General features: G+C 40.6%; 1 long non-coding RNA gene across 1 annotated transcript; it reads left to right on the forward strand.

The window, feature by feature from the left end:
* Window positions 1-2,332: 2,332 nt before the first annotated feature.
* LOC134347569 (uncharacterized) lies at window positions 2,333-50,979 on the forward strand. Its single transcript, XR_010018196.1, has 4 exons — window positions 2,333-2,447; window positions 41,867-41,979; window positions 46,745-46,790; window positions 50,500-50,979. It is a non-coding gene; the product is annotated as an uncharacterized LOC134347569 (long non-coding RNA).
* The last annotated feature ends 21,110 nt before the right edge of the window (window positions 50,980-72,089 follow it).

Below are 72,089 nucleotides of genomic sequence, written 5' to 3' on the forward strand. Positions count from 1 at the left end.
AAGAGCCTCCTTTATGTACTTCCTTCTGGACCTGAGAGTGCATATACTGTAATGGAACCTGCGGAGGGAAGGTACCAGGCAGTAGATCAATTGCACGGTCATAGCGTTGGTGTGGTGGGAGAGTCGAGGCTGTTCCCTTGCTGAAGACCTCGTACAAATCCTTGTAGGTGGAAGGGATTTTGACCAGCTTGGGTGTTGCAACTACTCCCGAACATCCCTCCGAGGATGACTCCTGAGCCTCCGTAGATAAGAGGGGTGGTTCGGCAGATGACAGAGTCTTTTCCATAGGCCTTGAGTTCAAACAGAGTCCAAACCTTCATTGGTATCCTCAGACAATGGCAATGAGGTGCTAGAGTAGTTTTTGTCCTCCTGGGACTAGGCTCCAAACGTCTATGTTTTGGAGCCTTTCCCTTAAGCATGACCTAGTGACTGGTTCCCTCAGGCTTGGCTGCTAGGGCTCAGAGTCCTTGAGTACCCCCTTGACAGGATTCTTGTCTTGCTCCTGAACTAGAGACCCTCTCTCTGTAGTTCCAGAACAGACAGGAGTTGACTGGAGTTGACTTGTCTGCCCTTGGAGACAGGACTGGGTCTTCTGAAGGCTTCAGGTTACCCTGAGCAATAGTCTGCCTCCTCATCGGCCGCTGGTCATGTACGAGTCTGGGAGTTGGACACCACATGTAAACATTCTCTCTTGCGATGATTCTCCATTTTTCCCAGTTCACCAAAAGGTTATGCTTGGATAGCCAAGAGTACCCGAGGATCAGGGTATGTGAGGAGAAATGATGATATGAAAACGAATGTCCTCCATGTGTTCCTCTGTCTTCATTCCCAAAGCCAATGTCTGCTGCTGGATGTGTCCAGACCCAAGAAGGTGACCGTCTAGGGCAGTTGTGGTCATGTGCTGGCTGAACTTCAGAAGAAATTTGCTCAGCTGACAGGCTGTCCCCAAGTACAGGAAATTACTAGCTGCCCCAGAGTCCACAAAGGCATTCACCTCTGGCTGGTTCTTTCTCCAGGAGTTCTCTGTCTTCAGCAAGACCACAGAATAAGTAGGGTTGGGAGTAATGGCTGCTACCGTCACAGTCGTTCCGACACCAGATGGTCTTAGGAGTTTTTCCGATGGCTGCAACTTCAGACATTTGGCCAGCAGGTGACCTGCTCTCATCGGCAGAGAGTTCTGTGCAGCCAATTTGCTTTGGCTCAACAGGATCTTGTGGAGAAGATGGGCTGGTAATTGTCCAACGTTAGGAAGTGGAACTGTGATGCATTGAGGCAAGCTTGGGCTAGCTCTCTTTGACCTCCCAAGATAGTCCCAGTTATGCTCTGCCAGGCAATTATCGAGGCAGATGGACTGATCAATCAGAGCCTCTAAGTCTTCTACTGGCTCTCCCATGGCAAGGGTATCCTTTAGTTTGCCTCAGAGTCTGTGGAGGTACAGAGTAGCCAAGCTTCCTCACTCTAGCCACGCTCCTCGGCCAAAGTCTGAAACTCAATAGCGTAGTCAGTTGCTGACTGGCCACATTCATCGGGGAGTCCGAGGCTCTGTTAGCTCCGGATGGATGATGGAACACCCTCTTCTTGGTGTTCATGAATTTTTCTGAACCAGAGCAGATCTCCATCTTCCATTCCCAATGCTCAGTGTCCCAGGCCAGGGCTCTCCCATTCAGGAGAGGAGATCATGAAGGCCACGTTCTGCACTCCACTGGGAACCAGGACGGCTGGAATTGAATAACAAACAACACTGAGTGAGGAAATCGAGGCAAGAACCCGGGTTACCAACCAGTCTCTCCAAGGTCGGAAGATGGACTCATTCTGCAGAGCTAATTCTTATTTTGTCTTATGCACAGACAATATTCCTATTTTACAAATTGCACAAATTTATTTTTTATTCAGTGGAAAATTTGACAATATAATAGCTACAATTCGATTCACATCACTGTGGGATTGACAATGAAACTATAATCTTAGGTGGCACATTAATCAGTGATTTCTTGTTTTTAACTGTAAAATTGTTTTCCTATATTTGAAAGTAACAACATATATTTAAATAGCTGATTGGTATCACTGCACTTCCACAAATCTCCCTATGATTTGTTTTTTTTCATCCATCTACTGTTACATGCTGGTCTATTATGGATAGCAACCAAAGCAAGTCTCCAATCCCTTGCCTAATTACAGACAGAAGATATCAAAGAGTACAACAGACTCTCCAAACCAATCAACCTCTACTTCCCCAAGCATGTGACATTTTATTAACTATTGCAGCTAGGAAATGATCTTGTCACATGAATATATAGTTAGACAAATTAGACTGTCAACTAATGTTGGAACAGAAACCTTCAATGAATCATTTCACATTCATCTTCCAGACATATCGCAGAATTTATCGTTGCTGTTATACTTGATTGTGCTTTTACTCCTGTCGTTTTGTCAACTCCATTTTAATCGTAAGTCAAATCATTCCCAGGTTTATGAATTTTGTAAAGTTCTTAAAACAGATGTATAGAAATTCATTGAGTTGAAAGATAATGTGATTAGATTTCATACAGCAGTTTTTCTAATTTGGGAAAATCTAAGCCACTACAAGTGGTTAAATGACAAACAGTATGCATTGTACTCATGATTGGAATATATAAATAGACTTCAGCAGCACAAGAGGTTTGCATCTGATATTTTTATTTTAAGAACCTGAAACAAATTAAGTTTAGGATGAAATTCTTACTTCTAAAGCAGGCTTTATTGATGAAATACATTTTGGGGCCAGTAGGTGTGGGATAATATCAATAAACCATATTAAATCAACATGTCAATAAATTAATATTGCAGTAACACTATGATATTAACAAACTGGGAGGACTAAGGTGCATCGCAGAAGTGGAGGTCTGGCCTTTATTCAATAATTGACCAACTACTTAAAGTTTTTTATTTAATTATTTCAAATTATTGTGTTCTTCCTTGTGATATTTTGCAGTCCATGTATAATTTACTTTTCTCTTCGTAGACAAGTTCAGAATGGTATCAGTCATTTTCTGGCAACTTGACAATATGCATTAGGTGCAGATTTCAAAAATAGCATAATATCCCAAAATTGCAAGGAAACATAAAAGCTTGTAAAAACCAATTGAATTTTTTTCTGCTATGTTCTTGAAATACTGTGATGTTGTGATTAACCAGCAGCTGATTTATTGCTTTGTGGCATCATCGTGTGATGTTTTAAAGGCTTATGCTGTCAGTTTGAAGAGCCTACATTGTTAATTTAAAACAAAATGGTGCTTCCAGGCTTGAAACCCCACCTTCAGAGATTGTTCAATGAGAGTTCAGTATGAGTAAGTTAATCTCAGTAAGAGTACATTGATTGGAGATGAATGTAGGAGTACACTAAATACTTTAAACGAAGTTAATAGAGATCACAGCAAGAATATCTGTAGAATTACTACAAAGTCCAACACAGGTACGTAAACTATAGTAAGAATACAGATATGGTGGATTAACTACAGAGCACTGTTGGACAAGGTGAAGGACTTTGTCAAATGGTGCAAGCTAAATCCTCTGCATCGTAACATTAGTAAGACAACGGAGATGGTGATGGACTTTAGGAAGACTAAGCCTGCACTGCTCCCTGTTACTATTAATGGTGAGGACATCAATGTGGTGAGGACCTACAAGTAACTGGGGGTGCACCTGGCTGACAGACTTGAGTGGAACAGCAACACAGAGGATATGTACAAGAAGGGCCAGAGTTACCTATACTTCTTGAGGAGACTGAGCTCCTTTGGAGTATGCAGGTCTCTCCTTTACATGTCCTACCAGTCTGTTGTCGCCAGTACAATCTTCTATGTGGTGGTGTGCTGGGGCAATGGCATCAGCAAGGGGGATGCTAACAGGCTCAATAAAGTGATTAGATAGGTTGGCTCTGTTATAGGAGTCAAACTGGACACATTGGAGGCTGTAGTAGAACAAAGGACCCTATGGAAAATCCTGGCAATTCTGGACATTGTTTCTCACCCCCTGCATGCCACCTTGTCTGAACAAAGGAGCACTTTTAGTAATAGACTAAGATAACTGTGCTGCTCCAAAGAGCGATATATGAGGCTATTTTTATCCTTAACCATTAGGCCCTATAATGAGTCAACCTATAGCTGGGGAAGTAATTACCCCCTTCTGATAGACTGTTTGTGGTAACCTATTTTTTATTACTTTCTACATCTCTTCTAATATTTGCATAACTGTGCACTTGTAATGCTACTGTGACACTATAATTTCCTCTGGGAGTAATAAAGTATCTATATATCTACCTATAAACTAAAATTGAAAAATGGTTTAGACCATTGACAGGTTAAAAAAATTACTTCTTTGAAGTAATTAAACCAAAAGCATGACTAAGTTGTGACGGTATTGAGTTCACTGACTGTGAAGTTCTAAACTCAAATAAAGACTGTAAGCCCTCTGGGATATAAATAGCCAGAGGTACTCTCACTGAAGGGAGATTATAATGTAACTACCCAAACTTCAAAGGTTAGTTTACTTCCCTGTTTATTCCCTATGGTGAGTTTAGCTGCCAAAACCCATTTTTTGAGAAACAACTCCCCTCTCCCTACCAAGGAGAAGATATTTCCAGCTAACAAAATACTTTAAAATACAATTCATTTATTTTCAATGATACACACTGAAATCCAAATAACATTCTTCAATGACATTTAAAACACACAGAAGATTTCTATCTGAAACATTTTCAAATTACAAACTATTTATAAAACACACAGCACAAAGGATTTCTAAAACACAGGTACAATTCCTATACCTAAAAAGACATATCAAAAATGAAGATGAATGAACTGTCCATTGTGGACACTGAAGCTAGAAGTATGGATTCTAGTGGACTCCATGTTTCTTCTATATTTCTTGATGTTCTTTACTCATTCCTAATAAGCCTGAACTTCTCTTTACATTTATACCCTTTTTCTGCCACTTGGGTAATTTCAGAAGCATTTGATGCTTCCTCAGACATCTTTTTAACACAAACAGTCTAAAAGTATCTTGGAGACATAGACCTCAATTAATACTGTAAAGCTAACTTCCCTGAGTACATAAAACTCCCAAAATTAACAAATCAGTTATTTGATGTGCTAATTGATATTATCCATCTGCTCTGCAAGTTTCCTTGAACTAAGCAACTTAGAATCAGCTTGTCCGTTTTCAATCATTCCAAATTAAACAGTCCATTGTCTTATACTGCATATCCTTCAGCAGTTAGACAGGTATTATGAGCTAGCAGTCTATGGCTCCATACAGAGCTTGTTTGCAGAGCTGTGTTTTTAACTCATTGCTTGCCAGTTTCATTTTAAGAACTGAAGACTGACTCCCATTTAAAACCAGAAACCAAGCACGACGATATTAGTTGGAAGTTTAAGCCATTTTATGATCTTACAAATGGCAGCTGCTGTGTTTAGAAAGCAAAATTAGCAAACAACCAAGGAGTGAATATCCATAGCAAAGTATATTAATAAACAGTAAAGCATTGTGCAACATATTTAATGACTTTTAAATTAATATGATGACTTCTGCTTTTTTCTCATAATCCATGGAGGTGTTCATAGAGAGATACAGCATAGAAACAGGCCCTTCATCCCACTGAGTCCCATTTATGTTAATTTTATATTCATTCCATACATTGGAAATAACCAAATAAATCTTGGAACACATTACTGCAGGAGTTTTACATTGTGACCAAAATCCTTGGAAAGTTTTCATATGTACATTCAGGTCTTCGTATATCTAATACAAACAACTACTGCTCTTTCTAAAGACAAATAAACAGAGCACTGAGGGAAGTGTGTCTGCTGTACAATAATTTACAAATGAAAAGATATTGCTGGGGAAAACTGTTAAAAGGTTTTTAACTATTGTAAGTATTGTATAACTCTCTCTACAAGATGACAATAGTGGTACCTTTTCAAAGGGGGTAGAATTACTCTTTAATCACTATTCTGTCGAACTTGACAATTCCAGTAGTTTATTGAATTTGTCAGAGCAGTAGCATGGGACTCTCGTTCCTTAATTGTCCATTTAATTCTTGACTCATTTTCAGAAAACAGCAGCAAATGTATAATAAGTGGATATATAACAAAAAATGGCAGCAAATTCTTATTCTTTAATTAAATAGCTGCTTTTCAGTTAGCTAATGAAATATATTCACATTCAGTTTCTTTGTTACTTGACCTGATTGCAATGATTTTAATGTGAAGGGCCTGATATCAGGTGAGCTCTTATTAAGATCAGATATGTACCCTTTCTCTAACAAAGATCTTAAAATCCAGCTGCTTAATTCATAATGAGGATTTTCTGTTTTTCCATTGTGGGAGTTGAAATGGTATCTGATGCAATAAGAGTTAGTTATTAGTAGCAAGTCTTAAAAGAATACAAGTCATTTCCCACAAAATACTAACAAACATCCCATTATTATATGAGTTTTCATAAATCCTTTAGAAATGTCCCTGTTATTGCATAATTTCCATTGTATTTAGAAAATGTAACTTGACTGACCTGAACCATAATATTTAATGGCCACCTAAAAAGTCAATTGATCTGAAAAATTTCATCCAATGTGAATAATTTTAATCAAAAGCCACGACATTAATGCATGCCTTACAAGTTAAGGTGTAAAGCATAGAATAATGAAGAAGGCCTTCCTAATAAATTTGAGAGGCATGATTACACAACGGTTATGTTTCAGGACTGACAGCTATGAGCTAGAACCATTCAGAGACCTAAGTTGGAATCTAAACATAGTTGTTGGAGAAGGCCATTTAGGGTCAAAAACTGAAAAGAAACTCTTAAAGGCTGGAAATATCTAACCTAAAGTACGGAGGAGGCTGAAGTGCTGATTGCTTTCAATATAGTGTTTGAAAGATTCTGGATGTTAAAGTAATCAAGGGATTTGGGGATGGGGCAAGAAAATAGTGTTGAACTGGAAATACACCCATGATCAGATGGACCAAATGGCCTGCTTCAGATCCTAACTAAATTTTACTTTAAATGCCAGTTTCATTGACAGTAACCATGTAATAACCAGATTATCATAAAAAGAATATCTGTTTTATTAACGTCCTTCAGGAAGGAATCAGCTCTCCTTCTCCAGACTGGTCTATACATAATTCCAGACTTGCCAAGATGGTAACTGCTGAACTGCTTTCTCAGTTCAGAAGAAGCTTGTTTACCAAAATCCTTACTCAAAGTGACAGCATTACCAGTGATGTCAATGTCCTGTGAATAGATTAAAAAAACAAGATATATCCACTCAGCTTTGAACTGTAATGAGTCAAACAGCAAGGGGCATCTAGGCCTGAATATCCTTGTCTGAGTGGAAAGGCAAGTACATACTAGCTGCTCCCCCAGCCAGAGCCATCCATGTCTCTGCAATAGCTTTCAAATATAAACTTGTATTTTTTTTAGTAAAGGCAACTCTTTTCGCCACACTACTGGTGCCAACATAGCATGCCGACAACTCACTAACCCTAACATTATGTCTTTGGAATGTGGCAGGTATTAGGAGCTCCTGGAGAAAGCCCACACAGTTATCGGGAGAACTTTCAAATGTTCATTTAATTTAATTACCTGTGGAGAAATACTTCTTCGCTGCTGGAAACTGTGAACTGAGCTGAATACATTGATCATCTGTTGGGGCAATCTTAGAATACTGCTCTGGTTCAAATTTCTTCAGAATAAAATAGAGGCAAGGAAAAGTCATAATACAGAGTTTTGTATCATAGAAGTTCGAATAACAGAATATTTCAGTTGAGAATCTTGAGTGCTAAAAACTCATAAAATGCAGTAATTAGTTATCAAATACCTATGGCAATGTAGTTTGGTTCTATCGATGTCAAGACACTGCACACATAAACTAAAAGATCAACCATTATATCCTTTCCTATGCTATTTCTTGGGGTGAAATTGGTCTGGTAGATGATTGCAAAGTGCATGCTTTGTCAGTAATCTCAACTCAGACATCAAATTCAACTAAAACCTCTAAGAGGAAGTGTGTGTTATTTGGACATGCCTATTGAAGATTTTCAGGAGCCATATAATCCCAAAGTGCAACATCATAATTGTCACCAAATGATTCCTCATGAATGTGTATAGTTGACTCACTTCTCCAATAACATTCTTTCTAAACTTTATAAATGGCAAAAATCACCTCTATGGTCTTTGTCCTTCAACTAAAATGGGAAATGAAGGTGAATCCAACCAAACATGTGAACTCTACCATCAAACTGGATCAGGTTGGTAAGTGGATTGAGACATCACCACCTACAAGTTGCCTTTTCATTTGCTTATTATCCTGAGTTAGTCTATGACTGTTCTTTCATCATTGTGGAACATTCTACTAAATCAGTTCACAGAAAGCCTGCAAGGATTTGAGAGGGGGATCATTTCCACTTCTTCGGGGAAGACCCCATTCTGAAAAACAAATGAAATAAAATAATATCTAATTTCTATGGAAAGTGTAAGGAAAATAGCATGAGATGGAAATCTCCAAACGTTCTGCTTGTGTCACTAATTCTAATGCTTTGTCTTGCCACATATTAAGCCCTTGCCTTTCATACTATTTACAAAATAAACTCAATATAGTATGCTCAGCATCATAATTAACAACTAAGCAATCTTTCAACAACAGAATAATTGCTAATGCAATCCCCATCAATATCACAGCCCAGAAAGGAAACAATTTAAACCTTTGAATTTTGTTCATGCATGCATTAAATTCTTCTGAGATTTTAAAGGTTACAGTTTTTCAGTAACTTTGTTTCTTTTTTATTGTTCTCTTCCAATCAATTTTTAGTTCCCATTTATTTCTCTTCCTGTACACAATTTGATATCCATTTGATCTTCATTTGATATTCATCTTGCTGCTCCGATATCAGGTTGTGCTTCTTGCAAATTACTGCCAGTACTTTATATGATCTGAAAGGTGCAGGAGTGAATTTTCACCACCGGTGCATGACTCAAAACGTCCTGATCTAGCAAGTCTTCGTTCTAACATGAATTGCCCTGGATGTTTAGGACAAACAATTCCCCTAGGAATAACTGTAAAGAACAACAAATTACAGAGCAATAAAAATGTAATTCTCTGTAAGAAATGAGACCAGCTAATTAATTTTCTGTTAAAGTCTCTCAGTTATCATATATAAATTGATCACGGTTAACCTCAATTGCTTTAGGCAAGAGAAATAACAATCTAATTCTCTGTAAGTAATAAAACCAGCCAACGAATTTTTTTGTCAAAAACTTCTCTGTTATTATGGGTAAAGAGGTTGTGATAAACCCCATTTGCTTTAGGCAAGTCAGTGTTGAAAGGGAAGCTGGAGTGTATCATAAAGCCCTTGAGCCACTCTGTTGTTCAGTATCATGGCTGTTCAGGTAACTTGAACCTTCTTTCTTCTCCAAAATCCCTTGGCATCCAAAACTCTATTGACCTCAGTCTTGAAAAAGCTCAGTGAGTGAACATGCACAGATTTTTGAAATTTATAACTCTGTGTGAAAAAAAAACTTCCTGCATCTCAGTGCCAAGTTATTGGCCTCTTCTCCTGACTCTATGCTTTCTAGTCCCTCCCCCGGCTGAGGAAACAGCCGCACAGCAACCGAGCACTCAGTCCCTCTCAGATTCAAAATCTGTCAATGATAATGTTTCCCATTCTTCTAAACTCAGTCAAGCAACTTACCTAATCTCTCTTCTTTGGATAACCCAGAAGTCAGACCTGCACCATCTCCATGACAACTGTACCCTTACTGAAAAGTGGAAAGCAAAACTGCATACTGTATTCCAGGTATGGCCTCAAGGGTCTGTGCAACCTGCACAAGGCCTCATTTCACTTCAACTCTAAGCCCCTTGTAGTAAAGACCAATATATAATTTCATTGCCAACTGTTTGTTTCCTGGCATATATAAGTTCTGATTTGCATGAAGACTCAGTATCCTTATGCACACCAAAATTACTTGCCTCAGATTTTGTAAGAAACATTCAATTTTCCTCTTCTTATTCCAGAATGAATAAACTCATGTTTTTCCCTTCATAGTAATTGAAAAACAAATAAATGCTGGTACTGAAAATCAAAACAGAAAATGTTGGAAACACTCAGAGGGTCAGACAACATCTAAATGAGAAAAAAAAGTCATCAGTTCAGTGCAATGAGCTTTCATGAGAAACCCACAGATCTTTAATCAGAAGGAAAAGTCATTGACTTGAAATATTAACTGTTTCTCTCATTACAGATGCTGCCTGACCTGCTGAATATTCCCCTAAATCCTTACATATTAAACTGCATCTGCCACCCACTGCCCCATAAATTTAAATTTAATGCCCCTTTGTTGACTTGTTTACACCATGTGGTGGCTTTCCCCATTTTGTATCATCAGGAAACTTGTTTGTAGTGCACATTGATCTTTTATCCAAGATTATAATTAAAATTACAAGCAGCTTCAGGTCCAGTAACGATGTCTGAGGCATACTACTGGTCACAGCCTTGCAAACAAAGCAGAAAATATCTATTCCTCTTCTCTGTTTTCTGTCCTTTGATCAAATTGCTCAAATTGCTTTGTTCAAAATGCTGATATTTTGTTTACAACACTTTGGAACCTTATTTATTATAACAAATCTCATGTGGTATTTTGGTGTCATTCCTACTCATTCCATTTTTTCTAACCCTGCCAACTTACATTCTCAAACAGATTATGGATCATTATGGCCTTGTTCCATTGTCTGGAATCCACTCCAACTACTCACTTGGATGGAAGGAGCTGGCTGTGTTGAGCTACTAACCCACAACCTCACGGCTCTTTCTATTGCATAAATAACAAGGCATCTGGCAAAGTGAAATAGATCTGAAGTGAAGAATCAACAACACACATCTCATCCCAAGGACGTGTGTCCTTAGCACATCCTGGAAGTTTTTTAATGCTTGTTGATCTCTTGTTCTATAGCTTATTGGCTAATATTCCTGAGTTATTAAGACCATAATATATAAGAATGGAATGAGGCCATTCAGTCCATCAAGTTGTTCCAATATTCTATCATAACTGATTTATGATCCCTCTCAACTTCATTCTCTTGCCTACTCCCCATAACCTTTGACACCCTCACTAAACAAGAACCTATCAACCACCAGTTTAAATATACCCAATGATTTGGCTTCTATCTTGAGGCTGTGCTCTCTTGACCTAGACTCTTCCACCATAGGAAACATCCTTTCCATATCTACTCTGTCTAGGCCTTTCAACATTCCAAAGGTTTCAATGCGATCTCCCCTCATCCTTCTGAACTCCAGCAAGTACAGCCCCAGAGCCATCAAACATTCTTCATATGATAACCCCTTCATTCCTGGAATCATCCTTGTGAACCTCCTCTGGACCCTCTCTAATGCCAGCACATCTTTTCTAAGATGAGGGGCCCAAAAGGAGGAGGGAGGAGAAGATGGCGGTGCGACGCAGCGCGCATGGCCTCTCGCGTGAATGATATCGGTATTTGTAAGTAGGATGCCATGCACAATTTGGATTTGATGGAGACAGACCTGAGAAGCATGGAGGAACATCTGGAGTAACTTCTGAAATGCCCGGTTCGCTGCCGCTGCTACTGTGCAATCGAGAATCTCCGGAGGGGAAGGCCCCAAATCCTCGGCTTTGCCTGTTGCTGGCAGCCAGGGCTGGAGTCGAAGCGCTCGGCGGAGATGGTGCTCAGTACTTGGTGTCGGAGGGCTGGTCGGAGGCTCGAAGTTTTCGGACAGACTCAGAGTCGGACTGTGGTCAGGTGCTTCCAGGATGCTGCATCGGCAAGTTTGCGGCACTGGAAGCTCATGGCAGGGAGAGTTTTCTTCCTTCTACCGTCTGCGTGAGATAATGGGACTTTCGAGAGAATTTGAGACTTTTTTTTACCATGCCCATGGTATGTTCTTTATCAAATTACGGTATTGCTTGCACTGTTGTAACTATATGTTATAATAATGTGGTTTTTGTCAGTTTTTCAGTCTTGGTCTGTCTTGTATTTCTGTGATATCACACTGGAGGAATATTGTATCATTTCTTAATGCATGCATTACTAAATGATAATAAAAGAGGACTGCGTGTCCTCATAATCTAAAATAACTCTTCACAATACTCAAGGTGAGGCCTCACCAGTGCCTTATAAAGCCTCAGCATCACATCCTTGCTCTTATATTTGGATCGGCAATGAGGAGAAATTTCTTTAGCCAGAGAGTGGTGAATCTGTGGAATTTGTTGCCACATGCAGCTGTGGAGGCCAGGTCGTTGGGTGTATTTAAAGCAGAGATTGGTAGGATCAGCCATGATTGAATGCCAGAACAGACTCAATAGGCCAGATGGCCTAATTCTGATCCTATGTCTTATGGTCTAATGGTCTTATTGTCTAATGGTCATAGTGTCTAAATTGATATCCCTCTATTTTTAAACTGTGCTGTCTGGTCTAGATTCCCTCAATATAGGAAACATCCTCTGCACATCCGCTCTATCTAACCCTTTCAATATTCAATAAGTCTCATTCTTCAAAACTCCAGTAAGTACAGGCCCAGAGCTGTCAAGCGCTCTTCATATGTTAATTTTGTTTCTTTCCTGAAGTCATTCTCATCAAGCTCTTCAGAACTCTCTCCAAGAACAGCACTTCTTAGATAAGGGGCCCAAAACTGATCACAATACTTCACGTTCAGTCTGACCAATGCCTTATTAAGGCTCAACATTACATACTTCCTTTTATATTCTAGTACTCTTGAAATGAATGCTAACATTGCATTTCCCTTCTTTACAACAGACTCAGCCTGCAAGTTAACCTTTAAGGCATCCTCCATGAGTACTCCCAGGGGCATTTTCACTGTTCAGAAAATAGTCTATATCTTTATTCCTTCTACCAAAGTGCATGGCTACACACTTCCCTGCATTATATTCCATCTGCCACTTATTTGCCCAATCTCCTAAGCTGTCAAAGACCTTCACTGACTCCCTGCTTTCTCAACACTACCTTCTTCTCCACCTGCCTTCGTATCATCTGCAAACATGGCCACAAAGCCATCAATTCTGCCATCCAGATCATTAACATATAATGTGAAAAGAAGTGCTACCCGTGGAACACCTCCGGTCTCCCTTAAAGAAACCATGCTGAATTTGACCTATTTCAGCACGTGCCTCAGAGCACCCTGAAACCTCATCCTTAATAATCAACTCCAATAGCTTCCCAACCACAGAAGTCTGCTCCCTCCCTTCTTAAAGTGTGGAGTGACATTTGCAATTTTTCAGTCCTCTGGAACAATCTCAGAAACTAGTGATATTTGAAAGATCATTATTGTGCCTCTACAATCTCTTCAACTACCTCTTTCAGAACATTGGGATGTAGTCCATCTGATGCAGGTGTTATCTATCTTCAGAACTTTCAGCTTCCCAAGTACCTTATCCTTAGTGATAGCAACTACATTCGCTTCTCTCCCCACCCCGACTCTTGAATTTCTAGCATACTGTCTTCCACAGTGAAGACTGACACAAGGTACTTATTATGTTTGTCCCCTATTACTACTTCTCTGGTGTCATTTTCCACTGGTCCAATATCCACTTGCACCTCTCTTTTACTCTTTATATATCTAAAAGAAATTGTAGTATCCACTTTGATATTATTGGCTTACCTTCATAATTCATCATTTCTCTCCTTGTGGTTTTTTTTAGTTTCATTCTTTTGGTTTTGAAAATCTTCTCAAACCTCTAACTTCTCACTAATTTTTACTATATTCTATGCCCTCTGTTTTGCTTTTATGTTGTTTTTGATTTTCTTTGTCAGCCACAGTTGCTTCATTCTGCCTTTAGAATACTTCTTCATCTTTGGGACATGTCTATCTTGCACCTTCCAAATTACTCCCAGAAACTCTAACTTTTCTGCTGTCATCCCTGCTAGAGTCTTGTTCCAATTAACTTTCGCCAGCTCTCTCTTGCCTCTAATTCTCTTTACTCAACTGTAATACTGATTATGTTATTTAGCTTCTCCCTCTCAAACAGCCCGGTGAATCCTATCATGTTCTGACCACTGCCTCCTAGGGGTTCATTTACCTTAAGCTCCCCAATCAAATCTGGTTTATTACACAACACTTAATTCAAAATTGCTTTTTCCCTCGAGGGTTCGACCACAAGCCATTCCATAGGTATTCTACAAACTCTATCTCATGGGATCCAGCACCAACCTAATTTTCCCAATCTACCTATATATTGAAATTCCCCACGACTATCATAATATTGCGCTCTTTACTTGCCTTTTTCACCTCCTGTTGTAATTTGTACCCATATCCTGGCTACTGTTCCGAGGCCTGAATATAAATTCCTTCAGGGGCTTTTTACACTTGCAGTTTCTTTACTCCACCTACAAGGATTCCACATCTCCACTCCAATGACACTTCTTTCCAATGATATAATTTCATTTTTTACTACAGTCATCCCATTCCATCTGCATACCTGCCTGTCCTTTGGATACAATGTGTATACTTGAATATTAAGCTCCCAGTTATGACCTTCTTTCTGCCACGACTCAGTGAATGTCTCTCTCCCTTCCCACATCCCACACTAGGAGTATTCCACCTTCCCCTTGGGCATTCCCACTGCTCTAACTGTGCAATAAGAACAAAAGAAATATTGAAGGAAAAATCCACCTACAGCCTCCGACTCTCCTCATCAAAACCTCTATGTGCTAAAGTTTGATCTCTCCACTCTAACAATGGCCCTCTCACACAATGGCCGCTCCACCTACACTTAACTTCTTTTTATTGGCCCTAGCCAAGTACCTAAATATGCACAATTCAACACTTCCGTGGGAACTTTGGCGTTCAAAATATCCTAACTGCTTCTACTTGCTTCTTTTGATCTCTCTCCCACTGCACAATACAACGTCTCCAGAGAACTGTTGCTTTCTTTTCTCTTCAGACATGTTTCATTTGTCACCTTTCAATCTGCTGATACTATTGGGAGTTTTGGCAGGTTGTTAATATTGCAAATGCCCTATCTGCAGCCACTCTTTCAATCACCCTTTGATTCAGGCCATCTCTTCCAAGGAATATGTCACTTAATGTTTCTGGATTTTTTTTCTTTATCAGTGTTTATCATTACAGTTTCCTCTCTATCAATATTTTCTCCACATTTTATCATGTCTTGTACATTGAAGGTAGATATAATATTCCTTTCCCATTATAGTATCTTCAGCCTTTGCCTCTAAGTGATGCACATTTATTTTTAATACTGATTTCCCACCAGTGAAGTTGTTAAAGTGCATACAATCTTAAAAATAGTTCTTGCTAGTTTGCTCTCTTCAGCAGTCTTTCAGTCTTGTGTGTTTTCTTATCAAGTTGTTAGTTGCTTCTTTTAAATTAATACTATGTTTAGCGCTGCCTATTCAGTCAGAAATAGAATACTTCATGAAGGTTTATTTCTCAATTAAATAAATGTAAATTCATCAAATATTGTGAAACATTTCCATTTTTTTCTGTACCTAGCGGAAAACCTTGTACTATAATGTCTCAGTTTGCTACTGAGAACTTGTCCTCAATCCTCTATGATTGGCTGTATTGAAGTTCAAAATTTGTTTTGAATTGAATTAGAAGATGGAACATAGGACAACACAGCATAGTACAGAACATTCAGCCCATGATGTGCCAACGCTTTTTAATCTACTCTAAACTCTAACACCTCCTTCCTGCATAGCCCTGCATCCCTCTTTCATCCATGTGCATATAGAAGAGGCTCTTAAACGTCTTGAATGCTTTGGCCTCTATCACAACCCTTGGCAGTGCGTTTCATGCATCCACAACTTTGTGTAAAAAAAACTACCTCTGATATCCCCTGAATACTCACGTCCAATCACCTTAAAATTTTGCCCTCTTGTATTAGCCATTTCTACCCTGGGAAACAGTACTGGCTGTCCATTCTATCTATGCCTCTAATTATCTTGTATACCTCTTTTAAGTCACCTGTCATTCTCTTTTGCACCAAAGGAAATAGCCCTAGTTTGCTCAAACTATCTCTGATCCAGGCTGCATCCTGCTAAATCTCCTTAGCACCATCTCTAAAGCTTTTACATCCTTCCTATAATAAGGTGCCAGAACTGAACACAATACTCAAAATGTGGTCTAACCAGAGTTTTATAGAACTGTAACATTACCTCACAGCTCTTGGACTTAATCCCCAGGCTAATGAAGGTCAAGGCATCATATGCCTTCCTAACCACTCTATCGACTTGCATGGCAACTTTGAGAGATCCACAAATGTGGAGCCCAAGATGCCTCTGTTCCTCCATTCTGTTAAGAAACCAACCATTAACCCTGTGCTCTGCTTTCAAGTTTGACCTTCAAAAGTGTATCACTCTGACTTTCTGAATGAGCCTACCATGAAGAACCTTGTCAAATGCTTTACTAAAATCCATATACACCACATCCACTACTCTACCTTCATCAATTTACTTTTCATTTCCTTAAAGGATTCAGTCAGGCTCACGAGACACATCCTGCCCCTTAACGAAGCCATGAAGACTAACCTTAATCAGACTGTACTTCTTCAAAGCTCGTAAATCCTGTCCCTAAGAATCCTCTCCAATAGGTTTCTCATCACTGACGTAAGATCCTCTGGTCTATAATTCCCAAGATTATTTCTAATACCTCTCTTAAACAATTTGAATTTGAAATCACCCATGACAGTAACCCTGGCACTTTCACACATATCCCAAAATTCCTCCCAGATCTGCTTCTCAGTGTCTTTGTTGCTAATAAAATGTCTAGAATACTTCTATTAAGTGATTCCCCTCCTCCTGCTTCTGACTTCTTCCACAATGTCCTCCCTGCCTGTAGATGTGATACTATTCTTGATGAGCAATGCCACTCCCCCACCTCATTTACCTTCCCTTCCTGTCCCCTTTGAAACATCTAAACCCTGGGCCATTCCTGCCTTTGTGACAGCCAAGTCTCTGTGATGGCCACAATGTCCTAGTTCCACATACTGACCCATGTACTTTGCCTTTGTTCCTGATACATTTTTCATGAAAATAAGCACAGTTCAAATAATCCAATTGACTGTAATTATGTCCTTTCCCGTGTCTATCCTTCTTCACAGCCTCTCTACACACTGCTTCTGCTTTTACAACAACTTCCCCATTCTCCGACCTGACACTTCGGTCCTATTCCTCTGCCAAATTAGTTTAAGCCCTTCCCCATGGCTCTAGCAAGCCTACACACAGAATAGTAGTCTCTTTCGATTTCAAGTGTAACCCATCCCTTTTGTACAGGTCGTATCTTCCCCAGGAGATGGCAATGATTTGAAATCTTCCCCTGCACTAATTAACTACACATTCATCTGCCAAACCAGTCTACTCTTAAGTTCATTCTTATGATCACTGGTGTATTACACACACAGCAATCCAAAGATTATTTCCCTTCAGGTCCTGCTTTACAGCTTCCTACCTAGCTCCCAATATTCGCTCTTGAGCACCACATCACAACTTCTGGCTGCCCACCCTCTCCATAAGGAACACTATGGACCCAGTCTGAGATGCCTCTGACCCTGGCTTATGGGAGGCAACATAAAATCCGCCAGTCTCTTTCATGTCCTCAGAATCTCATAACTATTGAATCCCCTATCAACATCGCTTGTCACATGGTGGGCGTTGATGGCGGGCCCAAATGCAAGACACAGACACTGAAATACTCAGAACAGGACAGGACTAGAGACTAGAGAGCTGGGACAAGAACACAGACTTGGGCTAGGACATAGGTTAGGCAAGCGGGACCAGGACAAGGAACTGGGAACTAGAAGCTTGGGCTTGGACTCTGAGCCAGAGACTGGACAAGGACCCAGAAGCTGGGTTTTGACTCAGGCTCGGACCCTGAAACTAGGCGAGGACATGGCGTGGCTACAGGACTGGACATGACTTGGGTTCCTCGAGGCTTGGGTTCTTCGTGGCTTGGGTTCCTCGAGGCAAGGGCTTGGGTTCCTTGGGGCAAGGACATGACAAGGCTTGGGTTCCTTGAGGCGAGGACATGATGAAGCTTGGGTTCCTCGAGGCGAGGATATAATGAGGCTTGGGTTTGGACCCCGAGCCAGAGACTGGCAAGGACCCAGAACCTGGGTCTTGACTCGGGCTTGGACTCCGGAACTAGGCGAAGATGTGATGTGGTCTTGGGAGACAGGAACCTGGGAACACAAAGCTGGAAGCCTTGACTTGGTCTTGGGGAGGACAGGAACACAGAGCCATGGTCTAGAGAATGGGAACACGGAGCCTTGGACTTGAGAGACAGGAACGCAGGGACATGGAACAAAGAGCCGGGACCCCTCCTTGGGAACATGACTTGGGGCCGGGGCTCTACACAGAACACTGAACACGACGAGACAGTTCTCAATACTAGGTAGTGGCAAACGGCCGGACCTACCTAGCGAAGGCATGGACACAGAGTCAGTTCAAAACAACGATAAACAGTTCCTTATCTAGACACAGCAAGACTCCGGTCTTGCTCCAGCGGTAGAACTTGACAAGGTTGCGGGCAAGGATCCAGACACAGGTTGCAGGCAAGGCTTCAGAAGGAAGGGGAAGGGAAGTTCAGCCTCAGGGTAATAGCAAAGACAGCCTGGCTTACCCAATGGAGGCAAGGACAGGAAGGGACAGATCCAACCTCAGGGTAACAGCAAAGACGACCTGACTTATCCCACAGAGGTGAGGACGGGATACTGATGAGATGAACCAGTCACCACACTTGAACCCAGGGCCACTTATATTCCCAGCCCAAGACGACCATCAGGTGCCTATGATTAAGCTCAACTGAAACAAGGGACAGCCAGAAGACCTGAAATCCGGAGTCCATGGATCGGACTGTGAACCGGAACGCAGGTTTCATGGACCAGACCATGACACTGCTCTCCTCTTCTTCCCCCTTCCCCTCTGAGACACAGAGTCAGACTCAGTGCCAGAGACCTGGTCATTCCAGCTTCCACATAGTAGGTCATCCCTCTCTCAATAGCATACAGCGTAATATATTTGTTATTGAGGGGAATGGCCACAGGGGTACTCCATCTATTCTGCCTGCCTTTTTTGTCTCCTGACAGTCCCCCAGCTACCTGTCTCCTGCAAGTTATGTGTGACTACCTCCCTGTAGCTGCTATCTGTGAACTCATTTTCCCAAATGATCCATAGGTCATTCCACTCAAGCTCCAGTTTCATAACAAGGTCTACATGGAGTTGCACCCAGATGCACTTCTGGCAGATGTGGCACTCCGGGAGAATGGAGGTCTCCCAGATCTTCCACATCTTGCAAGAGGAGCACACAATGCCCCGGGATCTATTATTGCTACTGTAGTTGGGACTGTTAAAGAAAGAAACAGAAACCTGAACTTAGCCTTTGCCCATTCACACTTTAACTGCTCCCTCAATGACTACTCTTCTCCAACCTCAGATTAGGAGTCAGACTTACCATCAGTGGCAGCTTTATTAGGCACACCCGGTCTCCTGCTTGTATATGCAAATATTTAATCAGCCAATCAGGTGGCAAGAACTCAATGCATAAAAGCATGCTGATGTGGTCAAGAGGTTCAGTTGTTGTTCATACCACACAGCACTCTAGGAGAAATATGATCTAAGTGACTTTGACTGTGGAATGCTTGTGATGCCAGATGGGGTGGTTTATGTATCTCAGAAACTACTGATCTCCTGGGATTTTCACACACAACCATCTCTGGAATAGAGTGAAAAACAAAACAAAAAAACAGTAAGCAGTATTTCTGTGGGCAAAAATGCCTTGTTAATAAGACAGATGAGAGGAGAATGGCCAGACTGGTTCAAGCTGACAGGAAGGTGACAGGAACCCAAATAAGCATGCACTATGACAGTGGTGTGCATAAGAGCTTCTCTGAACACACAATACATTGAACTTTGAACCTTAATGGGCTATAGCCATGGAAGACCACACCGGATTCCACTTCTATACCTAATGAAGTGGCCACTGAGTGTATTTATCACCTGTACATGGAAGCATACAGTGAAACACACCATTTGCATTAACAACTAACACACCAAAGGATTTGCTGGGGGCAGCCTGCAAGTGTCGCTACACATTCTGGTGCCAACATAGCGTGCCCACGATGTTCAGCAAAACGACACAAGCAACAACAATAACAACACACATAACACACACAAAATGCTGGAGGAACTCAGCAGGCCAGGCAGTGTCTATGGAAAAAGCACAGCCGACGTTTCAGGCCAAAACCCTTCGGCAGGACTGGAGGCAAAAAAGCCAAGGGTAGATTTAAAAGGTGGGGGTAGGGGAGAGAGAAACGCCAGGTGATGGGTGAAATTTGGAGGGGGAGGGGTGAAATAAAGAGTGGGGCTGTTGATTGGTGAAAGAATCAGAAGGCCATGGAAGAAAGAAAAGGGGGGAGGTGCACCAGAGGGAGATGATGGGCAGGCAAGGAGATAAGGTAAGAGAGGGAAAAGGTGAAAGTGAGGTGGGGTGGAGGGCATTACTGGAAGCCCGAGAAATCGATGTTCATGTCATCAGCTTGGAGGCCACCCAAATGGAATATAAGATGTTGTTCCTCCAACCTAAGTGTGGCTTTTTCACGACAGTGGAGGAGGCCATGGATACATGTGTCGGAATAGGAATGGGAAGTGGAATTAAACTGCGAGATCCTGCTTTTTCTGTTGAACATAGTGTAGGCAATAACAACATAGCAAGTCAAGAAGAGCAAAGCAAGCCTCTTACCCACTTACCCCGTCCCTCACATAAAGAGTGAAAGACAATCCTCCAGCTCTGGGACAGGCATCCTCCGGGCTTCTAGTCTTCATACCCGGACTCTCAGACTTGCAAACATCAGGCTGCCAATATTCAACTTTGGCCCAGGGCTTCCCAATCTTTTTATTGGCCCTTGCCAAGTAAGAGATAACCTAAAGGATATCAAACTTGACAGGCCCCACTTGCTTTTTGAATCTGGTGCTACGCACCACAAGCAGCAGCTACTACAATCTCAAGCTCTGCAAAATGGATTTCTGTTGAAACTGGATTCACATAAGTTTAGAATAACAAATACATGAACTATGATAAAGTTTCTGTGAAGATTAAGAAGCCCAACATTGAAAATGAAAAACAATAATGTATTTTAACACTATTTTAAAGGATATGGAACTGAAACATTTGAAGAAAGATGGAATTGTGTCTATCACATGCATTGAATAAAATTCTACCTTACTGTAAAGACTTTATGATGATATGGAGTTAACTAGTAATCACAAAGTAATCAATAATTAATTACATATTATCATGCAAAATAAATATAAAATAGCCAGAACTATTTACCAATAAACATTATACCTTAATTAAGATATCAAAAAAGGAGAATAATTCAAATACAACACATAGTATTTTGGAAACTAATATCATAAAAATCACATATCAATCACAGTAGGATTTTGTGAGTTGATGATGAATTGTTAAAGGTAACAGGAAAATAAGAGCAAATGGAGGTGACTCAGCTGTAGCAAGAGTTATGAGTCTTGTGGCAAAGCCCTGTAAATGATGAAAACGTTGTTCTGAGCTCTTCTGAAAAGAGACTGTTGTGTCTCTGTGCGAAACTAAAGCTTTGTGTTAAGTCCTTGAAGAAGTGAGAGTTCCTGTGAATTCTGAGAACTAGTGTGTTGCTGCAAATTAGGCTGGAAAGTGAATCATTGCAAGAAATGAAGACAATGTGCTGAAACAAATCTACCCCGTGAATCAGAGATAAAAGTTTTGCAGTGAGTCATTGAGATCGGCATCGAGACTGGCTGATATCAGTGTTAAGAAAGAGAAAAGGAACAAACCAAATGAAGATCTAGTGTAAAAGAATGTCTCGGTTGATAAAAGGTTACATATACTGAAAGTAACTGGACTGAATATCCAGTTACAGATATCTATTTAGAAGGGATGTCAGATTTATCCCATTTTAGCCAGTGTTACAAGTTATGATTGGTACCACATTAGTATAAAGTTTAAAATTCCTTGAATATTCATTTAATCTCTGCTTTTTGTAATTGTAACATGTAAGTGCAGTTGCTGCTATATTATTGTGATGGGGCATCCAGGTTTGAAAAAAAAAATCCACAGGATTCAAAATGTGAGATGCATTTACTTTGTTGCTTATAATAACAAGCACTGGAACTGTGATAAAGGTTCTGTGAAAATTGAAAAGCCCAAAGATGAAGATGAATCAAAATCAGGTTTAATATCGCAAGCCTATGTCATGAAATTTGTTAGCTTTGTGGCAGCAGTTCAATGAAATACATGATAATAGAGAGAAAAAACTGTGAAATATATATATATAAAATAAGATAATAGAATTAAATAAGTAGTTCAAAAATAGAAATAAAAAAGTAGTGTGGTAGTGTTCACAGGTTCAATGTCCATTTTGGAATCGGATGGAAGAGGGGAAGAAGTTGTTCCTGAATTGCGGAGTGTGTGCCTTTAGGCTTCTGTACCTCCTACCTGATGGTAACATTGAGAAGAGGGCATGCCCTGGGTGATGAGGTCCTTAATGAAGGACGCCGTCTTTTTGAGGCATCGTTCCTTGAAGATGTGCTGGATACTATGGAGGCTAGTGCCCATGATGGAGCTGACTAAGTTTACAACTCTCTGCAGCTTACTTCGATCCTGTGCAGTAGCAGCAACCCCCCCCCCCCATACCAGATGGAGATACGGCCAACTAGAATGCCCTCCATGGTACCTCTGTAGAAGCTTGCGAGTGTTTTAGGTGACATAACAAATCTCCACAAATCCATAATGAAATATAGCCACTTTCTTGCCTTTTTTATAACTGCATTGATATGGTGTGTCCTGGTAGCTTCTCAGAGATATTGCCGCCCAGGAACTTGAAATTGCACTCTCTCTCCACTTCTGATCCCTCAATGAGGACTAGTGTGGGTTTCCTCGTCCTACCCTTTCTGCTTTCTGAGGTCCATAATCAGTTCTTTAGACTTACTGACATTGAGTGCAAGGTTGTTGCACCAACAATAGTGTATTTTTAACATTGCTTTAAGGGATATGGAACTTGCCTTTGCAAGCAGTTGAGAAAGTAAGTAGTCAATAGCAAAGCCAAAAACCATTCTTCATGTTGAAAGGGAGAGAAGTATCCTTATAAAAGATGCTGGGTAGTCAGCTGTCTCCCACTTTAAGATGCCTCCCTATTTAGTCTGTGCTGCTGTGGAACCAGGTCCAAATTAGAGAAAGACAGTAACAGGAGGGACAAATCTCCACAAAACCGGTAAAGAGCTGAATTGAGCTAGTATGTCTCATTCATAACTCAATGCACAAAGTGGATTAACTGCAAAGTGTTGAGGAGCAAAGGTTTTAACATTGATCCAACAATAGCAACTAGCTGAATTTTGCCTCATTTGAGCACTCCTACCAGTACTGTGAGCTGTGCTGCCATCTCATTGACATCATTACTTTCCTCTGCCTCATCTACATTTTCCTTCTTGAAACCTCCAAGTTAGATCTGAACTTTGCAGATCCAAGCCTCAACACTGTATAACATCAGGCAGAGAGTGGTGCATCATAGCCTTTATGGAGAGTTAGGCTGATACACATTGAAGCTCTCCAGACCTGTGGAATCCATCTTGAATGTACTGACCTGTGACTCGATTGAATATGCGGAGACTATCCGGGCATCATAGTATTGCTCGAGTTTCACTGGTCTTGGATTTCATCTGCCAAATTTGAAAGAGGATATTCCATTTTTTCAGTATTTTTATTAATTTTCTACATAGGAGAATACAGAGTTCAAGAAAAAAAGAAATGTATCAAATACATTACAGTATACTGAATCGCACATACAAACTCCTTACTCCACATATTCATACAAATTGGTTAGTTCATAATATTGAAATATAGTAAATTTATTATATGGAAAAAAAATCTAACCCACTACCATGACTGAAGCTGATTAGTAGAGAGAAAAGAAAAAAAAGTATATTATTAGCTATAATCTGTGCTTTAATGGCAAATCAAAGGTTTTGAAAATAGTTCAAAAAAGGTCCCCAGAATGTTTGAAAGTCTTGATTAGATTCAGAAATTGAACACCGAATCTTTTCTAAATTTAAACATGACATCACATCACACAGCCATTGAACGTGAGTGGGCGGGACCGCATCTTTCCATTTAACCAACAGCGCCCTCCTAGCCATAAGAGAAATAAAAGCCAAAATGTGCAAATCAGATTTCTCCAAAATAATATCCTTTCCTCCAATAATACCAAATAAAGCAGTCAAAGGATTAGGCTTAAAATTTACTTTAAAATTACCGAGAAGGTTTGAAATATTTCTTTCCAATATTTTTCAAGACTCGGACATGTCCAAAACATATGAATGTGTGAAGCTTTTCCATTTATCACAATAAGGAGATATATCCAAACAAAAGCGAGACAATTTATCCTTGGTCATGTGGGCCCTATGGACCACTTTAAATTGTAGGAGAGAGTGGTGAGCGCATAACGATGAAGAGTTAACCAATTTAAAAATTTCATTCTAAGTTTCCTTAGAAATTGAAGTCTGTAAGTCTTGTACCCAAAGATTTTTAATTTTATCTAAAGGAACACTTCTCATTCCCAGCAACATATTATAAATATTAGCTATAGATCCATTATAAAAAGCTTTCAAATTAAAAGTTACATCTCGTATATTCTTATCAGGACTTTTAGGAAATGTACATATTTGAGACTGTAAAAAGTCTCTTATCTGTACGTATCGAAAAATGTTAGTTTTGGGTAAGCTATATTTAGCTGACAGTTGCTCAAACGAAAGGAGACTTCCTTCCATAAACTAGTCCTGGAAGCATTTAATACCTAATCTATCCCATTCTTTAAAAGCCACATCTATCATAGAAGATTTAAAAAAATAATTAGGAAAAATGGGATTTGAAAGAGAAAATCTCAATAAGTCAAAGTATTTTCGGAATTGTACCCAAATTCTCGTAGTATGTTTAACTACCAAATTTTCAGTTAACTTACTCAGGGATAAAGGAAGTGAGGATCCAAGAAGGGAAATAGTAGAAAATTTATTAACAGAGTTAGCTTCTAAAGAAACCCACATCGGACAATGTGGCAATTTGACATGGCCAATTAGCCATTCAGCTTGTACCTCTTTGGGATATGGAAGGAGCATCTGAGGGAAAATGTGGTTATTAGGAGAAAACACAGGCAGCACTGGCGGTCAGGACTAAACATGGGCTCCTGCATCAGGGAGACAGCAGTTCTATAAGTTATAAAGTCATAGACTCACAGAGTAATACACCGTGGAAACAAGTCTTTCGGTTCGACACACCCATGGTGCTCACTAAACTAGGTCCATTGTCCTGTGCTTGGCCCACACCCTTCTACACGCATCCAAATGTCTTTAAAATATTGTCTTTGCTTCAAGTATTTTTTCGGAAATCTCCTTCCATATGTACACCTTCCTTTGCATGAAACAGATGCGCATCAGATGCATTTAAATCTTTCCACTTTCATGTTAAACATGCTGTATAGCTTTTAGTTCCCCTTTCCTGGGGAAAAAAATTATGTGCATTCACCCGATTTATGGTCTTCATGATTTTATACAACTCTATAATTTCACTCCTCAATATCCTACATTCCAAGGAATATACTGTAGTCCCTACTTCTCCCTCGGCTCTGAAGTCCCAGTGGCATCTTCATTAATCTCCTCTACTGTCTTTTCAGTTTAATTGTGTCTTTTCTATGATTGGAGTAAAACTGTACACAATACTCCAAGTAGGTTCTCAGCAACATTTTCTACAGTTGTATTACTGTGAAGCACTAAGCATGCAACCAGAATGAAAAGAGTTAACAGGTAAATGGAACAACCGATTCTGGAAATTAGAAGAGAGAACCAATTCTTTTTTCACTCGCTTTGTAAGAATAGAGTTGCAGTTAAAGGGCAGATAATCAAATCTTGGCAGTATATAATGGTTCCTGTGTTGCCAGGGCCCTGGAAAGGTCACCTGTGGAATATAACTAGAAAGAATTGAACATAATGTTTTATGCTCTTAGAGATTTTATTTGAGTCTTGTAACTTTACTCATTGGCTTAAGAGTCCAAGAATGGTATGTGTACATGGATTTGAGTGGTTAATGTCAGATTATAATGCAAATAATTATAATTTTAAAAAAGTAATCAAAATTGATTTGATGAATTATCCCTTAGTAATGTTCTCAGTTCTTGGTTGATACTATATTTCACTGGCAGCTCTTCATGTCTTTTATAACATCTTTTTTCATCACATGAAGAAGTGCCTTTTGTCCCCAGCCCTATTCTGGATTTTCATTCAGCTGACGTCAGTGAAATGACTTGACGTGTGTAATGAGCAAAACAATCCTCTTCATCCAATTTTGGGCAAACTGGTGAACATAAAGGCTTAATCTAATGTAGGCAACATACTTGTACACAATGCTTCAAGTAATTCCTCTCAGCGGATGCAGAATTTCCCAACTTAGTTTAGTGGTCGTTAGGTACCTGAGCCCACTGGAAATACTAGAGAAATGGGAAATCTATCTTTATGATTCCGATACCACAAAACCTGTCAGAAAAATGAAATCACATACACAAAAAGCCTACGTGACTGCATTCCTCAATGCTGACCTTCCAGAGAGTTCAGCTTGTTGTTACTGGAGAGAATCTGTCACCTGCAACAAATGACAAACCATTTTGGTGAGCCTCATGCAGCCCAATTCAGCGTCATTTACCATTAAAATTAGCGTTGATATTACATACTGTGTTGTAATTTAGTACAATCAGATGGCTGCTAGACAGGACATTGATGACAGAATTTTTTAAAAATTGTTTGAAAGATCTTGGGCAAATGTACAGTCTTATTAATTTCTCCTTAATATGAAAAAGTCCATTGAATTCCATTATCCCAAGGCAGAGAGGAACATGGGAGCTGACGATATAAATTGGATCTGGCATAGATTGCAAATCCTGGCCTGGAGCTGGTATCTTTTAAATAAACACTAACCCCAGGGAGTAGACAAGCTGAATCTTGGCATAGTGGTAGAGCACAGTCTGAGAAAGCACCATTAATTCACAGTCACTGACAACATGGGGTGTTCAATATTTCACATTGCACTCTAACTCCGCACAGAGCTTAAGTATTGTCTCTTTCTCCAGGGAATCTCTCTGGAAGATTCGCACTAATCGGGTCCATGGAAGTACAAGTTCTGACAAATGATTTACATTTCAAAATTGTAATATCCTTTGGAAAATGATATTTTATTTAATTTAGCACAAATGGTGATGGAGGTAACATTATTAGCACATGGAAAGATGTTTATGCGTATCAGAAATCCAAGCACAGGCATTGTTTACAATTAAGAAAGTGTAGCATCTTTATGTTAATGATACTTGGGAGGGTCATTTAAAGTGAGTATGATGACACAACTTGATTCTCAACCCTACCAAGCTTTGTCAATTGGACAAAAGCATAAGATTAGAATTCCTCTCTTTGCTCTGATATCTACGGTACCGTGCAAAAGTCTCGAACTCCTCATATTTTTTATATGGTTTCAGAAGGCTTGACCTTCACAAAGCCCTGATCTCTGGAACTACCTGAAGTCAAGTCAAGTTTATTGTCATTTCGACCATAAGCTGCTGGTACAGTACACAGTAAAAACAAAACAACGTTCCTCCAGGACCATGGTGCTACATGAAACAACACAAAACTACATTAGACTATGTGAGACAGCACAAGGCTACACTGGACTGCGTAAAATAACATAAAAACTACACTAGGCTACAGACCTGCACAGGAGTACATAAAGTGCGCAAAACAATGCAGGGCAGTACAATAATTAATAAACAAAACAATAGGCACAGTAGAGGACAAATTACAATATAATAATAAATTATGTAGATGTCAGTCTAGACTCTGAGCATTGAGGAGTCTAATGGCCTGGGGGAAGAAACTGTTGCACAGTCTGGTCGTGAGAGCCCGAATGCTTCGGTACCTTTTGCCAGATGGTAGGAGGGAGAAGAGTTTGTATGAGGGGTGCATGAATCCTTCACAATACTGTTAGCTTTGCAGGTGCAGCGTGTGGTGTAAATGTCTGTAATAGCAGGCAGAGAGACCCCGATGATCTTCTCAGCTGACCTCACTATCCGCTGCAGGGTCTTGCGATCCGAGACGGTGCAATTCCCAAACCAGGCAGTGATGCAGCTGCTCAGGATGCTCTCAATACATCCTCTGTAGAGTATGGTGAGGATGGGGGGTGGGAGATGGACTTTTCTCAGCCTTTACAGAAAGTAGACACGCTGCTGGGCTTTCTTGGCTATGGAGCTGGTGTTGAGGGACCAGGTGAGATTCTCCGCCAGGTGAACACCAAGAAATTTGGTGCTCTTAATGATATCAACAGAGGAGTCGTCAATGTTCAGCAGAGAGTGGTCACTCCGTGCTCTCCTGAAGTCAACAACCGTCTCTTTTGTTTTGTGCACACTCAGAGACAGGTTGTTGGCTCTGCACCAGTCTGTTAGCTGCTGCACTTCCTCTCTGTATGCTGAAGCAAGCAAGACAGCCAAAGTCTGCAGAAGGACTTCAGAATGTCAAGATGCTTGGAACAACCTAGCAGCCAACTTTATTATAAAACTGCACAACAGTGTGCCTAAGGGAATTGATGCAGTTTTAAAAACAAAGGGTGGTCACGTAAATATTGATTTGATTTAGTTTTTCACTCTTTTCTGTTCTTTATATTAATTTTTTTGATATTTTGAAACTTCTCATTTCATTATTTTTGAAAGCAACCTGACTTTACAGAATTTTTTACATCTACCTAAGACTTTTGCACAGTACTGTAATTTCACACATGCCCATTCCCTGATTATTCCTGTTTTTGTCCTCATGCAAGAAAGAAAAGAACTTTACTGAGGCTTTGTTCTTTTTTAATATCTCAGTATGCAGTATTTAACCGCAAGCCCACTGTCTATAATTACTTGCCCTCCCAATCATGCTTACCATGAAAACAAAACAACTGAAGGCAGGTAGATAGTCGGGATCCATAACCATAGAAGCTTAACCCTTTAATGAGATGAAAGATGCTGAAAAGAAGGCGGCATGTGGCATAAAAAATAACATGGACTGGTTGTCTCAAGTAGTCAATTTCTGTGCTGTCAAGGAGCAACCTCAAGATTGGAACCTACACAGCTGTATAGTAGGTACTGTTACATTTAATGCATTTAAATACAGAAACTTCTCTGACAATAACGTGCTGGGGAAAATTTGTCTTTAGTTATATGTACAATTGTATTGACACTCAGTTGTTCCCTTAAAATCTTATTTCCCCAAATCTGTTCTAAATGGATCTAAGTAGATGTTTTAAATCTGTGGAGTTGCAAAGAGCAGCCAATTCGTGGATAGCCATTGAATGTTAATGACCATGGACAATATTTATTAGAGATGGTCACATGGACACGGACAAAGAGTTTGTTTCTGCGTTGTATGACTACGTTACATGTTTTACTCTTACAGTTACTCAATGGAGGATTTTATTTCTGAAACTAATTACATCTGCACTAGAACTTGGTGATGCAGCAGATATTAAAAACATAAGAAATACGTTAAATAACCCAGAGCATATCTTTCTTTCAATGCAATGGAATCAAATTGGAGACAGTCCCCTGTAATCACATTTCTGGCTCTTGTTTGCATCTTATTGGAATTTCCAAGAGTTGCTGCCATGTCGTGGGAAATGCAGCTGTTTTTTCTTCCTGCTTGTGGAGAGAAAAATTACCAAAGACACTTTCCCAGAATGTAATTGGGAAAGGGGAAAGAAAGACAAAGTAAATGATGAATCTCTTCTTCAATAACTGAAACCTTGCAACTGCAGTTGTATAAGGCATTGTGGAAGATACTCAAGTAGTACTGCCTGAAGTGCAGTAGGACTACTCTCCAAAATTGTTTTCCTTTTATCCATGTGCCAATTTGAGAGTTTCTTAAATGCCCCTAATATGTCATGGAAGATCTCACTGATAGCCTGACTGAAATGCTTGATTGGTACTAGGATTTAAATTAATCTCCTCATAAAGCCTATGATCTCAATGATGAGAGCTTATTGCACCTGGCATGGTCAGAATATTCCAGACAGTCTACAACTAATAGTTTTGCTGCTAAGGGGAAAATGCTATTCGTTATCCTTCATGCTCAATACTTTCTGGAACAGCTGTTGTTTCGAACTAGTATCTGTCATGTGTAATGTATGAAACATAGAAACATAGAAAACGTACAGTACAATACAGGCCCTTCGGCCCATGAGGCTGTGCTGAACATGTACGTATTTTATAAATTACCTAGGTTTACCCATAGCCCTCTATTTTTCTAAGCTCCATGTACCTATCCAGGAATCTCTTAAAAGACCCTATCGTATTCGCCTCCACCGCTGCCGCCAGCAGCCCATTCCATGCACTCACCACTCTCTGTGTGAAAACTTGTCCCTGACATCTCTGTACCTTACACCTTAAAACTGTGTCCTCTCATGTTAGCCATTTCAGCCCTGGGAAAGAGCCTCTGACTATCCACATGATCAATGCCTCTCATCATCTTATACACCTCTATCAGGTCACCTCTCATCCTCCATCTCTCCAAGGAGAAAAGACTGAGTTCACTCAACCTATTCTTGTAGGGCATGCTCCCCAGTCCAGGCAACATCCTTGTAAGTCTCGTCTGCACCCTTTCTATAGTTTCCACATCTTTCCTGTAGTGAAGTGACCAGAACTGAGCACAGTACTCCAAGTGGGGTCTGACCAGGGTCCTATAAAGCTGTAACATTACCTCTCGACTCTTAAACTCAATCCCATGGTTGATGAAGGCCAATGCACTGTATGCTTTCTTAACCACAGAGTCAACCTGCGCAGCAGCTTTGAGCATCCTATGGACTCGGACCCCAAGATCCCTCTGATCTTCCACACTGCCAAGAGTCTTACCATTAATGCTATATTCTGTCATCATATTTGACCTACCAAAATGAACCACCTCACGCTTATCAGGGTTGAACTCCATCTGCCGCATCTCAGCCCAGTTTTGCATCCTATCAATATCCTGCTCTAACCTCTGAAAGCTCCACACTATCCACAACACCCCCAACCTTTGTGCCATCAGCAAACTTACTAACCCATCCCTCCACTTCCTCATCTAGGTCATTTATAAAAATCTTGAAGAGAAGGGGTCCCAGAACAGATCCCCGAGGCACACCACTGGTCACCGACCTCCATGCAGAATCTGACCCATCTACAGCTGCTCTTTACCTTCTGTGGGCAAGCCAGTTCTGGATCCACAAAGCAATATCCCCTTGGATCCCATGCCTCCTTACTTTCTCAATAAGCATTGCATGGAGTACCTTATCAAATGCCTTGCTGAAATCCAGATACACTACATCTACTGCTCTACCTTCATCAATGTATTTAGTCACATCCTCAAAAAATTCAATCGGGCTCATAAGGCACAACCTGCCTTTGACAAAGCCATGCTGACTATTCCTAATCATATTATGTCTCTCCAAATGTTCATAAATCCTGCCCTCAGGATCTTCTCCATCAACTTACCAACCTATATGAACCTGCATGAATCTATATCTTTTAGGGTAATGACTTCCCTTAGCACTATATATGGACTGATATTTTACCTGTTGTCTATGCATGTACATTGCTCTGTTCTCTCTCTGCAATGTCAATATACCAGTTAAAGCCACCTCTGCATATGTGCCTTTAATTATTGATATGTAGTTACACAGACACAACAAATTGGCCATGGGTACAAACTGGAATGTCAACGAATATCAGCAACTGCACTGACAGTTATGGGATGACAGACTTCTGAGGAAGGGAGAGAGACAGTGAGAGGATAGAGTTTATCAGTAGAGAGAAAACCGTCAAGGAAGCTAACAAGTGGATGCAAGAGTAACTGCATTGTACAGAGAGGGAGAGAGAGATGAACAGCTAGCAAAGTTAAAGAGAAATTAATGTGGTGATGGCATGTAATGCAAAAGACGTGGATGAGGAAAACAAAGTCTCCACTCTTCTTAGCTTAATGGGTGCTAAAATGTGCAGGCTCTTACGCAACCTAGTAATGCCTGAAAAGCCAACAAGCAAGTTATTCAATGAAATTGTTGCAATTTTACAAAATCACTTGGGCCCTAAACCACTAGTAATAACTGGAAGATTTATGTTTCGCAAAAGGAACCAGTCAAAGGGTGAAAGCATTTCTGAATACATTACAGAACTGCGCAAACATTCCCAATACTGTAACTTTATGGATGGACTTTCTAATGCATTGAGGGACAAACTGGTATGTGGCCTGCATAGTCAACGCACTCAAAAGAGGCTACAGGCAGGAACAGACCTAGCCTTAGAATGGGCATTGACCACTGAAATATTGTTAGGGACTACAGCAAAGGATACTAAAAGAAAGAGTTTAGAATGTGAAATGCACAAAATGTCCCTCAATGGTGCAAAAGCCAAAAACGATATCGATGTGGCAATTCCTTGCATGATGCAAACAACTATTGGTTCAAAGAAAAAGTCTGCAGAAAGTGTCACAGACAAGGCCATGTAGAAAGAGTGTGTAAGGCAGACAAAAAGCACAATGAAAGAGAAAAAACACACAGAGTGAAAAGTTTCAAACACAAAATGAAGCAAATGCACAAAGTGATTCAATGTGCAACTGAATCAGACAGCACAAAGTTCGACCCAGGTGAGCAGTTATGCCCAGAACTGCATAGCATTACTGAAATCATAAGGATCACAATAGATGTGTCTGGTGTAAAACTGAAAATAGAGCCGAATACAGGGTCAGCTTTGTCTGTAAATTCAGAGGCTGACTACAACAGACTGTTTTCTAAGCTACCATTAGAAAAGACCTTAGTGATACTAAAGACCTACACAGACCTAAAAGTCCCGAAGGCAGACTGAAAGTAAATGTGACGTATGGAGGCAAAACACAGCAGTTAGAGCTTTAGGTGGTGAACAGTGAAGGGCCAGTATTGTTTGGACATGAATAGCTGAGAAAATCCAACTAGACTGGCACTCAATCAAAGCACTCAGTGTGGCATCAACAGGCAATGGTAGCCCAAATGGTAACACTAACCAGAGACTGGAACAGCTGATTAATGCTGATGACAAGGTGGTTGAGAAGGGAATTGGTAAACTCAAAGGCATGAAGGCCAGAATTAAATTGAGTGAAGCAGCAACACCAAGATTCCATAAAGCATGTCCCATGCCTTACGCATTACATCCTAAAGTAGCTGCTGAATTTCAGAGCTTGGAAGCATCTGGCATTCTCACCAAGGCTGAGTGGAGTGATTGGGCCGTGCCCACAGTCCACGTGATCAAGAAAAGGAAGGCTGGAGCTGTTTGCATATGTGGGGACTTTAAAATGAGCATCAACCTGGTGTTGTATACTGTGGAGTTTCCCCTGCCATGAATAGAAGACATTTTTGCATCTTTGGCAGACAGAAGAGGTTTTCAAAGATCGACTTGTCACAGCCTATATGCAAATGGCGATTGAGGGGTCAGTCAGGAAGTTCCTCACAATCAACACTCACAAGGGACTGTTCCAGCATAATCGTCTCTTCATTGGCATTGCATCAGCTCCAGCAATTTGGCAAAGAGCAATGGACCAAGTTCTCCATGGTGTCCCTGGAACACAATGTTATCTTGATGACATCATTGTGATTGGCAAGAATAATGAAAAGCACCTTCAGGGCCTTGGTGAAGTGCTTATCAGGCTGAGTGAGTCTGGACTGCGTGCAGAGAGAGAGAAATGTGAGTTTTTCTAGAATGAAATCTCATATTGAGACATGTCATTGACAAGCATGGCTTACATAAGTCACAAGAGAAGATTGAAGCAGTGCTACAGGCACCCAAACCGGAAGACACATCACAACTCAGATCATACTTGGGACCTGTAAACTACTACCACTGGTTTCTCCCAAACATTGCTATGGGCTGCACCCATTGAATGCACTGTTACAGACGGGAGCAAAATGGGAATGGTCAGAAAGATGTGAAAGAGCATTCAAGGAAACAAAGAGACTAATAACATCTGATGAACTGCTCACCCATTATGACCCAACTCTGCCCATCACACTGGCGCGTGATGCATCCCCTTATGGCGTTGGTGCCGTTTTCTCACACACTATGAAAGATGGATCGATTGCCTTTGCTTCAAGATCATGACAAACGCAGCATGCAGCCACACACAGATCAACCGAGAGGCCTTTAGTCTAGTATGGGCATTAAAGAAGTTCCACCACTACCTCTATGGACAAAAGTTTACTCTAGTGACAGATCACTAGCCCCATGAGGCCATTTTCTATCCCAGGAAGGGAATCCCAGTGAGATCTGCCACCCGGTTGCAATGTTGGGCTCTTTTCCTGGAAGTCCACTCTTATGACATAGAATTCAAAGGTACCAAACAACACAGCAATGTTGATGGCTTGTCACATCTTCCACTGTTGGCAACTGAAGAAGAAAAGTCTTCATTCTGCGACCAAGCAGAGGTGTTTCACACAGCATTTGTGGACCAGTTGCTGGCACAAATTCTGAAATACAAAGGGAAACAAGGAATGACTTGATTTTGTCAAAAGTCTGTGACTCACCAAGCAAGGTGGCCAGCTCATGGTAACCCTATGCTTCCAGAGTTCTTAGTGAGACGAGACCAACTGTTGGTATGTCAAAGAATGCTGATGTGTGGATCTTGTGTTGTGGTTCCCTCTGAACTGTACCCCAGAGTGTTAGAAAATCTGCATGAAGGACACCTGGGTACTGTCAAGATTAAGAGTTTCGCCCGGAGCTACATGTGGTGACTAGAAATAGGTAGACAGTTTGAAGACTTGACCAAAAGCTGATTGGGTTGCCACCAAGTTCAACATGCATCCCCACAGGCACCATTACATCCATGGGAGTGGCTGTCTTCACCATGGCAAAGAGTATATATTGACTTTACTGGGCCATTCACTGAGTCCCTGTCTCTGATTGCTGTGGATGCTCATTTGAAGTAGCTAGATGTAATACCAATGAAGTCAACCACCTCAGAAAAGACTCTAAGGATTATCTTCTTCAGAAATGGCTTATCTGAATGAATTGTGAATGAGAACAGACAACAATGCATATCAGAAGAGTTCAGATTACTCATGAAGAAAAATGACATCAGACATTCCAAGTCAGCTCCTCACCACCCAGTAACGAATGGGTTAGCTGAAAGGTTTGTTCAAACCTTTGAGAAGTCCATTAAAGCAATGGACAAGGAGGACATTTCTCTACAGCATAAGGTGGACAACTTCATTTTTGTGTATTAGAACTCCGTTCATGTGATGACAAATCAAACACCTGCAATGCTATTTATGAGCAGGATTTCACATAGACCTCCTGAAATCAGATCTACGGAGGGAAGTGCAGAATAAACAGTTCGTCCAGTTGCCAAGTCCTAGTGTGTGATTACTGAGAAGACAAGTGGACCCCTGGTAGGATAGCTACAAGAACTAGACCACTGAGGTATACAGTGGATTTTATGGATGAACTGGGAGGTGAGGACCTTGATAAAATCACTGTCACTAAAGAGATAGTTATGAGCAAACTAGAGGGCCTGAAGGTAGATAAGTCCCCTGGTCCTAATGGGATGCATCCCAGGGTGCTGAAGGAATAGGCGGAGGTTATAGTAGATGCGTTGGTAATCATTTATCAAAACTCTCTAGACTCTGGACAGGTCCTGGTGGATTGGAAGACAGCAAATGTCACGCCACTTTTTTAAAAAAGGATGTAGGCGAAAGAGGGGCAACTATAGGCCAGTTAGCTTAGCATCTGTAGTCAGGAAAATGCTTGAAGCTGTCATTAAGGAAGAAATAGCGAAACATTTAGAAAGGAGTGGTTCCATTAGACAGATGCAGCATGGATTCAGAAAGGGCAGGTCCTGTTTGACAAACTTACTGGAGTTCTTTGAGGACATAATGAGTGCAGTGGATAGAGGTGGATGTCGTATATTTGGATTTCCAGAAGGCGTTCTATAAGGTGCCGCACAAGAGACTTATAAATAAGGTACGGATGCATGGAGTCAGAGGAAGTGTATTGGCATGAATAGTGGATTGGTTAACCAATAGAAGGCAGACAGTTGGAATAAATGGGTGTTTCTCCAGTTGGCAGTCAGTGGTGAGTGGGGTGCCACAGGGGTCAGTGCTGGGTCTGCAGCTGTTTACCATTTACATTAATGATTTGGAAGAGGGGACTAAGTGTAGCGTAGCAAAATTTGCTGATGACACTAAACTTAGTGAAAAAGCAAATTGTACAGAGGATGTGGAGAGTCTGCAGAGGGATATAGATACGTTAAGTGAGTGGGCCAAGGTCTGGCAGATGGAATACAACATTGGTAAATGCAAGATCATCCACTTTGGAAGGAATAATAGAAGAGCAGATTATTATTTAAATGGTGAAAGATTGCAGCATGCTGTTGTGCAGAGGGATTTGGGAGTGCTTGTTCATGAATTGCAAAAAGTTGGCTTGCAGGTACAACAGGTTATTAAGAATGGAATGTTGGCCTTTATTGCTAGAGGGATTGAATTCATGAGCAGGGAGGTTATGCTGCAACTGTACAGGGTACTGGTGAGGCTGCACCTGGAGTACTGTGTGCAGTTCTGGTCTCCATACTTGAGGAAGGATGTACTGGCTTTGGAGGCAGTGCAGAGAAGGTTCACCAGGTTGATTCTAGGGATGAAGGGGTTAACCGATGAGAAGAGATTGAGTTGCCTGGGACTATAGTCTCTGGAATTCAGATGAATGAGAGGGACCTTATAGAAACGTACAAAATTTTGAAAGGGATAAATAAGATAGAAGTAGGGAAGTTATTTTCATTGGTAGGTGAGACTAGAACTAGGGGATATTGCCTCAAGATTCAGGGGAGAAGATTTAGATTGGAGATGAGGAGAAACTCCACAGTTCCAGAGGTGCTGTCCTGAAGGAAACAGAGCACCACCCAAAGGCAGAATCTTGAGTATTTGGACCATTATTGTGAAAGCATGCTTATTTGAATATGGGTTGTAAAAGGGAGATTGTATGTTTTGTTACATATACAGTTTTATGCTACACTATGTGTGCTTCAGCCAGGCTAGTGGGATAAGCAATGTGGGACAGAAATCATCTGTATGCAAAGGGTCACAGTTTGTCTCAATCTGATCCTGAGTTTACACAACTTTATAGAAGACGCAAGTTGAAAACAAGCATAAGTGTAGGCAAGTGTTGGGAATAAAGGCTGATTTATACTACTTCAGGTTGAGTTGGTGGTGAAGAAGGCGAATGCAATGTTGGCATTCATTTCTAGAGGAATAGAGTATAGGAGCAATGATGTGATATTGAGGTTCTATAAGGCACTGGTAAGACCTCACTTGGAGTACTGTGGGCAGTTTTGGTCTCCTTATTTAAGAAATGATGTGCTGACGTTGGAGAGGGTACAGAGAAGATTCACTAGAATGATTCCGGGAATGAGAGGGTTAACATATGAGGAACTTTTGTCCGCTCTTGGACTGTATTCCTTGGAGTTTAGAAGAATGAGGGGGGACCTCATAGAAACATTTTGAATGTTGAAAGGCACGGACAGAGTGGATGTGGCAAAGTTGTTTCCCATGGTGGGGAAGTCTAGTATGAGAGGGCATGATTTAAGGATTGAAAGTCACCCATTCAGAACAGAGATGCGAAGAAATTTTTTTAGCTAGAGGGTGGTTAATCTATGGAATTTGTTGCCATGGGCAACAGTGGAGCCCAAGTCATTTGTTGTATTTAAGGCAGAGATTGATAGGTATCTGAGTAGCCAGCGCATCAAAGGTTATGGTGAAAAGGCGGGGGAGTGGGACTAAATGGGAGAATGGATCAGCTCATGATAAAATGGCAGAGCAGACTCGATGGGCTGAATGGCCGACTTCTGCTCCTTTGTGTTATGGTCTTAGACAGAGTGGCTCGCCAGGGACTTATTCGCAGGGTAGAAATGACAAATACTGGGGGCATAATTTTAAGGTGACTGGAGGAAAGTATAGGGAGGATGTCAGAGATTAGTTTTTTTACACATAGTGGAGTGAGCATGGAACAGTGCGTGAGGGGAGGTGGTCGAGGCAGATACACTAGGGGCATTTAAGAAACTCTTAGACAGGCATCTGGATGATAGAAAGATCGAGGGCTATGTATGAGGGAAGAGCTAGATTGATCTTAGAGAAGCTTAAAATGTCAGTACAACTTTGTGGTCTGAAGGTCCTGTACTATGTTGTGGTGTTCTATGTTCCATGTTATATATTGTAATCTGTAGTTGAAGAAACTTTTACTTGGAGCCAAGAACATAGTGAGTCATTAATGACACACTTCAGTGTCAAGGACTCCAATAGAAACTTGGAGTGAAACTCAAAGCTGAACTTGCCAGGTAGGTTAAGAGTACCTCTTCTTGCTGCAGGTAACAGGGATTCAATTAAGGATAATTTTCTCATAGCTGTTCAGTGATGTACAGATTTTTCTGTGGGTAAGTAAGCAGTGGGGCTGTTACCAAAGTTAGTGACATGAAAACAAAAACAATGCTAGGCATTCCAGCATCTGTGTTAATTATGTCACCACTGTGGTTGGCCAAATCAAAGGTGGCGATGAATCAGCATATATGAGGAAGATTGAAAACTTGGCTCAGTGGTGCCACAACAGCAATCTCTAACTCAATGTAAGCAAGACCAAGGAGCTGATTATTGGCTTCAGGAGGAGGAATCTGGAGGTCCATGATCCTCATCAAGTGATCAGAGGTGGAGAGGATGAGCAAATTTAAATTCCATGGGTGTTATCATCTCACAGGATCTTTCCTGGGCCCAGCACATAAGTACAATTATGAAGAAAGCACAGCAGTGCCTCTACTTCATTAGAAGTTTGTAGAGATTCAGCATGACATCTAAAACTTTGACAAACTCTATAGATAGTTTATGGAGAGTTTATTGACTGATTACTTCACGGTCTGGTATGGGAACACCAATGCTCTTGAATAGAAAATCTTACAAAATGTAGTAGATAAGGCCCAGTCCATCATGGGTAAAGCCCTCCCCACCATTGAGCACATCTACATGAAGTTTGCAGAGGGTCACGGTTTGTCTCAATCTGATTCAAGATCCTGGGGATACTGAGTTTACACATCTCTATAGAAGACTGCTAGTTGAGTACAAGGATAAGTGCAGGCAAGTCTTGGGAATAAGTCATTCAATATATAACTTATCACCTGGCTTAGTAGGAAAGCAGCATCCATCATTGGGGCCCCCTACCACCCAGGCTGTGCTCTCTTCTTGATGCTACAATCAGGAAAAAGGTACAGGAACCTCAGGACCCACACCACCAGCTTCAGGAGAAGTTGTTACCTCTTAATCATCATGCTCTTGAACCAAAAGGGATGACTTCACTCAAATTCACTCGCCCCATCACTGAACTGTTCCCACAACCTGTGAACTCACTTTCAAGGACTCTTCATCTCATGTTCTCGCTACTTATTGCCTATTTATTTATGATTATTTTTATTTTTGTTTTTTCTATCTGCCCAGTTTGGTTATCTTTTGCACATTGGTTGTTTGTCCACACTGTTGGGTGCGGTCTTCCATTGATTCTGTCATGTTTCTCGGATTTACTGTGTAAGCCGTCAAGAAGTTGAATCTCAGGGTTGTATATGATGACATATATGTACCTTGTCATGACACTGCTGTCTCAATGGTTAAATACGCTGATCTTCATTGGAGAACAGTTGCAAAAAGAATGAGTGATTCCAATGCCAGGTTGTCCATAGAGCAGTTCAAATATATATATAGTCTATGGCAGCTCTAATTTTCAATTTAACTGCCAGGTGACGGCAGTCAACAGTGTTCTTAAAGACTCATTGAAGGTAATTCTTAAATTTACTCGTATGCAAACAGAGTCCAGGGTTCAGGGTCCGATGACCGCACATGGTTCCTTGACCAGACACTACTTTGCGATTCTCACTGACACAGTATGGAAAGAATATCAGCTCCTTCAATCAGTGAATATGAATGTGAGTGGTTGCAGTGGATGAGGCTGTAACTGTGAGATGCAGGGGAGAAGTAAATTAGACTGTTGAACAATTGCAAGTGAACAAATAGCTTTCACAGCAGATTATCATCCAAATCCTATCCGGAGAGCTGCTGCCTCTCTTAAGGACAACATTACTTCCTAAGGGCTCTTTAAAGCCTATTTTAATGCAGATGTAATATAGAGCATCCTACCACTCTCTTAGAGAGCATTATATGTATTTTGTTAACATAGCAAGGGTTTGAATTCCATTCCAGAACCTGTACGTTATGTTGTACTGAGGGAATACTGGACTACTGGAAATGCTGTTTTGCAGCTTAGAAATATGGTGTAGTGTAAAACAATTACCTGTCAATGAATATCATCAAATGGGACTATCAACTCTTCTTTCAATCCTGTTTGTGGGAACTGACTACTTGTGTTTTTGTTTTGCAGAGAATATCTCCATTTAAATCTGTTTAAAATGCTTTTTGAAATTGTCAAAATTTAAGTTGTACACCAAGATAGCTAAACTTACAAATATTGACAGGAAATAAGCTACTGATCCTCTTTGTTTGAATGAATATTTTACTTCATACTATACCCTTAGCAGTATTGTTGAGTGTAGCCAAGTTATCAATTATTTATCCACTTGACTGAAACAGTAAAAACATTAATTCATTAGTTAATAAACTATCACCACCATTAGCAATAAAAAAAATGAGAATATGAAGAGGTGTTTTTCATGTTAATATATACTTCAAATGCAAATTTCAATGAGATGAGGAGTACTTGAATATTGATTACATATGTTTAGAAATACTATACAAATCTACTTCAGATTTACACTATTGTTCAGTTCAGTTTTATTTTCTGCTTCTAATATTGATTTCACCACCTGAGCTACTTCTCTGCTCTTATCAGAAGCCATGTTACCATTATTTCTCTTGTGAAAGAACATTATTCACTTATAGAGTTTCTTAATTGCCAGCTTCACCTTTTACCTTTTATAAGACACCTCCTTTTCTTGACTGCTCTTAAAATTATTGTAATTCTCTGATTTTTATCATAAGATATTTTCTTTGGCTGGTTTTGGATGTATTTTTTAAGAACTGCAAGCAAACTCTTTCAGGTGTTCTTCTGCGACTACCATCAACACCCAGGAGACTGCCATTCCGTTTAACTTCCAGTCATTTGCATAAAATGCTCTAGAGTTTTCTGCCCTGTGATCGTATTCAGAATCCTATGAATGAGGGCAGTTTTGTAATCTCAGGGCCTTTGAGCTTTTTCATCTGAAATTATCTCATCTTCTGTAATAACACTATTTTCCTTATGGTCCCTGTCAAGTCTTCTATCCAGCCTTCCTTTGGCAGGTCTGTTTCACCTGAGGCTAAATTAAAACTGAAAACAATTGGGAGAAAAAGGAGTTGTAATGAAGACTCTTTGACCCAAAGCTTTAACCTGCTTCTCTTTCCACAGAAGCTGTCTGAATTAATAATGATTATCAAAGTACATATATGTCACCATATACAACCCTGAGATTCATTTTTCTGTGGGCATACTTGGCAAATCTGTAGAATTATAACTATAACAGGAACAATGAAAGATCAACCAGAGTGCAGAAGACGACAACCTGTACATATGCAAATTTAAATAAATTTAAATAACGATTTCCAGCATTTACAGTTTTTAACAATGTCTTGAGGTTGGTTTGGTTTCACATTTGCTGTTTTCTGCTGCTTCTTTATGCATCTTGCAAATATTTGTCAAATTCTTCTTCCAGTTTAAGAAGCTGCTGTGTGGAAATTGGCTGTCACATTGTCACAGTACTTCAAGAAGTTCTCAAGGCTGTAAAGTACTTCAGTGTCCTGAGGTGATGGAGAATGTTGAATAAACGTAAGTCTTTATTCCATGGAATGTTTTCAGAATCCATTCCTGGTAGGGTAACTCTGCAGTCCTACGGTATACGTCAGGGTTAGATGGCATAGGATTCCATACCATCGAACCAGGCAACTCAGCCCAAAAAGACCACCATTGTTTATACTCTAATATCTCTGCATCCACTTTATTTAAAACCTTCTTTCCTTCTTTACTTTTCTCACTTTACCTAAAATATATTCAAGTTTTAGGGAAAGTGAGGAGGTGATAGATACTACCTATAGAGATGTAGTGGATAGCACCCCTGTGACAGTCCCCCTCAGAAATCGATATATCATTTTGGATACTGTTGAAGAGGCAGACCTGACAGAAGAGGACCACAGTGAATGAGACTCTGGCATTCTGCCCAGTGCCGAAATGAAGAGAGCAAGAAGAAATGCGGTAGTTATACGGGATTCCATCGTAAGGGGTACGGACAAGAGATTCTGCGAGCCGGACAAGTATACCCTGATGGTGTGTTGCCTCCCTGGTGCCCAGGTATGGGATGTCTCAGATCGAGTCCGAGTACTCTGAGGAGAGAGGCCGAGCAGCCGGAAGTCTTGGTACATGTTGGTACCAATGACATAGACAGAAAAAGAGAGGAGGTCCTGAAGAAAGATACTGGGATCTAGGGAGAAAATTGAAAAGCCGGACCTCCAGAGTAATAATATCAGGATTGCTGCCTGAGCTGCGCACTAATGATGGTAAGAATAGCAGAATTAAGCAGATGAATGTGTGGCTAAGTAACTGGTGCAAGGGGCAGGGCTTCAAATTCTTGAATCATTGGGATCTATTTTGGGGAAGGTATGACTTATACAAAAAATATGGGTTACACCTGAACTCAAAAGGTACTAATATCCTAGCGGGATTGTTTAATATAGCTGTTAGGGAGGGTTTAAACTAAGTTGGCAAGGGGAAGGAAACCAAGGTGTTAGGGTCGAGGAAGAGGAAAATAGAAATAAGTCAAAAATACTGTGCAGCAAAGATGGCAAGAAGGACAGGCTGGTGAATATACAGGATAATTTGCTGCAAAATAGAAATATAGCAAAATCGGCAACAGATACTGATCTAAATGTACTGAACTTACATGCACGCAGCATTAGAAATAAAGTGGATGACCTTGCTGCACAACTGCAGGTTAAAAGATATGACATTGTGGCCATCACCGAGTCATGGCTAAATGATGGGTGTGATTGGGAGCTGAATATCCAAGGATACACAGTGTATAGGAAAGGTAGGAAGGTAGGTAAGTGGGGTGGCGTAGCCCTGATGGTAAGTAACGATATCAAATCAATAGAAAGAAGGGACATAGGATCAGAAGAGGTAGAATCCTTATGGGTAGAATTAAGAAATGGCAAGGGTAAAAAGACACTAATAGCAGTTATATACAGGCCTCCAAACAGCAGCCGGGATGTGGACTACAAGTTGCAGCTGGAAATAGACAAAGCGTGTCAGAAGGAAAATGTCAAGATAATTATGGGGCATTTTAATATGAAAGTGGACTGGGAATGTCAGGAAGGTACTGGATCTCAGGAGAGGGAGTTTGTAGTACGCCTACAGGATGGCTTTTTGGAGCAGCTTGTCCAGAAGCCCACCAGGGGACCGGCTGTTTTGGATTGGGTGCTGTGTAACGAACCTGAGGTGATTAGGGAGCTGGAGGTAAAGGAACGCCTTGGAAGTAGTGATCATAATATGATTGAGTTCAGTTTCAAATTTGAAAAGGAAAAGCTGGTATCAGGTGTATCGATATTTCAGTGGAACAGGGGAAATTACAGTGGTATGAGAGAGGAACTGGCCCAAGTCGATTGGAAAAGTAAGGTAAATGGAGGGACGGTAGAGCAGAATTGGATGAAATTCCTACAAGAAATAAGGAAAATGCAGGAAAAATATATTCCAAAAAAAAAGAAAATCATGAATGGAAAAATTGCACAAATGTGGCTAACGAGAGAGGTTAAGGCAAAAATAAAAGCAAAAGAAACGGTGTACAAGGAAGCAAAAATTAGTGGGAAAAATGAGGACTGGAAGACTTGAGCAATATACCTGATAGCCAGAGGTATCAGGGAATAGAATTAGGTACAGTCAAGATTACTACAGAGAAAGTGCTTGGGAAGCTAAGTGGACTAAGAATAGATAAGTCTCCCGGTCCGGATGAGGTGCACCCAAGAGTTCTGAAGGAGGTGGCTTTGGAGATTGTGGAAGCATTGGAAATGATCTTCCAGGAATCAATAGACTCTGGCATGGTTCTGGAGTACTGGAAGGTCGCAAATGTAGTTCCGCTATTTAAGAAAGGAAGGAGGCAGCAAAAAGAAAATTATAGACCTGTTAGTCTGACATCGGTAGTTGGAAAGATATTGGAGTCAATCCTCAAGGACGAGGTTATGAAATACCTCGAGGTGCTTAACAAGACAGGCCGAAGCCAGCATGGTTTCATGAAGGGAAGATCCTGCCTCACCAACCTATTAGAATTTTTTGAGGTAATCTCAAATAAGACTGACAAGGGAGAGGCTGTGGATGTTGTGTATTTGGATTTTCAAAAGGCCTTCGATAAGGTGCCGCATATGAGGTTGCTTAATAAGATGAGAGCCCATGGAATTATAGGAAAGATATTTAAATGGGTAGAGCATTGGCTGATAGGCAGAAAGCAAAGGGTGGGAATAAAGGGATCCTATTCTGATTGGTTGCCAGTTACTAGTGGTGTTCCGCAGGGGTCGGTGTTGGGGTCGCTTTTTTTTACGATGTATATCGATGATTTGGATTATAGATTAAATGGTTTTGTGGCTAAGTTTGCGGATGACACCATGATAGGTGGAGGAGCAGGAAATGTTGAAGAAACAGAACGGTTGTAGAGAGACTTAGTTAGTTTAGGACAGTGGGCAAAGAAATGGCGGATGAGATACAACGTTGACAAATGTACGGTTGTACATTTTGGAAGAAGAAATAATTGGGTATATTATTATTTAGATGGGGAAGTGCAAAGGGACTTGGGGGTCCTTGTGCAGGATACCCTAAAGGTTAACCACCAAGTTGGATTGGCTGTACTAAAGCGAATGCTATGTTGGCATTTATTTCAAGAGGAATAGTGTATAAGAGTAAGGAGGTGTTGATGAGGCTCTATGGGGCATTAGTGAGACTTCATTTGGAATACTGTGTGCAGTTTTGGGCCCCCTATCTTAGAAAGGATGTACTGATGTTGGAGAGAGTTCAGAGAAAATTTACGAGGATGATTCCTGGAATGCAGGGGCTAACATATGAGGACCGTTTGTCAGCTCTTGGATTGTATTCATTAGAGTATAGAAGAATGAGAGGGGATCTCATAGAAACGTTTCGAATGTTGGAAGGGTTGGACAAAGTAGATGTGGAAAGGTTGTTTTCCTTGGTGGGTGAGTCCAGGACAAGAGGCCATAGTCTTAGAATTAGAGGGTACCCCGTTAAAACAGAGATGAGGAGAAATTTTTTTAGCCAGAGGGTCGTGGATTTGTGGAATTCGTTGCCACATACAGCTGTGGAGGCCCGATCACTGAGGGTGTTTAAGGAGGAGATTGGTAGGTATCTAATTAGTCAGGGTATCAAGGGATTATGGGGAAAAAGTCGGAAATTGGAACAAGATGGGTGAATAGTTTAGCTTATGAGGGAGCTGCAGAGCAGACTCGATGGGCCGAATGGCCTACTTCTGCTCCTTTGTCTTGTGATTTTGTGAAGTTTTTTCATCGACCAACCCACATAGCAGTGCATGCCATGTTCAAAATATTTTCTGGTGCTTCCCCTAAAGATTAACAATTGTTTGTTGGAGTAAACCTTAACTAAGGTCAGCACAAAGACATTAACATTAGCTGCAGTGAACAGTCATGATTACAGAGGATCTTGTCGTGGTTTCTCGTTTCTCACAAACGACAAGGAGATGCAGAAAATCCTTCAAGAAGTTTTAAACTTTAATTTGCAAATCAAAGCTGAGACAATCCGAAAGCTAGTTGCTGACTGCCCCCCGAGGCTTGTATACAGCATTTTTTATAGCAATTTCTTATCTTAGCTACATTATCATATCCAGTCGGCCTGTGATTACATATCATCAATATACCCGCTCTCGACTTTCCACTATTGTTTTACTCCCCAATTTAATTATGTCCTAGTTTACATTTTAGACCAGGTGTCCCCTCATCCCTAACCACAGTTATTTCTTAATTAGTCTTGTTGTGACATACTACCACATATTTCATTACCTTACTCGCCACCGTTATCTTTCTACTTGGTTTCATTCTAGTTCTCTTCATGAATTAATAGTGATTAGGTCAAAAGTCATGGCTACATAGTGAATACCCTCTATTCAGCTAGCAGTGGTTACATAGTAAATATAGAAAATATAATGTGTGCATTGAGTAAATACTGAAATACTGTTGAGTAAATACTGTAATACATATATAGTAAATATAGAAAATACAATGTATGCATTTACATTCTCCAATAATCTATTATTCATGCTGATACAATCTCTCACCATTCCCTTCCTTCTTACAGATATCAGGATTAAATTCAAACATTTCAAAGTTTCACAATAATACTGCAACAGTTGCAGAAGATACCCAAAAACTCAATAACCACTATTACAATGTTGATATACTTCTGGCAGAATAATTAAAATTTCCTTCTACTCTCATAGACTAATATATTCTTTTTAAAGCAGGAAGGTGAATCTACCTATTGCATCAATTAAACCAAATTTTCACTTGCTTTTCCAATTTCTCCACAGATTTTTTTTTAGATCATGAGAGATAAAAAAAAAGCCCACCCTATAGGTAAGTGAACTCTCTATTAAACCAAGAAAATTTAGTCTCAATCTAAATGCAGTTGTAGTTAGGATTCTTCTCTCAGTCATTTAGATTTGCCACTTCACTTGAAACATCTTTTTTCAGTTCAGTTAATTAAATGAACCACTTGGAAATTAAACATGCCAATACCCATAGAAAATCCTTAGTCAGCAGCAGACTGATTTTGGATTACTATAGATAGTTACTGTTGCAAACACTCAATGGTAATTTAAGGAAAGGATTTTTGATGTAAGACCCTTTGTATTTGGTCTTTAAGGCTGAGGTTTTCTGTAGTGGTGATTTTTGTGCATTGTGGAGTAAATTTCAGTGGAAATCATTGGCTCACATTCAGTGCTCCCTGTCAAACTTTAATCCAGCAAAGTTTCATTATATTCCTACCATTGCTGATAGTGCATAAAGGCAGGCACAAACAAATAGCTTTGGAAGTGGTTTAAGATTTGGAAGGATCCGATTCTGAAATAACTTCCCAATCATTGCATTTGGAGAACACACTCTGCAGTGATTTCTTATGTTTTAATTAAAAAGGTGAAGATTATGAAGCTTGAAAACTAAGCAAATTTTGAAGTCTGATTGCAACTGCCCACTTTAATCCTAGACCAGAAATGTTGCACCAGGTAACAAAGGGTATTTGGAAGTTGATAGTGACATTTTCCATTTGACCTCCAGCAATTTGTTCTTTGATCTTTTTCTGAGTGCAAAATTTTAAAGTAAGCATAACATGATCTACTATTTACAATCACTCCTTTCTCAAACAACAGATAGTTGCTCAATTGCACTCTAATTTAAAAAAAAGACATAGAAGTTACCAACAAGGAAACCAAGGATTTGCCCACCCAGTTTCTGACTGCCTTTGTCATCCAGCTGATTAAATAGTCCTAAAAGCATCTACCTTTCCCATCCGCACATTGTTTTATTTTTGTTTATCTTTTGTTCATCTCTTTGAGTGTTGATGCAGGAAGGTGATAAAGTTAGCTCACAACCCAAGGTCTTTAACTTTACTCTCTCTAATGATTAAATTAAAAATTCTGCAAACCTTTCTCAAACCATGATAACCTGCAGTGCAGACTTTACAAAGTTGTCAACCTCACCCCTTCAGTATTCCCGAAGACTGACACTGATACCATTCAGGATGGTATTACCACTGTTGGTTTTATTTGAACCCTGCTGAGCAGGAATTGTACTGATCTGTAATGGTTCCCTATGGCTTTGTTTTTGACTTCTCATTGAATGCAATTCAGTTTTCAGCAACAGCAACTCCACATCATTGATCTTTTCTAAATTTCCAGCATTTTGTTAAGTCCATGCACCACTTTCACTGGAATTCCCTCACCTACCATGTGTGCTGCATCCACAGACTCTACAACATACATCCAGAACTATTATCCTTCTTGACTTCTTTGATGTCTATGTGCCTCATACTCATCCTATGTTCTTGACCCCTACGTCTAGCCAACACCTTATCTGTGGAAGATTCTGCAGTTCCCTAACTGGTTGCATTAACTGTCTCAGGGCCCACAAAACTGGTCTGGAAGCAAGTCATCCTCGATCCTGAGAACCTGCCTAAGAAGAGGAATTTGTAATATTGTCTTTAATCAATGATTGTTCCTTTAAGACTGTTACTTATTTAAAAAGTTTTGTCAAATAACTGTGCTCTGGGCTTCAAGAATATCTATAGACAACTCCAGCTCTTAGATAACCTGTTTTGAATTCTTTGTCTGCACACTCTGTGAGTGAACTTTGCAGAGGATATATTCTTCGCAGTGTTGCTTTAGGACCCTGGAAGGCCATTTATACAACTGTTATCATGGTAATTGTGCAGATAATATTGAAATTATTCAACTACTCCCTCTAGCTATGTACTTTGTACATTGCTGATTTTTTTTTGGTACTCTTCCTGTTCAATTCTTGGATCAGCACCTCAAGGACACTATCTTCAAATGGAGCATTTTTGTTTCTGTCGCTGCACCCTCTTTACCCTTGGTGACCTCTTTTGTTTGATTAAACTTTACAGAGGCTGAATTGGACTAAGTTGGAACAAAAATAGAAAATACTGGAGGCACTCTGCAGATAAGACACAATTTATGGAAAGAGGACCAGTTACCATTTCAGGCCCAAGACCTTTCATCAGATATTCTGTTGGAAGATCTCAAACACTAACTGTTTTTCTTTTCCTTGACACTATCTGTGCTATCCAGCATTTTCTGTTTTTATTCAGATTTCTAATATCTTAAAGGTGAGAGTTTAAATTACATTTATCATCAAAGTATGTATACATCAGCATATCCTACCTTGAGATTCACTTTCTTACAGTTTTCACAGAAATGCAATAGAATCAATGAAAAAAACTACATACAAAGATTGACACACAACCAATGTGTAAACAAAGACAATATGCAAGGAAAAAAGTAAGTAAATAAATTTAAAGTAAAAAGTAAATTAATAAGACAGAGAACGTGAGATGTAGAGTCCTTGAAAGAAAGTCCATAGAACATGGAATCAGTTCAGAGTTGAGTGAGTGAAGTTATCCATGATGGTTCAGGAGCCTGATGGTTGAAGGCTAATAACTGTTCCTGAACCTTGTGCTGTGGCTCCTGTATTTTCTTCCCGATGGCAGAAGTGAGAAGAGACCATGGCCTGGATGGAGGAGTCCTTGAAGATGGATGCTACTTCCTTGTGGCAGTGCTCCTTATAGACGTGCTTGATGGTGGGGAGGACTTTGCCTGTGATGGACTGAGCTGTATCCACCAACTTTTGTAGGCCTTTCTGTCCTGGGCATTGCTGTGGTGTGCACCCAGTCAGGACACTCTCCACTGTGCATTTATAGAAATTTATCAGAGTTTTAGATGCTAAGCTGAATCTGACTTCTAAGGTGGCAGAGGCGTTGCTGTGCCTTTACATGTTGGTCCCAGGAGAGGTCCTCTGATATGATGATGCCAATGAATTAAAAGTTACTGACCCTCTTCACATCTGACCCCCTAATGAGGACTGGCTCAAGGACCTCTGGGTTCTTACTTCTGTATTTAATAATCATCTCTTTGATTTTGCTGACATTGAGTGAGAGATTGTTGTGGCACCATTCAACCAGATTTTCAATCTCCTGCCTATATGCCAATTCCTCACCATATTTGATTAGGCCAACAACAAATGGTGTCATCAGCAAACTTGAATATGGCTTTGGAGCTGTACTTAGCCGCAGAGCTGTAAGTGTAAAGCGAGTGCAGCAGGGGCTAACCACACAGACCTGAGGTGCACCTCTACTGATGGAAAATGTGGAGGAGATGTTGTTACCAATCTGTACTGGCTGGGGTCTGCAGGTGAGAAAATCAAGGATCTATTTACACAATGAGGTATCAAGGCCAAGGTCTTGGAGCTAACTGATTAGTTTTGAGGGGACGATAGTGTGGAATGCTGAGCCGTAGTCAGTGAAGAGCATACCTTCACTGCCCAGATGTTCCAGATCTGAGTCAATATAATGGCATCTGCCTTTGACCTGTTGTGATGGGAGGCAAATTGAAGCAGATCCAAGCCACTCCTCAGATAGGAGTTGATATGTTTCATGACCAACCTCTCAAAGCACTTTATCACAGTGGATCTAAGTGCTAACTGTAGGTCATTTTAATTTTCACTTGCAATTTCTTTATTTTCTTCTTTTCTCATGTCTGTTTTCCCTTTTCAGGGCGGCTAGAGGTTCTGCCAGATTGACAGCTGCAGCTTGGACTACTGATCTTCAAGGGTGGGGTGGGTTCTCGCTCTTGAAAGCTGCCGAGCATCCTGATGTCTCGATGTTTCCAGGCCTGGAAGAAGTGCTCCTTTGGGGTGTGGCACTGTGGACAACCCGATTCCTCGCTGATGTTGCCAACTGAAGCGTCGAGGCAGTGGGCGCTGTGCGCAGCTGTCAGAGGCTCCTGCACTTGAGTCATCTCTCTCTCTCTCTCAAGGGTGAGGGAGAGTCTGTTGGTCCTTCAAGTCGGGGGGCTCAGACAAGTGACACAACATCGAACCAGCAAGCTGTAGGCCTCCCCTCTTGTTGTTGTAGGAGTGGTATCTCTTTCTCCCTTGCTGGTAAGAGAGAGAGCCTGTCTGAGATGTCGAAGTGCTGGGATGGACCAGTAGTTTCTGATAGATTCCAGATCATGGTCTCGGGGGGTTTTGCTGTTGTTCGCATGGTAGGGGTGGGGGGTGGGGGAGTTGATACCTTTTGCTGGAGCAAGTGGGGGGAGGGGCAGAGTTGATGCTTTTGCTGTTGCTTGTGCATGGAATGGCGTCTCTGGTGTTCTAACGCTTTTTTATATTCATTCTGTGGGGTTTTTACTTCTGTTTCGTGGATGTCTGCAAAGAGTAAGAATTTCAAGTTGTATACTGTATACATTCTCTGATATTAAATTGAACCATTGAATAAGTAGAGTCTGAAATTAGAAATGCACAGCCGCCTGAAATTATAGGGAATATATTTTCCAACTAACCCAAGCCTGTTCAGCCTGCTATGTGTAGTACGGAAACACAGAGTACAGCTGATTATAATGATTTCAGGATGCAGCCACTTCCAACCATGCTGCGGCTTGCCCTACTGCTTTTAAGAGAGACAAACCCCAATTGAAGGTCATCCAAAGGCAGGTAATAAAAGTCAAGATCGAGGTAAGAACCTGGGACCACAAACGTTGTTGGTACAGGAGGAAGAGGACAGGACACCACTCAAGACACAATCAACAAGCACAGAGATGAGTCATTGCTTGCTGTTTGTTCTTGCAGCACCGCACTGATTCCTGAGGATTTGAATACAGTGCTGCAAGAAGTTTAATGACCTCATATCACCCAGGATCAGAGAATGCACTTTTTACACACAGCTCAAGCCATGACGGCATTTGCTTAGAATTATTTTATCTCAATCAGGATTTGGACCTTACTTCCTTGTGCTTCACTTGCACGCTTTTATATCACTCTAAGTTCTGTAACTTCATTTCAGCCACTCAATCATCCGAACACATTGCACAATGCTCACAACACGTTTTCCTCTCTCTTGCAGGATAAATGAGCAGCAATTGTCAATTGGCAGAGGATAGGCCCAGAGGGTCCTATCAACCAATTCCCTCCCAACCTTGGTGCTGCATCCCAGTTTGGGGGCTGCAGAGATTTAAACACCGGGTTCAAAAGATACTTGACAAGTGCTAAACATTAGAGATTCTGCAGATGCTGGAAAATCAGAGCAACACAGACAAGTGGAACAAGTGCTACAAATGCCTCTTCACCTCCTCCCTCACTGCCATTCAAGGTCCCGACATTCCCTCCTGGAGAGGAAGAGCTTTCACCTGCAAGTCTGTTGGGGTCATCTACTATTTCCAGTGCTCCTAGTGTGACCTCCTCTACATTATAGTGAGACCTGATGTAGATTGGGGGACTGCTTTGTCTGCAGCAATAGATGGGATTTCCCAGTGGCCACCCATCTTAATTCTACTTCAACCTTCTTATACTGGCTCCTGTCCTCTTCTTTTCCAGTCCTGATGAAGGGTCTCAACCTGAAATGTCAAATGCTTATTCCTCTCCATAGATGCTGTCTGATCTGATGTGTTTGTGTGTTAACAAGTACTATAATACATCTTTTATGACAGGTTTCCTGCATGCTGACTTCATCGTTTTGTGGGTGCATAAGGTTTTCAGAGTTTAAATATGGTCGGGTCAAGGTTTGAAAGAGCTACTTTAAACCCCTACAAAATAAAAGCCCTCACTGTCCATGGAATGGCCTTGATATAATTCACAAGCAATGGTGGACAGCAGCCAAAAAAGCAAAGTGTACTGCATTCTAGTCAATTATTCATTTGGGCTTCAAAAAAGTAATTGATTTATCTATAACAAAATAGAGTGCAATAGTGGAACTGTTAGCGACGTTGGAACAAATGGGCTTTTGTCTGTCTTGCAGTGATTCCACAAATCGAATGATTCCAATTTCCACTTGAGCTATGTAGAATAAGTGATTCACAGCATTGATCAGTGTTGATCACTGATATATTGTGAGTACTGTCACTTTGCAGATTTGGACTTGCGACAAAATCCTTTTATAACCTCACTAGATTGAACTTTTTCCAGAGGTGGAGGCTTGTGCGTTATAAGGGGTGGGAGCACTGCTGTGGGCAGTCCTGCTTGCTGGTGTAGCTGTGTATTTGTAATGGCGTTCTTGGCTTCCTGTGCAGGCAAGTGAGCAAATAAAGATCCAATGACGTCTTTATCTTCCTCCCTCTTTGACTCTTAATGACATTGGGTCTTCACTTGACAGCTGAGCAGCGAAAGGCACTTCCAGATCTACCCAGCTACTTGAAAGATATTTTCAGCATAGCTAGGGCTTGTTCATCAACAGGTGATAATTCTATATTCACTGCTGGATTTCAGCTTTGGCATTTCTGAGCAGTATCCTAAACCAAGACTGTAGTGGGCATGACTCCCTACCCATCATCCAATCTTTAATCCTTCTTGTGGGTATGAAACCATCAAGGATTAAAGACAATTGTAATAAATAGTATGTATAGTGAGATATAGCAAAGATACCTAGAGACAGCGAAGAATACAAACAACTTGATAAGACAATAAAAAGAAAATGCAGAGAAGCTAAAGACAGATGGCTAAATGAGAAATGCTCAGAGATAGAAATGCTACAAACCCATAACCCTGGAACAAAGTTGATGCTCAATAAGACTGAAGAACTAACGGAGAAATTACCTTGTTCAGCAAGTGGATGCATCAAGGCAAAAGATGGCAGCTTAATTATGAACAAAGAGGAAATCCTAATCAGGTGGACAGAATATATACAAGAAGTTTTTGAAGACCAAAGAGGAGAAAAACCGAACATAAAGAAGAATCTTGAAGGAACAAGCATTCTAAAATCAGAAATTCGAGCAGCCGTAAATAAAACAAAACATAACAGAGCAACTGGTCCGGACAACATCGCTGTTGAAATGATACTGGCCTTAGAAGATTCTGGAATAGAGAAAATAACAGAAACAGCAAATGAAATCTATGATCGTGGGGAGATACCTGATGATTTAAGTAAATCAGTGTTCATCACACTTCCAAAGAAAGAGGGAGCAACAGAATGTGAGTTACATCACACAATAAGTCTGATGAGCCACGTGGCAAAAATTATTCTCAGAATAATCATGACGAGAACAAGACGCTGTATAAAACCAGAAATCAGTAAAGAACAATGCGGCTTTGTGGAAAACACTGGAACCAGAAATGCAATTTTCATGCTGCGGATGATCAGTGAAAGAGCCATCCAGGTACCAAAAGACAGCGATCTATGTTTCATTGACTACACAAAAGCTGTTGACACTGTCAGACAGCAAGATCTTCCAGAAATGCTTCAAGATCTTGACATAGATGGGAAAGGTATATGTTTCTTAAGAAACTTATACTGGGACCAGACAGCATCCATCAGAATAGAAGGAGAAGTGAGTGAGTATGTGAATATCATGAGAGGAGTCAGGCAAGGTTGTGTCTTTTTGCCAGACTTATTCAACCTGTATAGTGAAAATATCTTGAGAAGTATCAAAGACATCAAAGGATTCACAATTGGAGGCCATAATATAAATAACATCAGATATGCTGATGACATCGTACTATTCACTGACTCAGAAACAAAACTTCAAGAACTACTCACTATAGTGGCAGCAGAAAGTAATCACAGAGCCCTCTCAAACAACACCAAGAAGACAGAGAGCATGGTCATCTCCAGAAAGACAAACATCCCACAATGTGTGATCAAGATCGGAAATACAAACATCAAACAAGTCAACAAATTCAAATATCTTGGCAGCCTAATAACAAGTAATGGCAGGTGCGACACAGATATCAAATACAGAATAGCAATGGTGAAAGAAACTTTCCAAAAAATGAAGACCATATTAACAGACAGAAAGATGAGCACGTACACTAAATACAGAATACTGCAGTGCTACATTTATTCTATCCTGACTGATGGAAGTGAATGCTGGACCATTTCTCCAGCAATGGAAAAGAAACTAGAAGCAGCTGAAATGGTTCTACAGGAGAATGGTAAAAATATCATGGACCACACACAAACATCAAATGAAGAAGTTCTCAGTAGAGCCCAAGCAGTTCGATCACTCATACCAACAACAAGAGAAAGACAACTCAGAATCCTAGGACACATCATGTGGAAAGATGAACTAGAAAAACTCATACTCTCTGGAAAGATTGAGGGGAGTAAACCTAGAGGAAGGCCTCGGCTAATGTACATCAAAAGCATAGCCAGCTAGCTACACATCGAGGAAATGGAAGTCATCCAAAAAACAAAGGATAGATCTATATGGAAAACCATGGTCACCAAAGTCCGCATCGGATATGGTACCTAGACAGGCAGACATAGTAAGATATGCAATAGAACAGTCAATATTGCTTAGGTATACAATTGTGTCAGCGTAAATTAATCAGTCTGATGGTCTGGTGGAAGAAGCTGTCCTGGATCCTGTTGGTCCTGGCTTTAATGCTGTGGTACCATTTCCTGAATAGTAGGAGCTGGAACAGTTTGTGGTTAGGGTAACTCAGGTCCCAATGATCCTTCGAGCCCTTTTTACACACCCTTCACTGTAAATATCCTGAATAGTGGGAAGTTCACATCTACAGATGCACTGGGCTGTCTGCACCACTCTCTGCAGAGTCCTGCGATTGAGGGAAGTACAGTTCCCATACCAGGCAGTGATGCAGCCAGTCAGGATGCTCTTGATGGTGCCCCTGTAAAAAGTCCTTAAGATTTGGGGACTCATGCCAAACTTCTTCAACCATCTGAGATGAAAGAGGCACTGTTGTGCTTTCTTCACCTCACAGCCGGTATATTCAGACCATGTGAGATCCTCAGTGATGTGTATGTCGAGGAATTTAAAGCTGTTCACCCTCTCAATCCCAGATCCATTGATGTCAATAGGGGTTAAACTGTCTCCACTCCTCCTGTAGTCCACAACCAGCTCCTTTGTTATTGTGACATTGACGGAGAGTTTGTTTTCTTGACACCACTGTGTCAGGGTGATGTCTTCTCTGTAGGCTGCATTATTATTATTTGAGATTAGGCCAATTCGTGTAGTATTGTCAGCAAATTTAATTAGCAGATTGGAGCTGCGGGTGGCGACCCAGTCATGGGTATCCAGAGAGTAAAGGAGGGGGCTAAGTACACAGCCCAGAGGGTCTCCTGTGTTGAGGGTCAGAGGGGTGGAAGTGAGGGACCCCACTCTTACCACCTGCCGGTGATCTGATAGGAAGTCCAGGATCCAGATATGAAAGGCAGGGTGAAGGCCGAGGGCTCTGAGCTTCTTGTCAAGCCTGGAGCAAATAATGTTGTTGAATGCTGAACTGTAGTCCAAGAACAGCATTCTCACATAAGCATCTTTCTGCTCCAGATGTGTACGGATAATCTGTAGAGCTGTGGCTATTGTGTCGTCTGTCGATCGGTTGTGTCAGTAGGCGAATTGTAGGGGGTCCAGTGTGGGTGGTAGCATGCTGCAGATGTAGTCCTTGACCAGCCTCTCAAAGCACTTGCTCATTATAGAGGTGAGTGTGACAGGACGCCAGCCGTTCAGACATGTTACCTTGCTCTCTTTAGGTACAGGGACAATGGTGGATGTTTTGAAGCAGAAGGGCACTCTACACCGGGAGAGGGAGAGATTTAAAATGCCTGTAAACACACCAGCCAGTTGTGCCGCGCACATCCAGAGTACCCGTCCTGGGATGCTGTCCGGTCCCGCAGCCTCGCTGTCCACCCATTGGAAACACCTGCGTACTTCAGCCTCAGAGATGGCCAAGGTGCAAAAGCCTAGTGTAAAAAAGATTTAGCTCATCTGGGAGAGAGGCAGCGATGTTGGCAGCATCACTCCGCTTAGCTTTGAAGTCTGCGATGGCGTGCAGACCTTGCCATGTGCTGTGTGTGTTGTTGGTGGAAAGTGCAGCAACGTCCTTGATGCACTTCCAGATGAAGCTCATGATCCCTTCCATGAGCTCAGAGACATACTCATCCCGAACGACGTTCCAGATGACATCATCAAAGCAGTCCTGTAGCATGGAGACTGATTGGTCAAACCAACAACGGAAGATTTTATCTATGGCCGCCTCTTGTTTCAGCATCTGCCTGTACACGGGCAAAAACAAGATGGAGGAGTTGTCAGACTTCCCAAACGGTGGGCGGAGGAGCGCTTTGTAAGCATAGCGGAACGGAGAGTAGTAGTGGTCAAGTATGCTATTTCCCCGTGTGCTCACCTGGATGTATTGACATAACTTCGGAGAGACTTTAGACAGTGACGCTCTGTTAAAGTCTGTCAATGATGAAGGCAGCCTCCAGGTGTACAGTCTCCAGGATGCTGATGGTCTCATACAGTCTCGTACTTCATTGAGAGCCAGGTCAGTATCAGCCTGTGGCAGAATATACACAGCTGTGATAATAACAGCCGTGAACTCCCTAGGCAGCCAGGTATGTCTACACAGCAGCACAAGGTACTCCAGATCCCGGGAACAAAAGTATTTGAAGGCATGCACATTCTGGGGCATGCAGCAAGCATTATTGACCCTGAAGTATACCCCACCTCCTTTACTCTTCCCAGAGAGGTCTTTAGACCTGTCCACCTGGAACAGGGAGAACTCAGAGGGCTCGATGGCTGATCTGGTATCTCCTCCATCAGCCAGGTCTCCACAAAGCACAAAACGTTACATTCCTTTGTTTCCCACTGATAGGAGATTCTGGCCATCAGTTTGCACAGCAAATTTAGTTTACTCAGCTAATTTTATTGTCTTAGAAAATTGAAGTCTCAGAATAAAACCCAGCCAGACACAGTGCATTATCATTCAAGGAGCAGAAGTTATTTTTTCTTTTATCTTCATTTTGCTATGCCAACTGAGAAGAAATTAAGGACAAAAAAAATGGAAGAGTGAAAACAAATTGCACTTTTCACATCTGAAGAAATTTGAACTACTGAAAGTACTATGAGAGAGGAGAGGTCAAGGTCTAAACTTTCCGTTGTTGTAGTGGAGCAGAGAGAGCTTCCCTGAAGCACCCTGATTCCTTGGGTGGTGTCATACAAACAGCCTTTAAAAAGCTGGACAAGCAATTCAAAAATCATTAGCAATTTGGAAGGACGATTTGAGGACTATGAAGTCTTTGAATGTGGGATTAAGGCTGAAGTTAATTTTTGAAGATTGAGCCGATATTCTTAGGGGCAAGGTGACCACTTACAGAATCCTATAAATGCCTGGCAGAGTTTGTGTAAAGGAGTTGCTGTTGGTTGAATGACAGCAGACTTCAATATCATCTTCTGCATTGCTAGAAAGTGCATACCATTTGCACTTTTCCAATGTTTTGATGAGTGCTAAGACTTATTGGCCTGACTCCATACTCTATCCTGCAATCAATAGACAGTCTTGAAACCAGTGGTTCTGAACTATGCTCGCAATAATTTGCTTATTCCATGGTCACTTTCCAAGCAGCTTTGATATTATCACAATACTTTCTGTTTAATATTTCCCAAGATTTACAGCAATTTTGCTGGTCATAGAGGAAAAAAAATCATTGACTAGAGATGTAGTATACCTAATTTTTAAAACTTTATTGATCTTGAGGTTTTATGACTTTCCTTGTGGATTCTGTGAATTGTCTCAACAGACCAACTCCAACAATTTTCCCTAAGTCTGGATGAAGATCTTGGCCCGAAATGTCGACTCTATTCCTTTCCATGGATGCTGCCTGATATGCTGAGTTCCTCCAGTATTTTCTGTGTGTTTCTCTGGATTTCCAGTATCTGCAGAATCTCTTGTGTTTAAAGCTTCTCTAATTCCAGCCATTTGGTAAGGCTCAAGAAACAACCTTACTCCCTCAAGCTTGTGTTCATGTCATCTTTCCACCTGCAAATCAGTGGATTTTTAATGCCTCCATTTCCTTCAGTGCAAACTACATTCTTACAATCAAGAATTTGCTCCTGTTCCTTTATTGAACAAGGAACTGGGCCATTTCCTGTAGAGCAGCATATGTTCCCTCAGCTTTCTTTTTCTGCTTTCTGGCATGTTCTTTGTGTTTCATCTGCAATCAGGCAACAAAAGACAAGAATTATTTCCATCAGACCATTTTTAGTACAGAAGTTTAAGATTACCATTTTGTTCTGTAAACTCTCTAGTGGCAAATCCTCCTTCCCCACACTCAGTCATTTAGAACATAGCCCTAATCCTTCAGCAATATTACTGGTAGATTGGTTGCTATGTTGATAATTTCAAACTGGCTACAGGAATTGTAACTTAGGTAACAAATTGTGTGATACTGATTGATTGTTCCCATTGGAAGCAAATAATGGAAGTGAAATTGAATTCCGATTATAATTTGGCAAAGCCTGTGGTATTTCTGATGAATGGGAAAGAAATCAACTAACCATTGCCAAATTCCAATCTAGTAGACATGTGACTGAGAGAGCAACATCAGGCAGAGTCGGGGATGATGACGCCTCACTGCTCTGATCTTTGAAACCCTTGTTTCAATATCCAGGGAGTCTTGTCAAAAAATCCTGAGGGTGTGAAATAGGTTTAAGTTTGCTTTAATGATCATATTCGAGCACACATGGAAACATAAGAAATATACACAAATGCTGGAGCAACTCTGCGGGCCAGGTAGCATCTATGCAAGAAAGTACAGTCAACATTTCTGGCCAAGACCATTCGGCAGCATTTGTGTGTGTGTGTGTGTGTGTGTGTGTGTGTTGCTTGGATTTCCAGCATCTGCAGCGTTTCTCTTGTTTGTGACACATGGAAACTTTTCAACCCATGAAATTGATGCTGGCTCCCAACAGACCAGTCATATCAGTTCCTCAGTCCTATGCCTTATTCCTCTGCGGGTCTGCAACATTCTCTCACACATTAATGGCGTCTTTCCCTTTTGATTCTTTTGCATTAACCTGGAGCAAGTGGGGGCTAACAGTAGCCAATTAATCTATTTGCGCGTTTTTCTCGGAGGAAAGCAGAAAACCTAGTCAAAACCAGTGTGACCGCAGGGAGACATGCAAACTGTGCACCAATGGTACCAGGTACCTGAGCTCAGGGTTGAAACTGGGTCCCTGAAGCATTGGGACAGCAGCATTGACTTCCGTACCAGCACACCAGTGTGTGACCAAATGCAAGAGTTAGACAAACACTAGGGCAAATCATGCATCAGAAAGTGAAAAGGGAACTTGGCGGGGTCAGGGAGAACTGCTACAAAGGGACTTTAGAAGATCCATCCAGGTAGTCAGAGTACACCTCCTTGTTCAATTTGAAAAGAGTAACCCAGAATGCCTCCTAGTAACCTAGAGCTCTGCTCATGACAGCCAGAAATGCATGAAGCTAATACAGCTGGAGATGGTGAACTGGGCCAGATGTGTAATTGGCACCGGATTCAAGATAATAAAATCTGAGGTAGCCTTTGGTTTAGATCTTACACCAGTACCACTCAAAGGCCAAAGCTGACACACCATTGCTCCTCCTTCCCATCCAGAACTAAACTCAGGTCAGTAGCTATGCTCAGAAACAAACTGCTCCAGCAGCGAAATGCAAGATCTATTTCTCATGAACAAACAGTGGATTTATAACCCATGACGAGATCAGGCTGTCTAGAGTTGTTAATATTGCTCAGGTAATCAATGCCATGCAATTACACAGACTTCCATGAAAACCCAAGTGATTAGCACTTTTTTTTTGTATTGAACATTATTTTAAAAGTATCTGTGTATATGCCGTGGAACAAAGGTCATGGAAGACATAAAAAAGCAGGCAAACAGAGGATTAATGTAGATTTATAATGCTGGTTATGTAACACAAAAATGGGCCTTTTGGCTCACTATATCCATGTCAACCTTTTAGTCCATCGATACTGATCCCATTGGGATAATATTCTCCATTGCCATGCCTATGCAAATGTCTGTCTGAGTGTCTCTCAAATGCAGCAATTGTATCTGGTAAGAGAATAGAAAATGAATATACTTCTTAGTTTAAATTAGCACAAAGATTTATGAGTCTAGATTGAAAAATAAATGGAGGTCTGCAAACAGAAAAATGTTGAAGGCAATTTGGACTTTGTATTGAGAAGCAGAAACACAAGGAGACAATCTGCAGAAGAATTTGATTTCCTTGAACAATCAAGTGAAAAGAAAATTATGGTGTCGCAGGAACGGTTTGATTTACTGGGACTGTACACGTAGGCTATACTTATGTTGTTGAGATTGAGAAAGGAAGATGTAGTAGAATTGTTTAACATTTGAAATGGGTTGTTAGGACTAAAAGCCAAAGTTGACAGGGGATAAATATTCAGTAGAAGCATGAAGGAGACAGTGACAACATTTTCATTTTCAAGCAGTTATTAGGTTATAAAGAAAACATTGCACTCATGAAATGTCTCACCAAATCAAAAAGCTGCAGTGACAGAGTCTGGTTACTTGAAGGGCTATAGTGCAGCCAAATAATACAGTCACATCACACACAAAGCAAAAATGAGAGAGTGACTGTTCTACTTTAAGGGAACTGTTGGTTTGACAAATAGGAAATTGTGTCACTGGGATCCTTTCACACCAGAAGAACAGGTTACAATATAATTATGTGCTTCCAGCAGTTTACATCCTCTCCAGTATTTACTTGAAATGCCTATCTTAATTAAGTCTATAGATATTATGAACTTGCAGTTTTTTTCATTTGGAAGCACCAACATGGATTAATTGCCACATGGCTACAGGCACAGGTATAATCACATGTAGAAAAAAAATAGATTGCTGAAATTAATACAAGAAGTATTCTAGTTTTCAAAGATTCAAATGGTCTCTTTACATATATAGAGATATATTGGCTTCATGTATGTTGCAAGAGTAGTTGGAGCAGTAGTAATATACAAATATGAACATACAAATTACAAGTAAGATTTGGCCTCTCAGGCCTTCAGTCTGCTGTCCCATTAGTATGATCATTACTGAACTTATTGTAATCTCAGATTTGTATTCGCAGCTATCTGTGATAATATGCATGCATTATTAAATGACAATAAAAGAGGACTGCGTGTCCTCATAATCTAATATCACCCTTTCACTTTTCAAAATATCTGTCTCTTCCTTAAGCTTTTTTTTAAGGCCCTTCTTCCACTACCCAAAGAGGAAGAATTTCAAGCATCAAAACCCTCTGAGGTGAATGCTTCACATCAGCTCTGTCCTAAATAGGTGAACTCTTATTTTTAAATAATGACTAGCTTATCTCACAAGGCAAATCATTGATCCCTACAAGATCTGTTAAGTCTTAAATACAAGAGATTCTGCAGGTGCTGGAAATCCAAGGCAACAAACATGAAATGTGTGATTGAATGCCCTAGTTGGGTGGTCTTTCATTCCTGTTATAGTTACTATTCTATAGATTTGCTGAGTTTGCCCACAGGAAAATGAATCTCAGGGCTGTATATGGTGACATACATGTACTTTGATAATAAAATTGATTTTGAACTTTGAACTTTGATGAAATGCTGGAGGAACTCAGCAGGTCAGGCAGCATTTGGGGAAAAGAATAAACGATCGACTATTTATTCATTTCCATGGATGCTCCCTGACCAGCTGAGTTCCTCCAGGACTTTACGTGCGCCTCTCAAAGTCTGTTAGGTATTATTTTGATATTAAAAATGAGATTGCATGAAACAGCAGACCATAATATAACTTGATAAAAGTCGTGCATCTCAGAAGTCAACTTGGTGATCTTAGAAACAGAAAATTATGTGTTGAAATATATATGAACAGAATTGTGAAGATGTCACAGATATATGAAGAGTATCAGTCACTGTAGGGTTCTCAAAGCAGCAGCATTATCACGTGGTAAGTCAATGGCAGGCATTGCAATAAGGATGCATTCTTCCTACTTAACTGAAAAGAGTAAGTCCATAATTGTATTAAAAAAAGAAAAATGTTACTTTTCACATTTTAATGAAGTAATAGTTTAATGCAAAAACAAAATAACTACTTTCACAATTTGAGTAAATAAATAAAAAACTAACAGACACATTTGAAAAACCATCAGATGCTTCAAGTTTGCAGGAACAGAGAAAATATACAATCATCAAATCCTGGTAAACTAATCAAAGGAATGATTTTCATCCAAGCACCTTAACCATTGAATTAAAAATCTTTTGGCATTCTTATTAACTTTACTGGGAATTATATACCCCTGATTATTCACTATAGTTAGAACATTATTTCTATGGGAAATAACCATGTGATATTTTGAATGATTTTCTTGTTTAGTTTCTGCCACTTTCTGGTTGATGATCTGCAACTGTCTTCATATGTTAAATGATTAGGAGGTTAATGGGGCAGTAGTCAACCAGTAATATTTGCTGCAGTGACAAATCAGAGCTTTGTTATTGATTAATCTTTTGCAAAAAGAATTATAGTTGAGATACTTATGATTTGGCCAAATGCAGGATAACTATTACATAGTGCATTGCCGGGAGCACTACATTAGAGACAACATCATTTTTTCAAATAGTCTAGCAGTAATTTACTCTTCAGTTCCTGGCATAAGCTTTTTCAATATTAATCTGCTGAACTGGAACCATCTTAAGGACAATTTTTCAGTGAGACTGTGGTCATGTGTTTATATTTTCTCTTTTGATGAAATATCTTATCCTGCACTCTGCTCTATCAAACGGTTGGTATTGCATTAGCCAATTGAGAAAGATATACTTCAGTGAGAACTTAATAGCCCTTAACAGTGGGAGAAGTTTGTCCTGAAATGATTGTTTTATTCAGCTCCTGGTGTCAAGACTGTTTTAATCTGCTCCATTTATTTACTACTGCACCATCCTCAATTACAGAAGTGTTTACACTTCATTGATAACGAAGAACTTTCAGATATCCCGAAGTTGTAAGAACAGCATAAATGAAAGCATCCTTAGCTTAATTACTGCCACCAGCCTTTTATAACATCACACATGCAAAAATCTAATTTAAAACACTCAGTCTGGCAGTATCACCATGTATTTCTTTGTGTGAGGCCATTTTATTTTTGTGTCATTATCCCACTACTACAACAGGGAGGAGCAATGGGATTATAACAATGTCATATCCATTTAATATCATCTTTATTACTTCACAGATGGTGATGAAACTGCCTTTGTCTAGCTTAATCATCTCCCCATTCTGGATAGGAACTGTAATGCAAAACCTTCTGGTTCCTCTCATCGTTCTCCAAACTGGGTGATAAAATAATACCAGCGCCATCAGGAAATATAACAGAGAACTATTCTTGTTTTCATTTAGTTTTGGGACTTGGACACCGCTTGGGCATAGTGGATCTAAGACTACATACAAGACAGACAAGACAAAAATACCGATTTCCTCTTCTGAAGGACACTAACATAACCAGATGAGCTCTTATAATAATACAGAAATTCAGTTAATGTTTGAATTTGTTTCCTGGAAAATGTTTGGAGTCAGACAGAAGCCTGGATTATTGGAATAGTCAATGGTGAGTAGTTATTGTTGAGCATTCCATGGTGGCCCAACTTGATCTGTGGGTAACCATGTGACATGTGAAGGATTGTGAAGATCTGTCTTCCTCATAGCCAAGCAATCAAATCATTACTCAGAAGTAAGGAGCATCCCTACCTATAATCACTTACCTACTGCCCTATGATCACCATGTTTCCAATGGTATCATCTGGCTTCACTGCTGGAATGGTTGGAAAATCCCAAGCAGAAAGCCCAGCTAGTTCAATGATACCTATTTCTTGCAATCTTCTCAGCTTTTCCCAATCACTTTCTTTCAGGCTATACGGTACAGGTCCTGCTCTGAGAAACTTGATGTCGCAGTGTGCTCCAGCTCAGCCTTGGCTTTCATAACTCAGAGTGCATTTCAAATACAGTTGATGTTATTGATCTCCCTCCAATCCATCTTTATCTTTATCTATCAAATTATATCCTTGACTTGGCACAATCAATTAGAAGAGGAATCTACACTTCACATTCTCTATTTCTCACTCCAGCTTTACAACTCCCGATCATCCTGATTCCTTACAAAGTCAAAGTGCAATTCGAAGAGAATGACTCACTGAGCTTCATTGTTTGATCTGGCCAATGTTCCCAAACTTCTCTCTCATCTGTTACCTGTACTGTAGCACAAGTGTCAATTCCCATTAGCACTCTAACCTTTAATGCAGTCGAGCACCTCCGCTCCATCCACAAAAAAGCAGAATTTCCTGGTGGCCAACAATTTTAATTCCTATCACCATTTCTGTTCAGACATGTCTCGTCTTCCGCCACAATGAGCCCACTCTCAGGTTGGAGAAGTAACACCTCATATTTTGTCTAAGTAGGCTCCAGCCTGATGGCATGAACATCGATTTCTCCATCCTGTACTTTTTCTTCTCTTCCCTCTTCCCTCTTCTTCGATTGCACACTCTGGCCTCTCATCTCTTCTCCTCACCTCCCCGTAGTGCCCCTCTTCCTCCCTTTCCTTCCATGGACTACTTTCCTCTCCTATCAGATTCCTTGCTCTCTTTTCCACCTGTCACCTCCCATCTTCTTTCTTTATTCGCCTCACCCACCCACCCATCTTCACCTATCACTTTCTAGCCTGTCTTCTTTCCTCTTCCCCAGATTACTATAATGGCATCTTCCACTTTTCTTTCCAGTCCTGATGAAAGGTCTTGACCTGAAATGTTGACTGTTTATTAATTTCTGTGCCTGATCTGCTGAGTTCCTCCAGCACTTTGTGTATGTACTTTAATGGATACTACTGTACAGAAAGGTTAATCTGAGTTCTGATTTCTATCGTCCACCTAGGTCGCTGGCTTCTTCTCTTAGTTCAGGTGTTCAGTAGACTTTAAAACTCTTATCAAATGATTTTGCACTGAACAGTTTCCCAAGGTTCCCAATAGCCTTGCTTTGCTTATAAGCAAACTGCTAACAAGTGTCCCTTGATGCAACAGTTACGACACACAGAGATTTTTAATCTGCACTATTCATTATGATGTTACCTGCCAGATATGGTAACATTTTGCTTCCAGTGTTTTTTCCTTTGTCTATAAATGCTTTAGCTCAAGGTCACAATTTGTATACACACTGCACTCTCACTGGCCAAATTACAAATCCTGCATTTGTTCAGATGCTGCTTCCAGTCTTGTCCATAGCAAATATTCCTTTTCATTGAGCCTCCTCTTTTCAATTTGTGCAGTCATGTGATCTTTCAAATGTTTTCTCGTTAATACTGCTACTTTTCATCACTTTCTACTTCCAAGCACCTGCAGGTGTCTGAAAAATGGACTTCTCCCCTTTTACAACATCATTTCCCAGAAAAAGTTCCATCATTTCCACATAATCAATGAGTTCTATGAACTATTGAAAGAAAATGAAAGGATCATCTTGACTTATACTATATCATTACCCCACTGGAGCAAGTTTGAAGGATCAATTTAGTATTAGGAAACCCAATCTGCTTCAGTCCAAATCTCAGACAAAGAAAGTAACACTTATGGTTCTAGCTGTCCTGATCAATTTTCTTTCATCCTCTGCTGCCAATTGTCATAATGGTAGTAGTTAGTGTATGTAAGTTTGGAGTTAAAAAAAGGCTCAGTCTAGCTGTGTTCACCCTGTGTATCTTTGTGTGAGGCCACTTTGTTCTGTGTCACCATATAATCACTGAAACAAGTTGAACAATAGAATAAAGACTATTCTTAATGTCTTCCATAGTTGTCTTCGGGATATTACAAACTACACATTTCCAATGTTCAAATGTTCAAAGGTTCAATTTAATATCAGAGAAATGTATACAATATACATCCTGAAATGCTTTTTCTTCGCAAACATCCACGAAAACAGAGGAGTGCCCCAAAGAATGAATGACAGTTAAACGCGAGAACCCCAAAGTACCCCCCCGTTCCCCTCCCTCCCATGCGTAAGCGGCAGTGAGCAACGATCCCCCCTCCCCCACCAGCAAAAAAAAGTGCATCGCTACCATCGCTGAGCAAGCGCATACAAATGATTAGCATCACCTCGATTACTTTAATGTTAATTTGGTGTTAGTCAATGTATCTTTCCATTTTTGCTCTTCGCTCCTTGAGGACCTGCTTGGGCTGTTGATAACCCTTTCACATTTCACTTAATGGCTGCTCTTCGCATGGCTCCTGTTAGTGTAAACATACATGAAGACAAATCCACCATGGAAATGGCTATGGGAGAGCCAATCAGGTTGACATCCTTGATTTCCAGGTGGACCATCCCTCTTGTCAGAAAGTCTCTTTGTGTGATCTTCAGCCTTCCTAAATAAGATAGCCAAGGATCAGTTCAAGTGACCACTTGGTTTCTTTAGTCCATTACAGCATGACATAGCTAAGTGAGGGAAAGGGATTGATGGGGCTGCTTTGAGAGCCAGCATAGTCTCAATAAGCTGAATGGCCTCCTTTTCCATCACGAGAACATGGAATATGAGTCATGGAGTCATAGAGCACTACAGCACAGAACCTAGTCCATGCCTAAGTATTATTCTACCTAGTCCCATTGACCCGCACCGGGGTTATAGCCTTCCATACTCCCCTCATCCATGTACCTGTCCAGACTCTCTTAAATGTTGAAATTGAGACTGCAGCCGCTGGCAGCTCGATCCACACTCTCAGTGAAGAAGTTTTTCCTCATGTTCCCCTTAAACATTTCACCTTTCACCATTAACCCATGATCTCTAGCTCTTGTGATGTGGAAAAGCTTGCTTGCATTGAGAGCTTTTCTACTTGGATATAAGGTTAAGCTTCCATTTTATGCTTGACAGATCTTAAAACTGCATTCAACGGCCAGAATTTCGAGTTGTTAAATCGTTTTTAACTAATGTCAGAGTATAATGACTATATAGATATCAAAATACACAAAATCAAAAAATATCATGATATCAAGATTTCAGAATGAATCAAATTTAGAAATAATTGCAGCCCAAGGATCTACTTGTCTCATTAGAGAACAGATTGCCTTAGTGAAAGGAAATCATGCTCAAATTGCAAGCAGGGTATGAAATATTGATGGGTCTGGAATTTCCCCTGATACTGCTCATTTTAATTTTTGATATATTGCATTTAAATTATAATTACTATGAAGTTCAAAATATATTTAAATTTGTTACATAAATTACTTCAAGTGCTGTTGAAAACGATGTCTCCTGTCTTAAATATCTCTGTGTGCATGACTCCACCTAAAAATCTCATGGTAGCAAGTTACTTGAGAAAGTAATTTCTGGTTATCAGAGCTGCTCTGACTAATCTTAGAACTATAGCAAGTCAAATTGCTTTAATGGATTGTGGCCGGTATTGTTCAGAGTGACAATTAAATGGTGCTGGTTGTTCTTAGAGCTGTATTTGTCCACAAAATTTCTGCAAACTTCTGTGGCTAGTGCCCAGCTGCCTGGAATCCAAAGAAGATTGTGATTCTGGGAGTTGCTTGAGTAAGGTAAGGAACTAATCTGTCACCCTGACCTTTCAGATTCAAGACTCATTGATGAGCAATCCTATGTTTGAACAAAGAAGGATACACTGCAGTACGAAATTCAAGGTAATAGAGAGTAAATATGGGAAAAAAAGGGAGGTTAGGAGATAAAGAGATGAGGGATAGAAAGATGAGAAAACTTGGAGCTGTAATAGTACACAATTGCCATTCTGAAATTATAAATTATCTTAACTATAATTATTAGAAGTATAGTCAAAGAAACACTCACTCTTAACTAATGGAAACTGAGACATTGATTTTCTTTGTACAAGGACAGGAAGTTGTCCTCGTTTCATCCCTTGTGACATAAATGTGTTTTATTAGGGACAAACTTTGACAAGAGACCTAGATGAGACATGGTCAGGACCCAAGTGCTGGAGTATCTGAGACTAGAATTGAGACACAATATGAGAATGAGATGAGGACAGGGTTCCTGACTAGAATGCTAGATGAGTATCCTAAGCTGAGTTGATGATTGAGCACCAAACCTGAGTTCAGGTGCTCTTTAAATGTCATAATCCTGGAGCCAAGACACGGCCGCCGTTTAGTGGAGTAGGCCTGAATCTTTAAAGGGACTGTGCCAGCTATCCATATCCTAGAGAACCGGAGCACCTAAACCCCAAAAGCTGGCATGGTTGAGTACGTACCGTAACACAAACAATAATATAGCCTATCAGATTATGGCTGCAATAATGCAACATAGCTGTCTCATATCATTCTCGCACCCCTTTCATCAGAGGATCGCATACCTAGCTTTACTCATTGGAATCATAAAGTTATACAGAAAATATTAGCTCAATATCTTCAGGCCAATCATCAAGAACCTATTTACCAGTACTTGGTCTATAATCTTGTATGTCATCAGTGCTTTTAACCAAAGTAGTAGTTTTTAAATGAAACAGTGGAAATGCACTGCGGTTTGGTCAAGGGAAAAGAAGGCACAATTTGGGCACTGCCGGAGACTACATTGCAATGAAGACATCTACTGTACAGCACTGACAGCTCTTTCCCAAAGACGAAGAATGTATGAGGCGGAGCAAAATGCAAAATGGGTTCTTACATTATATGCGAATAAATTAAGATGCAGATACCTGACCTTGGGACAGTTACAAAGATAAGTAGTTTCTGTTGCTGGGAATGAATGACCTAGTTGTACCACATGTGGAAAGAAAAGGAGCTGCTGTTAACAGTACATTGTTGAAAAGCTACTTAATGAGAACTGTTTTAAATCTGTTCAGCACTTAGCAAAATAAAAACATGCAACAACATGTGCAAATAACAAAATAATCTCAGATCCAGGAGATGCTGTGGCCCCTCTCATTCAAAATAACACTGTTTACTAGTGTAGCATTTAGCTTTTTTTAAAATAATCCCAAAGCCCTCTGAGGTGGCTCCTAGTGGTGTTTTATTAAAGCTGGTGAACAGCCACTTTATAATGAAATATGCTTTGAAATTTACTCTACGTCTTCATTTCACAGCCTCTAACCTGAACCATCCTGAATTTATACCCTCTGGCACGTTGGCTGTTTCTCTTGCATGATCTAATTTGCACCTTATGTGAGCGCTTATTTTTGATGATGAAAAGCCAATGAACCTTTCCCTACTCAGAAGCTGCCTTAACTTTAGAATGTATCCAGTATTTGGTATTTATATCAAAAGTTTCTCCTATTTGATTCCTTTGCAATCAAGGTTTCAGATTCATTTATTTATCACATGTACTTGTAACATACAGTGAAACATGCCGTTTATATTAACAGGCAACACAACCTAGGAATGCGCTGGCATTGGCCACAAGTGTCAGCAGACATTCCAACACCAATATAACATGTTCACAACGCTCAGTAGAACAACACAGAACACAACAAAAGAGAAAATACAACAAGCAACAAAACAACATCAGCAAAGCAACCCTTTCCTCCCCCCCACCTTCCCACTCGCACACGCAGACAGTCCTCCAGCCCCAGGATAGGCCTCCAGCCTCCAGTGGACTCACGGATGACAGGCCTCTGGCTTCCACAGTGTGCTCTCTGACTTGTGGACTCAGAGCTTTGGTATCAACCCCACGACGAGTCAATGACAGGGTCCCGAACTCCAGACTTGCTGACTTGCATTCCTCGGGCCGTCATCGGCCCTCATACATCTAATCCTGGGATCTGATGACTTGGCGGACTCCCTGACATGGGGAGACATAGTTCTTGTCCGCAGCACTTACCAGCCTGATAGCCATGGCTGTCCTTCATCATGCTGGCCTTTGAGCACGGTGTGAAGGCCTGGACTCCAAACATTTTTCACATACCTACCATGCTGGTCTTCGAACGAAGAATGTAGAAGAGAGGCCTGGATTCCAGATGTCCTTCACATGTTCACCATGCTGGTCTTCGAAAGCAGAACATGGAGGAGAGGCCTGCACTGCAGATGTCCTTCATCACATATCCACATCACTGGCCTTCGAACGTTGAGCGGAGGTCTAGACTGGAGCCTGACCTCTAACTCCTCCCCATCCCTGTCCCTTAAACCCTGACCTGACCCTAGCTCCTTAACGAATCCTGAGGGATGAGCCTAATTATACTTTCTGTAAGTCTATGATTTTATTGCACAATCATAACCATAACCTCCGGGGCTTTTGAACCAGCTGATTTAGGAAATTAACATACTATCCAATTAACTCTGTTAAACTTCATTAATTTTGTTTCCTGTTGTTTTGTACCAGGTGTGATAAGTGATGAGGCAACAAATGAAATAAGATCTCTTTCAACTTCATCCTCAACGATTGCTATCTCACTCAAACAGCATGCACCTGATTTTAAATTGCTAACATGCAACAGTTAAGAATTTCACCATATTAGACTATATATACCTCAAAGCAGTTCATATGGAAACAATTTTGTCGAATATCAGCAGCACCTTCCCTATTCAGATTTCTCCCTAACTTGAGGACAAATATTAATTCATTTCATTTGAATTGAAATACATTTTCAAATTGGCCCACCTGATCTAGCGAGGATTTTCATCAGAGCTATCTAATGTGTCCCATTTTATGTTTTCCCAGTTTTCCTTGAAGGATTTATCAAATTCCTTTCTGAAGATTGTTTTTGAGTGTATTCAACACTTCTTATTATAGATGAAATCATTTATAAAATCAAACTAACTAAATCTGAGGGAGTGCTATGAATTTTAGCGCATGCCATGGAAATAATTTGTATACATAAGATAATTCCCATATTGCCTTTGGTTATTTGCTATTCATCTTTAAAAAGAACTCTTTCAGACCAAACATGCTGTCTAAAAATCACTCCCAGTTTCTCTGTTACAAAACTGAATCTCCTTATCTTTGGTAAAATTTCATTAAGTCTCTTAAAAACCCTCCAGAAGGATCAGCCCAAAAACAAACTGCTGCAGGAACTTTGCAGGTCAGGCAGCATCTGTGGAGGCAGGGTGATGGTTGAGAGCTAAGATTGGGAGTATAGAGGTGAAATAGCCAGCAGAAAGAGTTAAGGTGGAGGGGTGAGGCAGAAGCTGACAGGTGAAAGGTGGGACAAGGTGAGGGAGGGTTGATGGACCAGGTGAGGCAGGGGGAGGGAGGGAGGGAACGTCAACTCAGACCATGAGAGGCCTGCGTCAGGCATTTTCATGCCTTACAAGTTGCAGATTGGGTGGGGCAAGAGGAAGGAATAGTTAGAGAAAGAGGCTGGGAGATGATGAAGAGACAACAAATTGTGGAATCTGATAAATAAGAAAGGTGATGTAGAACCAGGTAAATTCATAGAAAACT

Source organism: Mobula hypostoma, chromosome 6, assembly GCF_963921235.1.
Source record: "Mobula hypostoma chromosome 6, sMobHyp1.1, whole genome shotgun sequence".
Taxonomy (NCBI): domain Eukaryota; kingdom Metazoa; phylum Chordata; class Chondrichthyes; order Myliobatiformes; family Myliobatidae; genus Mobula; species Mobula hypostoma.